This window comes from Rhodamnia argentea, chromosome 5 (assembly GCF_020921035.1).
Source record: "Rhodamnia argentea isolate NSW1041297 chromosome 5, ASM2092103v1, whole genome shotgun sequence".
NCBI classification, from domain to species: Eukaryota; Viridiplantae; Streptophyta; class Magnoliopsida; order Myrtales; family Myrtaceae; genus Rhodamnia; species Rhodamnia argentea.
This window is the reverse complement of record NC_063154.1, coordinates 26,435,103-26,507,191: the sequence shown is the minus strand read 5'-3', so window position 1 is coordinate 26,507,191 and position 72,089 is coordinate 26,435,103. Positions and strand designations below refer to the sequence as shown.

The window sequence follows — 72,089 nt, the reverse complement described above, 5'->3', positions numbered from 1 at the left end:
TTTTTTATTTAGTGAAAATGATAAACATAAATCCTTATGAATCGAATGACCTAGCTATATGTCTAACAATTGCATTATGCAATGCAATATGTTTAGTAACTAAGAATATTAGTATGAGACATATCACACATGATGTTAGACTTATTATGGCTATGTCTAAATGCAATCTTTATGAAACCCTGATGCCAATCTTTATTTGGTTTTTGTTATGCAAGTTATGCATTATCATATATATATATATATATATATATATATATATATATGCATTCTAGATAAACATGCTCTAAATCTATAATTATGAAACTGATAGTATTGTGATATATTGAAACACACATTATACTTAAAATTCATCATTTCATTGATAACATGTTATTTAAAAAAAAAATCAAATCTCACCTTACTCAAATAAATCATAAAAAGTCATGCGGGACATATGAGGCCCAGCCTTAGTGTTTTAAAGGTCTAGAAGCCAATGATGTCTTGGTTAATGCAAAGGAAGTAATCAAATCACGAACAATTTTGGGTTCTATTAACTACAAACATGTAATTAAAATAAACTATAAAAGCAAGTAAACTTTGTCTTATCTAGATATGAAATCCTTACACGAAGGGTGACCGAGATTGTAGGGTCTCCGCTTTGCAAAAAGGGCCAATGGAGGCCCCAACGGACCAGAAGGAGGCCTAAGACGGATGATGGTTGTTTGATCATGTACAGTGACTAAAGGACACCGAATCAAGGTTGTAGATGACTCGATACTGTTGGCGTGGTGAGGACTTCACCGGAAAACCTGCAAAGTGTGATCAAATCACTGGGCCTTCTCAGCAATGCTACGACTAAAGGACATTGGATTGATATTCTATGCACTCAATTGGAGTGAATTAATGTGACTTGGCGTTAAACATGAAGAATCGACAGGATGTCTAAAGGATAATTTTAGCATAAGCTCAACAGTTAATTACTTGTCGGGCCAAGGCAGCAGAGATTCGAACCCTGACGTGAGTTGCGGCCTGAGTTGCAGGAGATCAGCCCAAATAGCAACGTCGGGACGTCGGGCCAAGGCGGACATGTGGGCGAGATGATGATCGCACGAGCAAAAGGAGCAACAATGGCATCCACAGATGACGCCTTCTGACAGGCCTTCTGACTATCTCTCTCTCTCTTGACTGTTTGTTCAGCCTCTCTTTTACGATTTTCTCAGTATCTCCTGCCCTTTTAGAACGCCTCCTTTCGCCCTCTCTTAATCTGTCTAGAGATGGAAGTTGTTATCAGTGAAGATATCCCAAGATAATAGCATATTTTCACTCAACTTACGTTGATCTTCCGAAAAGAGAGGAATCCCTCAATCGCTGCAGAATTTCGAACGGGAATGGCTTCATTTTCAAAGTCAAGCCCTGTTAAATCTCCCTCCTATTGTCATCATCATTATTGTTATTTAGATCAATTTTAAAGCGGATAAGTTTGGTCCTAGATGTTATCGTTACCTAAATGCAATGTTATGAAATGCATTATGCCTATTGTCATTTTGACATTTTTATTTAGAACTCTGGATTGATTGCTAATCTCCATGTGATGAATAATCAAATGAGAAGCCAAAATTTAGGTTTCAACAATGTTAAATGAATGCATGACATATAAAATATAGCGGATATTCAAAAAAAGTATTGGATGTTATGTGGAATTGCTATGTACGGATGGTGGATATATATATTCGCTTCCTATATAGAACATTTGTTTGTTGGGTGTGGAATATTATCTAAATTGGTCCAAGATAAAAGTTAATTAACTTCTTTCTAAAAAGATATTACTTGTTATCATTTGATGTTATTCCTATTGCTAAATTAATATCTCGAGTTTGAACCGTTTACGAAACCCGATCTTATTGAAGGATATAGATCAATTTGTTAGATCGAATCTATTATAAAGAAAATAAATTCTAGATTAACTTTCTTAGTTTGAAGCAAAATTATTTTCTTGATAGTCGGAAATATATCCACGTGAAGGTTTGTTTCTTGGAGATAATATCCAAGATTTCTTATTGCCCACGAAAGAATTCTCTTTTATCCCGTACAGTGAGGTTTCTTCTTTTGCCATGTGATTGGCCGGTCAACATAGAAAGGCCATCTTCGGTGTGAATAAATCAACTGCACCTCAGAAGCCGCCGCACGGAGGTGAAAAAGAGTCCGTGAACTTCGTTCTTAGTTAAAGCGGACGTAGAGCAAACAAGATCAATATCGAATTTTTCCCGGTGAGTTCTTCTAAGGGAATTTTTTGTGAGAGATTATGAGATATTACTTATAGATTTACTTTGAAGGTAATCTATATGTTGGAACCACTCGAGTGCATGAGCGATTGTAACTCTGATTCTCTAATTATAGTGGATTATATTGCTAGCTCTCCTTGTGAACGTAGGTATCGACATTCGGACCAAACCGCTTAAATATCTAGTGTTTTTTTATTGTTTTTTATTTGTTTCTCCGATAATTTCGTATTGACTTACTTGCAAGATCCGTTAGCGTTTCCGCATTATTATCCCAACACATATATCCTAAATTAATCACCAAAGAATAGTCTCAAGAACTTATTTTCATGTCATATTGATGAAACCACTACATGATGAACGATACATGAAAATCACTAGTACTAAACACATGAAGAATGGAGACAACTTGTGAGCCATCCTATCCTGTCGCAATAAAACATTCGGCTAATATCATAGTCATCACTTCATCTACTACATTCATCATAATTAAGTTTCTTCAATTGTCTTAAGTGTTGTTTAGATTATTGTCTCATCTATTCCTTTGATTCAGCTTCTTCGATATTTTTAACCTCCCTATGAAATTGCTGCCAAAAATACATCTCATTTCAAGCCATATTCATTCACACGACCTATCACTTTAATACAATTTATTCAAATCAAAATGCCCGTAATGGCGATCCCTATCATTTTGACCATTTATCCATCTATTCTTGTATCTTTGCAAGACGTACTTCTCGATCCTTCCGTTTATTATCATTTTAGGCAAGGATGAAAATGCAATTTGAGAATGAACATCCAAGAGCAAAGAGACATAACATAGTGACGGAGACAAGAAGAATATAAGAGGGAGGGGGTGAGACTGTTACGCATTACAAATAGAAGTTAAATGTCCAATCCTTTTGTCCCCTCATTGTCTTTAACCATAAATGTTCATTGTCAAAGTGCTTAATTATTCCCCCTAACTAATTAAAAAGGATATATCATACGCCATGGAAAGAAGCAATAATAGATGGAGAGATCGTCAATGGAATAAGGTTGGCGTCATCAAGACTTCAACAGAAATAAACAGGCAAAGGGACATGAGGACTGGAGCGATTTGTGCCTTAAACTCGTCAACCTATCAACGTTTCATCCATCTCATGTGCCATATATCCTGTCATGCAAGCGATGAAGTCCACATTTGGTCGTCACAATGAAAAATATATCTTTTCTGGCAATTCTTGGATAAAGCCTAATAGAAAATTTTCACTAATTCAAGTGCCTAGGGTAAGTATTTCTCCGAGACAAGTTATTGCATTTCCGAAAAATAATTGTAGAACATAATAAAAGACAAAAGAATGAAAATACTCAGTAACGAGAATGAATTATTAGTCAAATATTTGAATGAAAAGTAGAAACATATATGGTAAGCATCATTTTGAACAGCAGTAGCCAATGAATACTTTGAGGAAAGAAAGGACATCATGAATGAGTAACTCGCAGTTGGCATTGTGCACAGCATGTTGGCAAAAATGCACACGTGCTTGAAGGATCAATCAGGTTTAAGCTATACAACGCAGAGGACGAGGAGGAAAGCAGAACAAAGTGATGCTTAGAGTTAAACAGGGTGGAGTTGAGTTTCGCCTTCTGGCTATCGGTGGTCCACTCGGCATTTATTAAAAGCTTTCCTTTATGCCAACCGCCCGCTGCAGACGGGAGCTCGACTTGATATATATCGTGTCACGTTTTTTTTATTCTTTCCATGGTGGATGGTGACGTGCTCGCTCCATCGGCATCGACTGGACCGTCGGAGTCCACATTCGGTACTAGCCAAAGAATTATTAGGGACCATAAGCAAATGTGGTCCATGCCCGTCCTTGAATGATGTTTCACGTTCTTTGTCATCTTTTTTTTTGGCTTGCCATGTTCAACTAATTCAGTGGAGACTTATCCTTCCCTTGTAATGTCATTGAGCCCACAGCTGCCATGGCCTCGTATGCAGAGGGTCCATTCGGCTTTGTTTCCGTTAAAGTTGTGTCTCGAGTTTGAACGGTAGAGATTTTTTCCATATTCATCACTTATATTAGCTACGGAAGAAAATAAAGAATCCTCACTGAGTCTGGTGGTCTCCTGTTTATTATTATTATTATTATTATTATTATTATTATTATTATTATCTTCTTCCATTTCTTTTTTGTGGGTCAAAGACTAGTGTAGATTGAAACGGGGCTTTAAAGATCTAGAGATTTCACTTCAAATTAAATCAGTTTTATTCCAAGAAAACTAAGTTGTACTTATCCGGTGTGTGGGATGGAGGGACCATTGCACCGGATGGAGATTAGTTGGGTGCTCAAAGAGTTGTAGACACTCCATCGATATCAAAGACCCATCTATCTATTAATCTCGTGACAATGCATAGGTTTTGAATTACATATAACTATGACAAAAAAAGGAAAAATGCTTATACAATTGAATTGGAAGAAGTTGAAGGTTCATAGAAGATGCCTTTTTTTTTTCTTTTATAAAATCATTATTTATTTCTCAGAACCTCACTTGAATATTTCTTGGAAAAATTCAATTTCATTGACTGATTACACCTCATTAATGAGATCCGTTAATATAGGTGTATATGTGTGTAAGTATATGTATGGTGACGGGATTACACGTATACTTACATACATATACACTACGGATGCTAGATGGCAGTATGACTTTATATACGAGGATGCTAGTATTATTCAAGTAAAGAATATCTTTTTATTCAAGTTTATGATGCCTAGTAGAATAGGAATTAAAAAGCATCACGACCATACACAATAATATATTTAGTCCCCAGTTTGTGCTGATTGTTTTACGACTATCATCAGCAAATTTTCTTAAAAAAACAACCGTCTTAATTAGATCGATCAGCCCAAGACAAAAATAGTTTTACTCATATTGTAAAATATGCTTACACATCTACGCCAAATTGAAATAGCCTGACATAATCAAATAGTCAGCATACACGTACACAAATCGTAGTGCTGCAATAGAAGCTATTTTTCCGTTGATTACGGATATAGTAAAAAATTTAGATGAAAAGGTGTATCCATGATATAAAAAGTTCTATACTGAAAAAAAAAAATATAGGATAAAAAATTGAAAGATATTGATCAACAAAAAAAATAAAAAATAAAAGAACCATTTGCTCCTGTATAAAACATCTCTATGCGTATCATCTACCGCGTGTCTCTCCTTCTTCATTCTTATTATAGTTTGATGGGCCAGAGCCAAGGACGATGATTTGATAAGTGCAAAAATTTATTTGATACATATATAAATATTTTCTATAAGATATTTTGATAAATAGAGTTTGTAAAATGACGAAGAATACATTGATGACACCATGGAAGAATTCTTCATTGATACTAGAAATCCCAAGAAGGCTTCGTTTGTTTCGCGGAAGATATAATATTTCTGGAAAATATTTTCCACAAAGTTATTTTCCTGAAAAATGACTATATTTTTTTGGTGTTTGGCTGCAACATGAAAATGAATAGGAAAATGTTTTCCATTGTTTGAAGGATATCTTCGAGCCAACTTGAGGGAGAGTGTTGAACTTGAACGGCCAGATTGATTTTTTGTATATGCTAGCTGCCTAATTAGATTGGTTTTCCATATATGCTAGTAGTCTAATTAGCTAGCTGTTAGATTAGCATTAAATGTGTAGATATTAGATTACCCTAATTAGGAGGAATAGTTATATCTTTCCTTATTAGTTGTACATTTCCTTTTCTATTTTTTTGCACACTTCTCCTATAAATAGGACTCCGTAACCTATTAGAATTAAAAGGAAAAATTATGTATTCCCTCATCTATGTCTTCAAAGTCAAATGAAGAACTGAAAAATAAGAGTTTAATACAACTTCCAATAAAATATAGTATTTGAAATTCACTTATACCGTGGAAAGTCAATGTGCAGTAAAATCTCCTGTACACGCAGCGCAGTGCAATTTTCCACAATGCTTCGAGGAGTCAGGTCCCATCCTTAAGGAATCTGATTTTCTTTATTTTCTGAAAATTTTCTTTGTAATTTTTTTTTTCTGTCATTCAACGCAGATTTCTTGTAATTCCAACACAAATTTTCATCCTATATGAATGACTACTATTGAATTTTTTTTAATTGTTTGTGTGGTATGACGCTTGCGCATAAATTTCCGACATTGAATTTGGGCTTGACAAGGTACAATAGGGGATCCACTCCTCAAGTGACCATAGAAGATTGGATAAAAATTGGGTAATAAGTTGTCTGGCTATTGACTTATTATCGTACCTAGAGTCCTCTACAATCACTTCGTCACGAACTGAGAATGTCTTAAAAGTTTAAATGATATTGCGCAAAAACCAGAATAAAGATGTGGAGGGAAGGATTGATGATGCTGAGGGTGTGGAGGATTTACTTTATCTAAAGAGATTTATGATGTGAATGGGGAAAATGACACTTTTGTTGTACTTAAATTTTGACCCGGTTGAAACTTTTGTCAACAAAGTGATCTCTCCGTACATAAATTTTGACACTAAAAAGAGTCCTTTTGCCATTATCAATGACTTTGCCACAACCAAAATTGTCATGAAATGTTCTGTATCTCCTTGTCTTGAGTATACTGTCTTCGCCCACCAGATGGACGCCGAGGAAAATTGGAAGCAGAAGTTGAGACTAAAGAGACCGCCATTTTTGCAAACTAAAATGAAGGCCGACCGGCAATTATCATATATAAATCTTTAACTTCCCTCTCACATTTGAGAAAATCCCAATACTTGTTACTGAAGATTGGAGCACGACTTCATACCCGTGCTCTCAGGCACTTCGGTGTCGGTCGGTGGTGAGGCGAACGGATATTTCAGCAAAGCTGACACTTGACTTGTGATTTGTAATGTCCGAATTTGTTGCACTTAAAACACTTGACTTTTGATTTGTCACGTGTTTTAAATTTTTCAGTGAAATTTGAATTTCCACTTCTACCTCGGGCTCCTCCGCAACGTGGATTGCCTTGATAGCTTTCTTGACTTGATGGAGCGACTTGACTTTGCAATGCTTGCTCGGGAACTGAACCAACAGACTTTTGATTCATTTTTTGCTCATGCAAGTACAATAAACCCATCAACTGCTCCAGCGTCAAGGTTGACACATCTTGCCCTTCCTCGATCGCGGTGATGACGTAGTCAAATCTTTCAGTCAAAGACCTCAAGATTTTTTCTACAACACGTACATCGTGGAGTTCTTCACTATTAACTCCGAATTGGCTAACGATGGCTTGCACACGATCGAAATATACCCATATTGATTTAGAGTCATTCATGAGTAAAGACTCGAAGTCACCTCGAAGTGTTTGTAGCCGTACCTGTAGGACACAATCGTCGCATTTGTAGGATTTTTGTAAAATATCCCACGTTACTTTTGTGGTCTCCGCACTTGATATATTTTCAAATATCGTTTCCTTCATAGCTTGAAAGATTGCATATAATGCTTTCTCATCCTTCTTCCGTGACTCTGCCAAAGATTCTTTCTCCTCCTTTCTTAAAGCCTCGAATGCTTCAGCATCGGCCACTTCGTTGTAGCCATTTTCAACTAGATTCCACGAATCTTGCGATTTAAAAAGAATCTTCATCCGGGCGAACTAGTTACTGAAATTCTTTCCGTTCAACTTTGGAAGTTGCAATTGAACGGAACTAATAGATGATATTTCTAGCTACGATATCAAATGTTGGAATCAAAATAATAATACGACTTTTGGAAATTTAGACCAATGGGACAAAATAAAGATAGGAGGAAATAATTCTTTTTATTGGAATGCAAAATACTTCGCGGTACAACTGAAGCTCATCATTTGTTTCTGTGGCTTATGATGGATACATAAACAATGAATCCCTTCCGAAGACAACATCCAATGAACAAAAAAAAAAAAGGTCAAAAACTAAGTTTAATGCAATCCATGCGTAGCACTAAAGTCCCCAAACGTTGCAACAAATCTGACACAAAGTGAAAAAGGAGCAACTGATGGACGAGGCTTCCTCTTCTTTTTACCATTTATGAATAGTGAAATACTCATGAATAGTTCTGCAGAAATCTTCATCTTCTTTCTCCTTTTCTGGTGCCCACAATGAATCGCGCTCCGCCGATTGGTTTTTATTCTTCTTCTTCAGGGGACCACCCTAAATCAAGGCCATCAACATCCAAATTCAGAAACCATGACAAACGTGCTCAAATTCGAAAATAAATTTTATATTTATCAAACGCTTCATTGTCCTCTATAAATAGCCCAATTAGTTCAACACCATTCTCTATCCCCAAAACAACTACCAGGTGTCTAAGTTCATCCTTGCTACGCTCGTGATCCTATGGCTTCCTTGCAATCCTCTGCGATGGAGTACACCTTGAAGAACGTAGCCAGCGGCACTCCTGGCGGCATCCGTTTCGATAATAACATCGGGTTCCCGTACAGCTTGCAGACCATGATGGAATCCATGGATTTCGTTTGGAGGCTCTTCCGTCAGGAGGCCCATGACGATCGCAAGAGCATCACAAGAGTGAGCCTGATCTTGGAGAACATGAACGACCTGGCTCACACGAGCAACGGCGAGATCTACCTGAGCGCCTCGTACCTCGAGCGCTTCTCAGGGGTCGCGAAGGCAGAGTTCACAGGGCTCCTGTACTACGCGATGGCGTGCGTGTGGCAGTGGGATGGAGCCGGGCAGGCCCCCCGCGGGCTCGTTCAGGGGATCGCGGATTTCGTGAGGCTCCGGTCGGGGTACGTGCCGGCCCACTGGGCGGCGCCAGGCCAGGGCAATAGATGGGACCAGGGTTACGACGTGACGGCACGTTTTCTTGACTACTGCGAGAGCCTCAGGAATGGGTTCGTGGCCGAACTGAACAAGAAGATGAGGACTGGTTATAGCAATGGCTACTTTGTTGAGCTCCTAGGCAAGAGCGTTGACCAGCTCTGGAATGACTACAAGGCTAAGTACGCTACCTAGCTTGAGTCCATACCTGGTCAATGGATGTATGTGCTTAGTAAAAGCCTTGGCTATGGCACAAAATGTATGTGCTTAGTAAAAGCCTTGGTTATGGCATAAATAAAACATACTCAAATCGACTTTGGATTATTTGCGATTTACTCTTAATTTGCGTCTACTCCTTGCCATTCGCGCAAATGTCCGACCGACAAGTTTCTCTGCCCGGGACGATTCAATCCGGTTCGTTTGGGCTTGCTAGATTGTGTGGGCTCCATTTGAGATTCATATGATCCGTTGATCGATATTCATAGTGGTGTTTTTAAAAGTGGACCGATAAAAGAAAAAAAAAAATCAATCTAACTTCCAGTTCTCAAATCAATCGACTCAACCCGTTCAACCACCAACTTGATGATTTGCACAAATTGCAACCCAATCGTCTAACATATCTATACTATTCTTTAAGAGTGCCGAGGCTTCTCTTTTGGTCTGTCGACCTAAATTGACTAAAAATCAAAATTATTGGGAAATCCCGTGACCTTTGTCAAGATTATGTTTATCTTTCATCAAAAGCTTTGAAACTCTGACCTCATCTGTATTTTTTTGCATGGACTCCACGAATTTTGGCTCCATTTCGTACCTTTTTTTGCTGCTGCATGCAAGCTGCCTGTGCTTACATGTCTCCTGAAAGGCCGCATCTGCCGGAAGACGGGCGTGGTCCCTAAAGTTGTCCTAAGTAGGAAATGCTGAGATAATAGAGTCCCACTTTGGTGCAATTATGCTTCGTCCTGTGCTTGTAAAAAAAATAAAATGTGTCCGATATGATTTATTAATGACGGTTTCATAATTATTTCATGTTATAATTAATTGTGTTGGTTATTAAAGGCATAAATGAATAGACACAACTCTTCACATGCTTTGATGGATGTCGTCTGTTTTTTTTTTTTTTGTCAAAGGCGTCTATTGAAGAGGTGCCTATTGATAGCTTTATTTAAATCCGGAACGATTCAATCCGGTTTGTTTGGGCTTGCTAGATTGTGTGGGCTCCATTTGAGATTCATACGATCCGATGATCGATATTCATAGTGGTGTTTTTAAATCTGGACCAGTAAAAAAAAAAAAAACCAACCTAACTACCAGTTCTCGAATCAATCGATTCAACTTGTTCAACCATCGGGTCGATGATTTGCGCAAATTGCAACCGAATCATCTAACATATCTATACTATTCTTTGAGGGTGCTGGGGCTTCTCTTTTGGTCTGTCGACCTAAAAATCGACTAAAAATCGAAATTATAACAATAACTTGAATAATTTAAATGAATCTTATGGGCTTTTGTCATTATTTAGCACTTAAAAGTGAATATCACCATTAACCGCCACTACAACCAAACATAAATTCGCCACCTGCGTTTTTTTTTTTCACGTTATTTGCGAGACTCAATGCTTGTTATTGAGAAATCCCGTGACCTTTGTCAACATTATGTTTATCTTCATCAAAAGCTTCGTAACTTTGACCTTATCCGTAATTTTTTAGCATGGACTCTACGCAAGCTGCCTGCGCTTACATGTCTCATGAAAGGCCGCATCTGCCGGAAGACGGGGCGTGGTCCCTAAAGTTGTCCTAAGTAGGAGATGCTGAGATAATAGAGTCCCACTTTGGTGCAATTATGCTTCGTCCCGTGCCTGTAAAAAAGAAAAAAAATGTGTCCGATATGATTTATTAATGACGGTTTAATAATTATTTCATGTTATAATTAATTGTGTTGGTTATTAAAGGCATAAATGAATAGACACAACTCTTTACATGCTTTGATGGATGGCTTCTGTTGAAGAGGTGCCTATTGATAACTTTATTTAAATTGAATTTGGTCCTCTCTCCAACCCGTTGAAAAACGACGTTTAACAAACAGGCGTTAGTTTGTTTTTATCCTCCATTAGATAGTTAACATAAAGTATAGAGAGTTAAGGGAGAGAAATCAGATTATTCATTATCTTTGTCTTCTATATCAATCGTTCTTGAGGAATCGTTATGGACAAAGGTACGTCTTCATCCTTATTGTGAAAATCATGAAGATCGAAAGATCTATCTATGATTGAATTTTCGCATAAAGTTTATGTTAATCTCTTATAGTTGGTATCAGCTCTTGGATTTGCCCGAGAAATTTCCGCGTGAAGGTTGGGAACAGCATTTTCAAGAGTGGACGACTCTGAAAGTCTTTGAATCTCAAGTTTGGGAGCGGGACGTTGGGGAGACCACCGGACTGAGAAATGTGACTCAAGTTTTGGAGATTATACAAGACCATCCTCCTCAATTTACTGCTCTTCGTAGCCATCTCATCACCTTCGTATATGATCTTGACTGAAGGGCATGATTTCACTTGTAGGATCTCTAGACGGCGCTGCAGTCTCTTCCATATACGTGATGGGGCAACACGTTGGAGATTGTAACAATGCTCCACACGAAGAAATTCCAATTTGCAAAAGGAATCACTGGGAATTTGATTGTTCCATAGCTCTTTGCACTGAGCACCTATAATTTGTAGACTTGCTATATTGGGAAGTTTAACCTGCACAATGATAACGTCAGAGAAGATGATAGTATCAAATTATTACATCGTTTGTTCTAGAACATTATAATGCAAGAATACAGATGACCACAATAAGGGATAAAGTGTTAAATATGTCTCGAGTTTGAATCGTTTATGGATATAGATCGATTTGTTAAAATTGCAAGATTTTGAACGATCAAGATATGCTGCAGTGGACTTCTTGATTTTGGGCAAAGAAGGTCAAATCTTTTCTTGTTTGACCGATTCTTGATATTGCGTACGGGAGGAGAAAATTCTTCTTTGGAAAAGAAGGAGTCACTAAAAGACAAAAGAGAGCGGCTTAAATAAAATATTTTATTATGGGGCCCATGCCGTAAAAGAAAGAAGGGCTTCTTTGCTTTTATCTATCCCTGACACGTGCATAGAGAAGTTGCACATAAGAAGACGTAAAAGGGTGTTATTTCTCTCTGGACAAAAACTGTACATGCATAGAAAGTCCATCAACTAGCTGCTCGAAGAAGAACGTCGCGCATGGAGGACAGTGAACGTACGAGACGTTCCTGAGTTCAGCCGCACAAAGTGCTTCAGACACAGATGAGGATTTTGTGCTTGTGAGTTCTATTATATTCAATTGAATTGTTTATTTGTAAACAGTTAGGGTTTGGATATAATTTAGGTACGAAAAACACGAGCGTATTGAGCGATTGTAACTGCGATTCTTCGATTATAGTGGATTATTTTTGCTGGCTCTCCCCGAGGATGTAGGTACCGATATTCGGACCGAACCACGTAATCTCTGGTGTCTTTTATCGTTTATAGTTATTTCTTTAGACTTTTCTCGTTGACTTATTTGTAAGATCCTAATTAGTTTTCGCACGTATTATATATTATTTTACAACATAGAGTAAACCATCTCACTGAACAACGGTTGTGGCGATTCATAATTTTCTTCGGCCGTCTCACCAAACTTCCTCTCGACACTTGGAGGACTCGGGATGAACGCTCCAAAATCAAGGCACGACACAATAGTTAATGTGTTAAAGGAGTAAAACACACAAAGTCATTAAGAACTAGGGTTTCTGCATGGGTGGTAAAAAGACTATTGGTTGAAACATGTTGTTGTTTCTATCCATGCAAGCGTCGGTTCAAAAGTTTCGCAGATTCATGAGACATGTGCGTGCCAAGGGGATGATAGTAGATGATGATTATGTGATCACAGGATCGGCAAATATCAACCAAAGATCTTTGGATGGCTCAAGAGATACTGAAATCGCAATGGTGGGTTATCATCCGTATCACACTTGGACCAAGAAAAAGAGGCATCCGCGTGGCCATGCGAGTTACATTGGGTTAGCCTCTCATCTACATAGAACATACTAGGCGAACGCCCGAGCGAGTGCAGCGAAATCGATTTGGAAACGTAATCTTGTAAATAAATATGTCAACTTATGCTATGCAGGTTTATGGCTATAGGATGTCGCTTTGGGCGGAGCACTTGGGAGATTTAGAAGACAGCTTTAGGGAACCGCAAAGCACTGAATGTGTGAAGAGGGTGAGCAAAATAGCCAAACGGAATTGGAAAGCTTACGTGGGTGAGGACCAACATAATCCCAAAGAAATGAGAGGGCACCTGATGTTGTATCTGATTCATGTGAGCAGAGACGGTAAAGTCGGTCCTCTGGCCGGTTTTGAAACGTTTCTTGATGAGGGAGGCAAAATCCTCGGATTGCCCACCACTCTTCCTGATGCTCTCACCACATGACAAAATATGTAAATTAGACGCATTCGATTATTAGAGTGTGCAATATGCCAAAATTTTCAAGTGACTTTGTGCTAGATTGCGCCTATTTGAACTACTTGATTGGAGAAATATGAGTGGAATGAGCAAGCATGAGCATGACAAAGCAAGTTATGAGTTAGATAGATACTCTCTACTAATTAAATAAAATTGTGGGCATGACATGCGATGTCATTGTTGTATAAAGTGCTTGGGATGAGTTGATGTTATTGTGTGAATAGTGACATAATTTCTATGGATCATTAAGTTCTTGGTTAAGTGCTTTCCAAACGAGATTTATGGAATAAACTTCTTAATGTCTTAGAGGGAAAAGATTCAACTTTTTCAGACCATATAATCTCTTACTAGCCTGTCGATCATAGGGTCTTTTCAATGAAGTAAGCAACCTGTTTTGGTCGTTTTTGTTAGACAAAAAGTAATTGGGATTATTAGAACTGTGACTTTAGTTAGTAAGCTCGTTCAAACTATTTTCTGAAATCCTTGAAAGAGCCTAAAAATTTAATATATTATGCTCCAATTGATATTCGCATATTAAATGAATTAATGTTTAACAAAATGGTTATTTTCTTTTCCAGATAAAATTTGAAGAGCTTGGTCAAGAGAAAAAGTAAAAGTATAGTAGAAACATCTCTCTTGGTAATATATTATAATAAAAGTGCTTTTTTCTCATTAAGAGTAAGTCAATTTTAATGAGTCTAGAGCATAATTTCTTGATAACAACAAGTACAATTTACTTTACGAATGTGAAAATTTCAGCAGTAACATTCTGAAATATTAGAAAAAAGGAACATCACGTCTAAAGCTATCTGAGCCTAAAGTAACAACTAGCGAAATTAATTTAGAGTAAGAAACAATTTAAGTAAGAATTTTGTAAATTTGACTCTATTATGCACGACACACACCCACACATATACACACACGTTTGTAAATCACAGTCTTAGATAACGATTAGACACTTATAAATTTGGGCACCTTATGGTATCAGAGCCAATGTAAGACTGCCTCTTCTGACGTTTGATGGAGAAATTTAAACTATCCCACCATTTGACTCTGAATTTTCTAACCGGATTTGGAATGTGAGGTCTCTTTGATACCCATGAGACTCTAAAGGTGGCTGGAAAACTTGATTCGTATAAGTTGGAGAGGAATTTGAATTCAAAGAGCCCAAAACTCTTTTTGATTTGTGGACGTAGGATTTTGAGTTTGGGCCAAAATGATCCCACCAATAGTTGAACCGGTTGGGAAGCTGGTCAATTTTTAAAACTGTTTTGAAGTACAAATGCTATGAATGGTGATGGTTGTTATTTTGGAGGTAAAAGGCATTCCACCAGGCTTGTTGATAATCCTTGGGGTAAAGATACGGTTGTCCGGAAGTTAACCTGGCTTGGAATTTTAAGGAGGTAGTGGGTGATGAATTCGAGTTGGTTGGGTGAATGATTTGTGAAATGGTTGCTGTAGAATCTTTATGATAAATCTATCATAAGTTGAAAAGTACTTTTGGCGATAAACTTGGGTTTTGTTTTGGAGGGGTTGCTTGTGGCCTAATAACCACCTCGCTGGAAATCCTTTTGATATTCTCACCTGAAGTGGCAAGTGGTGATGAGTTTAGGCTCACTTCTATTGAATGTGACAAAGCTTCTTGCTTGGGTTTTTGTAGAGTACGGGCGATGATTTTTAGGGTTTCTTCTGGAAGTAATGATGCTAATTGTGACAATATGGGAGAAATGGGGAATGATTCTGCTTTGGTAATAGAAAGTGGTTGTTTTTCTTCGGCTATGTCAGCCCCAGTTTTCGTTTTCTCCGATTGGGTGGAGGATTCAGCAAATGGTTTGGCCTTTATCTTGTTTTGGGCTTTTTTAGTGGCATGATTGAGCTTGTAATTGTATTCCTTAGTAAAAATTCTCATGTGAAGAACCATTCATAAATTCAATGTCAAAATCGATCATAAATAATGTAGCTTGCTATCTAGCAAAAATCTGTTTTGATGCCATACTTAAAACTTCTTCTTGCACCGCTTCTTTTGCTGATTCGCAACGTATACACAAAAGAAATTTTTGGTTTTAACAAATCTCCTTGGAATTTAGAGATCGATAAAACAAATGCTAACATTTCCTTTTTGATTGTGGAGTAATTTTATTGGGTTTGATTCAAATGTATAAATTTGTTCTTTATTATTTTTGACCAGTTTTAGGATTCCTCCATATCCTATTTCTAAAGTATTTGTTTTTAATATTTTGAAAGCAGATGGGTCGGCTAAATGAAGACAAGGTATTTCTCTAATGTGGGTCTTCATTTGTCTAACTAAATCGGTATGGGTTGATGTTTAAGGCGGAGGATTCATTTTCAACCGTTGGTGCAAATGTTTTGCAAAGAATTTTGGTACTTGGGAAAACAATTGAGGATGTAATTAGACTCCCTAAGAATCTTTGTAATTGCGTTATCCTTAATTTCATCATGAAATTTTACTTTTGTTCGGAAAAGTGATATTTTAGTTGGAGAGACTCCTAATCCATTTTTCTTGACCATGTTCATGAAAACAGAAATATGTTTAAAATGTTGATCAATATTTAAGGAGAATATTAGAACATTCTTCCAAGTCAATTAAACGTTTTAGGACACCAAGCTCAATATGAAGCCAGTAAAATTTGATTAGAGTCAACGATCTCGGGTTCGTCGGGTCCCCGATTTCTTTAGGTAGCCAATAAATTGCAGACCTTCCGAAGCTGAGAATTTGCAATGCTTTGGGGTTGCCAAGAATTGCTGCCATATCCACCATAGAATGACAATAATTTAAGTATAAAGACCAGAGGTTCCCAAGGATTTTGATCGACGGAGGTAAACTAGGGAGATTGATGGACTGAAGTTACAAGGCTTGGAGCTCTTTCATGTATGTGAAATCTAGTCTATTGGTGCAATCTCCCATACCATGTTCTTCCGATAGCACGAGTATCTTCGAGTTGGGTAGCTGACACGTCATTATTAGTTCACTATCACTGCCAAAATGAACGTCGCATATTGCCCAACATTTCTCAAGCTTTTCCTTTGGCCATGAACCATAATTGCTGTTCATCATTAAGGAATTGTGACCTCCCTCTAAGGATCATATATGGTCACATTGTCCTTGTCATCACCACCATCCAACAACAAACATACGGAATGGAGGCTAATCGAACATAGTATTTAATCTATTCCTTGAATCAAATATGGTGTTGTTGAATCTCCCATGCCTAGTACTAGCATAAGCTCGACTTGAATGTTCTAGCCGGCAAGGCCTCGGAGCAAGAATAAGGACTTGGCATCCTTAAACTCCAAATGGTCATAACTTAACTTCACTATGGTTTGCATTTTTAACACGTCTATTTTAATCCAAGCATTGCTTCCGGCAGCGTAGTTTGTGCATGTCCATGACAACATACAACAAGCACGTAAACAACCATGTCAACGTCGCTCGGTTCTCTCTTTAGAACACCGAAACACTATGGCAATTTGCTCATGCATTTTTTGGGATATTTTCTTCAAACTCTAGTTGACTTCATCTAAATCATATTGACTTTGAAGAGATGTTTAGAGAAAATTATGCTATTTCTTTTGATTATGCATTTCTCTCTTCGTTGTACATATTCCTAATTGATTATAATTGATTATAATTGATATCATGAAAATCTTATTACCTTAGATATTAATTTAACGAAACCTATATCAAGCTCATGTATTCTCTATAATGGTATAGTGAAATATACATAATTATTCAATTCTCTCTTTTGCATTATCTCCTATCAAAGTGCATTAAATTTTAATGAGTTTGGGGCAAAATATTTAATAACAACAAGTACAATTTACTTGTGAATGAGAAAATTTTAACAGTAACTTTTTAAAATACTAGTATAGTTATAAACATCACGTTTGATAATATCCAATATCTACATAAATAAATAGTTAAATTAATGCTACAAGAGTGAGAAGATATTGAAGTTTATGAATTTGAATGAAATTAACTATATTTATGTATGACAAGTGAAGTGCCTCGAACTTCGATTAGAAAATATTACTTCGTACGGCGACGAATGGATCCGAATTTGGCTTCAATCATGTTCGAAAAAAGATACGGATGTTGGTACATATAACATATGTCACCAGGCAAGGAAAGATTGAAAATATTAATATCCGCTTTACCACTGAAATTGTTGGCTCATATGGCAATTGTGGAGTCACTTGCTGTTTTTAAGAAGTGACAAACCCCCAAATAGGAAATGGAAAGGCAAAAAATATTGAGAAAATTTCAAATAAGGAGTGCGATTGTCTTCTCAACAAAGCGCTCAAAATGGACTCTAGTTTGAATAAGATCCCGACATGGCTAATTTAGTCTTAATTAAGGCCCCGAGTTCACTTGCCAACCAAATCTTCATCGGCTGACGAGCAAATGAGATGCACGAAAGTGGCACACGCATCTCTTGTGCTACTAACATGCCACTTTCTTGCATCTCCTGTGCTCTCTAGATTAATAAGATTTTCGAGCAACAAAGACTACGAAAAATCGTAGAAGCTGTTGGAGGGACTATTGAAATGATTGGGCAATGATTGACGGGCTCTTGTGAACGTCGAGATGTTTCGGTTCGTAAACTCCTCGGATGTACAACTCATGAGTGTTCTTTTTGAACTTTCTTAACCCGTCCAAATGCTAGTATTGAGTCTTCTATAGAGTTTTTTGAACCCATTCTCTTGAAAATACATTATTGGATTCCACCTGGTTCTCAAACCTTTTCCTCACGTCAACATTTCCTATCTTGTCTCCCACTATCATTCCTCTATGGCAGGTTATCATCAACCTTAAAGGGTAGTTGAGGCGAGTCTCTTCTAAGGGGATGCCTGCTGAAAAGTTGAAGGACTTGATGAAAGTACATTTTCCCTACCTCATAGGCCAATGCCTTGGTCTAATATTTCTTGCTTGATCATCACAATGCTTTTGTTTTGGGTCGTAATTATTATCTTATTCTCAAAACACTACAGGAATAACGCACCACCATGTTTCAAGTTTCGTCGTGCAAATTTTCTTTCTTAGCATTTGAATTATAATCTAAGCTAACCCCAAAAGCCAAAAGATAAAAGAAAAGAACATTTAGATTTTTTGAAATAACAAAAGAAGCAAATGAAATTCCCTTAGATGGGCCACAACCAGATACGGTTTCAAAACAAGTCAACCGACATTCATATTATTTTGGCCAAGGTGTGTAAAAATGTTAGAGGTAGAGTTTGACTTTGCCAAAAAAATCAAATCTTCCCGGACAAATGTAGTATTGGCTACTATGTAGAGACTTTCTACCTCTATCTTTTTGAATTATTAGCTCTATTTGTGATGTCAAGAGATGCCCCTAAGCTGCTATATTATATTTGCTCTGCAATGCTTACATCTTCAACCAAAAAAATTAAAAAAGAGAGAACAAATGATATTCCACGAGTCAAATGCTTAGTGCGAACCTTTCCAATCATAGATATGGAGACAAACTTGTCGATTGTTATTATTATTGAATTTTTTTTTAAGTTATGCAACCTTTGACTTGTAAATCAAATCTTGAACCACTCGACCAACCACTTGGTTTACATTGGATGCTATAGTTTAGAAACCCCAAGCGAGGCCGTAGCCTAAGGCATCGTGCCTGCCTTGTGTTTTACTTGCACTTGTGTTATTTTTATTTCAGTCTTCTGCATGCGCATTTATATTATGTAATATAATATTAAACTAGAATGTAATTAGTAAGGGGTTAAGGATGGCCCTTGAAAAGTTGGTATCGGAGTAGGAGGATCAAAAGCCGATTTTTACAGCTTATGTGGTTCATGTTGTCAATCGCTTTGTTGCTGCATCTCGGTCTACCCATTATGATGTTGTTCCGTGGATTTTGCACTACCTTCGAGGTACTTTGACGCTGTCTTTGTTTTTACCATCCTCTTCTCATCTCAAGTTGTGTGCTTATTCCTATGGTAACTAGGCTTCTAATGTAATCGATCGTTGGTCCGTCATGGGATTCCGCATTTTCGTTGGTGACTCTCTCATTTATTGGCACGCCAAGAAATAGCAGATTGCCTTGCGATCTTCTACTTAGTCCGAGCATCATGCTATGGCTGACACTATTGTTGAGATTGTTTGGCTTCGCCATTTGCTTGTTGACATGCGCATTTCGCTCCAGGATCCCACTCCTTTGTATTATGACAACAAGAGTGCAATCAATATTGGGGCGAATCCTGTTTTTAACGAGCACACCAAGCATATTGAGATCGATTGCCATCTTACTCATCATCAGCTGTAGAATTGAACCATCTCTCTTCCTTTTATTGGGACTACGGACCGCTTAGCTGATTGTTTTACGAAGGCTCTTAAAGCGCCGCGTTTTCAGTATCTAATTTCCAAACTCTCACTATTTAAACTACCTTGAGTTTGAGGGCGAGTGTTCGAATATTTTATTGATTATGTATATATTCTAGAATATTTTATTGATTCTGTATATATTCTAGAATTATTATTGTTTATTCCGTAGGATTGTTTCCTCAGAGAATAAGCTTCATTGTACTTATTTATTATTCGTTTGTGCTCAATACAATATATAGCTCAATTTTCCAAACCTTTCTTCTCTATCAAATGAAGGCTTGTCGTTTACCGGTCAACAAATAAGATGGGAATTACTTGTCATTTTAGAAAGTGCACGGCAAAGCGAGATGATAGGTGATTATCATTTAATGGAACTCATTCTTCATATTCATACTTTATGATGAACGAGGTGGCACCTCGGTCGGCTTTGTTACATAAAGTTCATGTGTCCATTTAGTTAAATGGATTGCGGGGAAGTGTTTAGAATGGACCCACTTGGTAGAGAAATCCCGAAGATTGTGCTCTACCGCTATCATGGTTTTGCTGCCTACTCCCATCACTTCCATTATTCATACGGATGTCATTTGTTCTTTAGGTATAAGGATCGAATCTACCAAAGCCGACTGAGGTGCCACCTCTTTTATCGAAAAGTATGAATATGAAGAATGAATCCCATTAAATGATAATCACTTATAATTCCCTCTTATTTGTTGACTTGTAAAGGACAAGCCCCAAAAGAAATGAACCAAGCACCCTTGACATCGACATGTTGGCCAGCAGTTGAGCATATCTCCAGCTTTATTGTGTTACAATAATAGAATAAAAATCTTGGTTTTCCATCTCATCCATGTTTTAGAATTTGCAAAGGTACTTCTATATGTGAAAGTGTTTCCTCCAATTGGTAAATGTCAAGATACACCTCAAAATCCCTACTTATTTAGTATGAATGTTTGAGACAAGTAAAAGTTATCAATTCAGTTTTAGTTTAGTTACTGGTCCGGTTTAAATTATGTCCGGGTTGACATGGAGTTCAAATTGAACCAAATTGAAGCACAACACCCCTAAAGAATCTCCTAGCAACTCAAATAGACATAACATGGAGGTCCTATCGAAGAGTACCTTCGAAATGACCGGCAATGAGATGATGCTATTCCGGGGCTTGTACCGAGGTTCACTTTGATGTTTCTAATAACTTTCCCATATTCAACTTCCTAATATGTGGACTCACTAATTTCAATTGAAATTGGGAATCTATTGAATACTCTTCATGAACTGCGCTTATTGATGGTGAGGTTCCCGTACATCGTGAGAAATGGTGTATTTACGTTAGCGCAAAATCCAAGTTCCAAAGAAATAAAGGCAAGAGAAATCAAATGTAACTGAATTCAGGATTCAAGTGTCGATATAAGTGGATTCTGCCCGTGATAATAGGATCTATTGGGAAAGAGATGATGATATTGTTAAGATTTCCTTGAGGGTGCTTCTGAGACTCAAGTTCACAACAACGATGATGGCGAAGATAAAAACCACCGGGTCATGATGCAGGAGATAAATACGAATAGCAATCGACAATTCGATTGCCTTAATTCCAACGAAACCGAGGACATTGGTGAACCAATCACAAGCTGGTCACAAACGATTGAACGCCATTATTTAACCTAAAATTAACGCCCATTCGATACCTTTTCTCCTTTATTTCGAAAATGATTTGCGTGCAATATTTACTGATTTTAATCTTATGCCACTAACATGTGAAGAGTAATCGTATAGTACGAAAATATTATTCAACACTCACTGATCAAAGCAATAAATAAATTGTTTAAAACAATAGGAAAGTGGAGCACATATGCAAACAATAATGAATCTCTACTCATCCAATAAGTTTCTCTGCAATCTGAACTTGGGGAACAATGATATGAACCGTGCATGCATTTTGTTTCATGAATGAGAATGTAATGTAATGAGTTTTTGTTTTTAGAGTTTTTCTTTGCTTATGAAAATGATTCAATTAAAATGCTATGGATATATGCACCTAATCTAATACTAGGGTTCTAATGACGTGTATGCTATGCTATATGAACTAACCTAAATGCAATGGCATGGAATAGGATCATTAGTTTGATCCATGTGACGTGATTATTCAGTATAAACTCTAAGGTATGAGACTCACTAAATGACATGCAATCTGCGATATGCATAATGAGTTCTAAATGATATACTATGGAATTAATTCTAAATGTTATCTAGGTGAGGTTTCAATTAAAATTAACTCTAAATGTCATGGACCTACTAAGTAACAAGTGATATTCAATTTATTAATATTTCTGACTAATGCGATGTACATGAAACTCCCAAGTATATTTTTTTTGTTCTTTTTCTTTATTAATTAATAAAAATCAAATGACCTTAAAATCTGTGAATTAAATGAGCATGCATATTCTTCTGTATGTAGGACGAGACATTTTTAAAATGTCCTAGATTAATTAGCACAAATAAAACTAACAACGAATTAGTCCTCTGCTACAACCATAATAAATGCTATATTTTATTTTTTTTATTTTGTGAAAATGATAAACATAAATCCTTATGAATCGAATGACCTAGCTATATGTCTAACAATTGCATTATGCAATGCAATATGATTAGTAACTAAGAATATTAGTATGAGACATATCACACATGATGTTAGACTAATTATGGCTATGTCTAAATGCAATCTTTATGGAACCCTAATGCCAATCTTTATTTGGTTTTTGTTATGAAAGTTATGCATTATCATATATATATATATATGCATTCTAGATAAACATGCTCTAAATCTATAATTATGAAACTGATAGTATTGTGATATATCGAAACACACATTATACTTACAATTCATCATTTCATTGATAAAATGTTATTTAAAAATAAATTGAACCTCAACTTACTCAAATAAATCATAAAAAGTCATGCGAGACATATGAGGCCGAGCCCTAGTGTTTTCAAGGTCTAGAAGCCAATGATGCCTTGGTTGATGCAAAGGAAGTAATCAAATCACGAACAATTTTAGGTTCTATTAACTACAAACATGTAATTAAAATAAACTATAAAAGCAAGTGAACTTTGTCTTATCTAGATATGAAATCCTTACATGAAGGGTGACCGAGATTGTAGCGTCTCCGCTTTGCAAAGAGGGCCAATGGAGGCCCCGACGGACCAGAAGGAGGCCGACGATGGATGATGGTTGTCTGATCAAGTACAGTGACTAAAGGACAACGAATCAAGGCTATAGATGACTTGATACTGTTGGCGTGGTGAGGACTTCACCGGAAAACCTGCAAAGCGCATTCAAATCACTGGGCCTCGTCAGCAATGCTATGACTAAAGGACATTGGATTGATGTTCTATTCACTCAATTGGAGTGAATTAATGTGACTTGGGGTTAAACATGAAGAATCGGCAGGATGTCTAAAGGGTGGTCTTAGCATAAGCTCAACAGTTAATTACTTGTCGGGCCAAGGCAGCAGAGATTCGAACGCTGATGTGAGTTGTGGCCTGAGTTGCAGGAGATCAGCCCGAACAGCAACGTCGGGGCGTCGGGCCAAGGTGGACATGTGGGCGAGATGATGATCGCACGAGCCAAAGGAGCAACAATGGCGTCGATAGATGAGGCCTTCTGACCATCTCTCTCTCTCTCTCTGACTGTTTGTTTAGCCTCTCTTTTACGATTTTCTCAGTATCTCCTGCCCTTTTAGAACGCCTCCTTTTGCCCTCTCTTAATCTGTCTAGAGATGGAAGTTGTTATCAGTGAAGATATCCCAAGATAATAGCATATTTTCACTCAACTTACGTTGATCTTCCGAAAATAGAGGAATCCCTCAATCGCTGCAGAATTTCGAACGGGAATGGCTTCATTTTCAAAGTCAAGCCCTGTTAAATCTCCCTCCTATTGTCATCATCATTATTGTTATTTAGATCAATTTTAAAGCGGATAAGTTTGGTCCTAGATGTTATCGTTACCTAAATGCAATGTTATGAAATGCATTATGCCTAATGTCATTTTGACATTTTTATTTAGGACTCTGGATTGATTGCTAATCTCCATGTGATGAATAATCAAATGAGAAGCCAAAATTTAGGTTTCAACAATGTTAAATGAATGCATGACATATAAAATATAGCGGATATTCAAAAAAAGTATTGGATGTTATGTGGAATTGCTATGTACGGATGGTGGATATATATATTCGCTTCCTATATAGAACATTTGTTTGTTGGGTGTGGAATATTATCTAAATTGGTCCAAGATAAAAGTTAATTAACTTCTTTCTAAAAAGATATTACTTGTTATCATTTGATGTTATTCCTATTGCTAAATTAATATCTCGAGTTTGAACCGTTTACGAAACCCGATCTTATTGAAGGATATAGATCAATTTGTTAGATCGAATCTATTATAAAGAAAATAAATTCTAGATTAACTTTCTTAGTTTGAAGCAAAATTATTTTCTTGATAGTCGGAAATATATCCACGTGAAGGTTTGTTTCTTGGAGATAATATCCAAGATTTCTTATTGCCCACGAAAGAATTCTCTTTTATCCCGTACAGTGAGGTTTCTTCTTTTGCCATGTGATTGGCCGGTCAACATAGAAATGACATCTTCAGTGTGAAAAAGTCAAATGCACCGCAGAAGCCGCCGCACGGAGGTGAAAAAGGGTCCGTGAACTTCGTTCTTAGTTAAAGCTTACGTACAGCAAACAAGATCAATATCGAATTTTTTCCAGTGAGTTCTTCCGAGTGAATTTTTCATGAAAGATTATGAGATATTAGTTGTGAATTTACTTTGAGTGTAATCTATGTGCTGGAAATACTCGAGTGCATGAATGATTATAACTCTGATTCTCCAATTATAGTGGATTATATTGCTAGCTCTTCCTGTGAATGTAGGTATCGATATTCGGACCAAACTACGTAAATATCTAGTGTCTTTTATTGTTCTTCATTTGTTTCTCTGATAATTTCGTATTGACTTACTTGCAAGATCCGTTAGCGTTTCTGCATTATTATCCCAACACCTATATCCTAAATTAATCACCAAATAATAGTCTCGAGAACTTATTTTCATGTCATATTGATGAAACCACTACTTGATGAACGATACATGAAAATCACTAGTACTAAACACATGAAGAATGGAGACAACTTGTGATCCATCCTATCCTGTTGCAATAAAACATTCGGCTAATATCATAATCATCACTTCATCTACTACATTCATTATAATTAAGTTTCTTCAATTGTCTTAAGTGTTGTTTAGATTATTATCTCATCTATTCCTTTGATTGAACTTCTTCGATATTTTTAACCTCCCTATGAAATTGCTGCCAAAAATACATCTCATTTCAAGCCATATTCATTCGCACGACATATCACTTTAATACAATTTATTCAAATCAAAATGCCCGTAATGGCGATCCCCATCATTTTGACCATTTATCCACCTATTCTTGTATCTTTGCAAGACGTAATTCTCGATCCTTCCGTGTATTATCATTTTAGGCAAGGATGAAAATGCAATTTGAGAATGAACATCCACGAGCAAAGAGACATAACATAGTGATGGAGACAAGAAGAATATAAGAGGGAGGGGGTGAGACCGTAACGCATTACAAATAGAAGTTAAATGTCCAATCCTTTTGTCCTCTCATTGTCTTTAACCATAAATGTTCATTATCAAACTGCTTAATTATTCCCCCTAACTAATTATAAAGGATATCTCATACGCCTTGGAAAGAAGCAATAATAAATGGAGAGATCGTCAATGGAATGAGGTTGGCGTCATCAAGACTTCAACAGAAATAAACAGGCAAAGAGACATGAGGACTGGAACGATTTGTGCCTTAAACTCGTCGATCTATCAACGTTTCATCCATCTCATGCGCCATATATCCTGTCATGCCAGCGATGAAGTCCACATTAGGTCGTCACAATGAAATATATAACTTTTCTGGCAATTCTTGGATAAAGTCTAATAGAAAATTTTCACTAATTCAAGTGCCTGGGGTAAGTATTTCTCTGAGACAAGTTATTGCATTTCCGAAAAATAATTGTAGAACATAATAAAGGACAAAAGAATGAAATACTCGGTAACGAGAATGAATTATTAGTCAAATATTTAAATGAAAAGTAGAAACATATATGTTAAGGATCATTTTGAACAGCAGTAGCCAGTGAACACTCCGAGGAAAGAAATGACATCATGAATGAATAGCTCATAATTGGTATTGTTCACAGCATGTTGGCAAAAATGCACACGTGCTTGAAGGATCAATTAGGTTTAAGCTATACAGCGCAGAGGACGAGGAGGAAGGCAGAACAAAGTGATGTTCAGAGTTAAACAGGGTGGAGTTGAGTTTCGCCTTCTGGCTTTCGGTGGTCCACTCGGCAATTATTAAAAGCTGTCCTTTATGCCAACCTCACGCTGCAGACGGGGAGTTCGACTTTATATATCGCGAGTCACGTTTTTTTTATTCTTTCCATGGTGGATGGCGACGTGCTCGCGCCATCGGCATCGACTGTACCGTGGGAGTCCACCTTCGGTACTAGCCAAAGAATTATTAGGGACCGTAAGCAAATGTGGTCCATGCCCGTCCTTGAATGATGTTTCGCGTTCTTTATCCTCTTTTTTTTTTGGCCTACCACGTTCAGCTAATTCAGTGGGGACTTGTCCTTCCCTTGTAATGTCATTGAGCCCACAGCTGCCAGATGGCCTCGTACGCAGAGGGTTCATTCCGGCTTTGTTCTCGTTAAAATTGTGTCTCGAGTTTGAACGAAAGAGATTTTTTCCGTATTCCTCATTTATATTGGCTAAGGAAGAAAAATAAAGAATCCCCACTGAGTCTGGTGGTCCCCTGTTTATTATTATCTTCTTCCATTTCTTTTTTGTGGGTCAAAGACTTGTGTAGATTGAAACGTGGCTTTAAAGATCCAGAGATTTCACTTCAAATTAGATCAGTTTTATTCCAAGAAAACTAAGTTGTAATTATCCGGTGTGTGGGATGGAGGGACCATTGCACCGGATGGAGATTAGTTGGGTGCTCAAAGAGTTGTAGACACTCCATTGATATCAAAGACGCATCTATCTATTAATCTTGTGACAATGCATAGGTTTTGAATTACATATAACTATGACAAAAAAAGGAAAAATGCTTATACAATTGAATTGGAAGAAGTTGAAGGTTCATAGAAGATGCCTTTTTTTTTTCCTTTATAAAATCATTATTTATTTCTCAGAACCTCACTTGAATATTTCTTGGAAAAATTCAATTTCATTGACTGATTACACCTCATTAATGAGATCAGTTAATATAGGTGTATATGTATGTAAGTATATGTATGGTGACGGGATTACACATATACTTACATACATATATACACTACGGATGCTAGATGGCATTACGACTTTATATACGAGAACGCTAGTATTATTCAAGTAAAGAATATCTTTTTATTCAAGTTTATGATGCCTAGTAAAATAGAAATTAAAGAGGAACTGCTGAAAAAACCTAAAAAGCATCACGACCATACCCAATAATATATTTAGTCCCGAGTTTGTGCTGATTGTTCTACGACTATCATCAGCAAATTTTCTTAAAAAAGCAACCGTCTTAATTAGGTCGATCACACCAAGGCAAAAATAGTTTTACTCATATTGTAAAATATGCTTACACATCTACGCCAAATTGAAGTAGCTTGACATAATCGAATAGTCAGCATACACGTATACAAATCGTAGTGCTGCAATAGAAGCTATTTTTCCGTTGATTACGGATATAGTAAAAAATTTAGATGAAAAGGTGTATCCATGATATAAAAAGTTCTACACTGAAAAAAATAATAATAATATAGGATAAAAAGTTGAAAGATATTGATCAACAAAAAAAAAAAAAAAATTTAAAAGAACCATTTGCTCCTGTATAAAACATCTCTATGCATATCATCTGCCGCCCGTCTCTCCTTCTTCATTCTTATTATAGTTTGATGGGCCAGAGCGAAGGACGATGATTTGATGAGTGCCAAAAAATTATTTGATATATATATATATATATATATATATATTTCTATAAGATATTTTGATAAATAGAGTTTGTAAAATGACGAAGATGACATTGATGACACCATGGAAGAATTCTTCATTGATACTAGAAATCCCAGTAAGGCTTCGTTTGTTTTGCGGAAGACATAATATTTTTGGAAAATATTTTCCACAAAATAATTTTCCTAAAAAATGACTATATTTTTTTGGTGTTTGGCTGGAACATGAAAATGAATAGAAAAATGTTTTCCGTTGTTTGGAGGATATCTTCGAGCCAACTTGAAAGTTTATGATGCCTAGTAAAATAGGAATTAAAAAGGAACCGCTGAAAAAATTTTCATTGTAATTTTTTTTTTCTGTCATTGAACGCAGATTTCTTGTAATTCCAACACAAATTTTCATCTTATATGAATGACTACTATTGAATTTTTTTTAAATTGTTTGTGTGGTATGACACTTGTGCATAAATTTCCGACATTGAATTTGGGCTCGACAAGGTACAATAGGGGATCCACTCCTCAAGTGACCATAGAAGGTTGGATAAAAATTGGGTAATAAGTTGTTTGGCTATTGACTTATTATCGTACCTAGAGTTCTCTACAATCACTTCGTCACGAACTGAAAATGTCTTAAAAGTTTAAATGATATTGCGCAAAAACCAGAATTAAGATGTGGAGGGAAGGATTGATGATGCTGAAGGTGTGGAGGATTTACTTTATCTAAAGAGATTTATGATGTGAATGGGGAAAATGACACTTTTGTTGCTACAAGTTGTGTACGGAGATCATTTTGACTCCAAAAGTTTCATTCGGATCAATTAAGTACCAATCTTTTGAAAAAAGGGTTGTTTTACTGTCAAGTCCAATTTGGTTCATCGGAATTCTGACGTGGCATTATTTTTATTAATAAGTGAAGTCGATGTGGCTTTGGCAAGGTCGAGTCAGCAATAAAAAAGGTAAAAATTGAAAAAATATCAATAATAAAAATTAAAAATAATAAATACAAAAGAAAAAAATGGAAATATTTATTCAAAATAAATTGAAAAATTAACTTAAAATTACAAAAAAAAGCTAGAAAAGGAAATTTACCCGTAGAACCAGGCCGTGAGGGGTGTGCAAGCCCTAGCCACCTAGTAAAATAGATTTTTTTTTTTAATTTTAAGTTTTTTTGTTAAATTTGAAGCTTATTTTTAATTTTATTTTAAATAGAAGTTTTATTTTAAAATAATTTATTTTTACCTAATTTTTAAATTTGAATTTGAATTTGAATTTATTTTAAAGTGTAGAAGTCCATGTGGCAGTCCATGTGGACTTTTTATTATTTTTAAATGTCATCTTTCATTAAAAAAAATAATTATTAATGACACGTGGCAATTTTGATCGGAAATTCTCATCGGAGGCATCAAAGTGATCATTTTGTCTCCGACTTGACAATAAAGTGATTCGGTTGAAAATTTTGTCGACAAAGTGATCTCTTCGTACATAAATTTTGACACTAAAAAAAAGTCCTTTTGCCATTATCAATGTCACAACCAAAATTGTCATGAAATGTTCTGTATCTCCTTGTCTTGAGTATACTATCCTCGCCCACCAGATGGACGCCGAGGAAAATCGGAAACAGAAGTTGGAGACTAAAGAGACCGCCATTTTTGCAAACTAAAATGAAGGCGGACCGGCAATCATCATATATAGATCTTCAACTTCCCTCTCACATTTGAGAAAATCCCAATACTTGTTACTGAAGATTGGAGCACGACTTCATACCCGTGCTCTCGGGCACTTCGGTGTCGGTCGGTGGTGAGGCGAACGGATATTTCAGCAAAGATGACACTTGACTTGTGATTTGTAATGTCCGAATTTGTTGCACTTAAAACACTTGACTTTTGATTTGTCACGTGTTTTAAATTTTTCAGTGAAATTTGAATTTCCACTTCTACCTCGGGCTCCTCCGCAACGTCGACCGCCTTGATAGCTTTCTTGACTTGATGGAGCGACTTGACTTTGCAATGCTTGCTCAGGAACTGAACCAACAGACTTTTGATTCATTTTTTGCTCATGCAAATACAATAAACCCATCAACTGCTCCAGCGTCAAGGTTGATACATCTTGCCCTTCCTCGATCGCGGCGACGACCTAGTCAAATCTTTTAGTCAAAGACCTCAAGATTTTTTCTACAACACGTACATTGTGGAGTTCTTCACTATTAACTCTCAATTGGCTAACGATGGTTTGCACACGATCGAAATATACCCATATTGATTCAGAGTCATTCATGAGTAAAGAGTCGAAATCACCTCGAAGCGTTTGTAGCCATACCTGCATGACACAATCGTCGCCTTTGTAGGATTTTTGTAAAATATCCCACGTTACTTTTACGGTCTCCGCACTTGATATTTTTTCAAATATCGTTTCCTTCATAGCTTGAAAGATTGCATATAATGCTTTCTCATCCTTCTTCCGTGACTCCGCTAAAGATTCTTTCTCCTTCTTTCTTAAAGCCTCGAATGCTTCAGCATCGACCACTTCGTTGTAGCCATTTTCAACTAGATTCCACAAATCTTGCGATTTAAAAAGAATCTTCATCCGGACGAACCGATTCTTGAAATTCTTTCCCTTCAACTTTGGAAGTTGCAATTGAACAGAACTAGTAGATGATATTTCTAGCTTTCATATCAAATGTTGGAACCAAAATAATAATGTGACTTTTGGAAATTTAGACCAATGGGACAAAATAAAGATAGGAGGAAATAGTTCTTTTTATTGGAATGCAAAATACTTCGCGGTACAACCGAAGCTCATCATTTGTTTCTGTGGCTTCTGATGGATACATAAACAATGAATCCCTTCCGAAGACAACATCCAATGAACAAGAAAAAAAAAGGTCAAAAACTAAGTTTAATGCAATCCATGCGTAGCACTAAAGTCCCCAAACGTTGCAACAAATCTGACACAAAGTGAAAAAGGAGCAACTGATGGAGGTGGCTTCTTCTTCTTTTTACCATTTATGAATAGTTCTGCAGAAATCTTCATCTTCTTTCTCCTTTTCTGGTGCCCACAATGAATCGCGCTCAGCCGATTGGTTTTTATTCTTCTATTTCAGGGGGACCACCCTAAATCAAGGCCATCATCATCCAAATTCAGAAACCGTGACAAACGTGCTCAAATTCGAAAATAAATTTTATATTTATCAAACACTTCATTGTCCTCTATAAATAGCCCAATTAGTTCAACACCATTCTCCATCCCCAAAACAACTACCAGGTGTCTAAGTTCATCCTTGCTACGCTCGTGATCCTATGGCTTCCTTGCAATCCTCTGCGATGGAGTACACCTTGAAGAACGTAGCCAGCGGCACTCCCGGCGGCATCCATTTCGATAATCACATCGGGTTCCCGTACAGCTTGCAGACCATGATGGAATCCATGGATTTCGTTTGGAGGCTCTTCCGTCAGGAGGCCCACGACGATCGCAAGAGCATCACAAGAGTGAGCCTGTTCGTGGAGAACATGAACGCCGTAGCCCACATCAGCAACGGCGATATCCACATAAGCGCCACGCACCTCAGGGACTTCTCGGGGGTCGCCAAGGCACGGTTCACAGGGATCATGTACTACGCGATGGGGTGTGTGTGGCAGTGGGATGGGGCCGGGCAGGCCCCCAGCGGGCTCGTTCAGGGGATCGCGGATTTCGTGAGGCTCCGGTCGGGGTACGTGCCGTCCCACTGGGCGGCGCCAGGCCAGGGCAATAGGTGGGACCAGGGTTACGACGTCACGGCGCGTTTTCTTGACTACTGCGAGAGCCTCAGGAACGGGTTCGTCGCCGAACTGAACAAGAAGATGAGGACTGGTTATAGCAATGCCTACTTTGTTGAGCTCCTAGGCAAGAGCGTTGACCAGCTCTGGAACGACTACAAGGCTAAGTACGCTACCTAGCTTGAGTCCATGCCTGGTCGATGGATGTATGTGCTTAGTAAAAGCCTTGGCTATGGCACAAAATGTATGTGCTTAGTAAAAGCCTTGGTTATGGCATAAATAAAACATGCTCAAATCGACTTTGGATTATTTGCGATTCACTCTAATTTGCGTCTACTCCTTGCCATTCGCGCAAATGTCTGACCAACAAGTTTCTCTGCCCGGGACGATTCGAACCGGTTCGTTTGGGCTTGCTAGATTGTGTGGGCTCCATTTGAGATTCATATGATCCGATGATCGATATTCATAGTGGTGTTTTTAAATGTGGACCAGTAAAAAAAAAAAAAATCAATCTAACTTCCGGTTCTCAAATCAATCGATTCAACCCGTTCAACCACCGGGTCGATGATTTGCGCAAATTGCAACCGAATCATCTAACATATCTATACTATTCTTTAAGAGTGCCGAGGCTTCTCTTTTGGTCTGTCAACCTAAAATTGACTAAAAATCAAAATTATTGAGAAATCCCGTGACCGTTGTCAACATTATGCTTATCTTTCATCAAAAGCTTCATAACTCTGACCTCATCTGTATTTTTTAGCATGGACTCCACGAATTTTGGCTCCATTTCGTACCTTTTTTTGCCCTTGCATGCAAGCTGCTTGCGCTTACTGTCTTGTAAAAGGCCGCATCTGCCAGAAGATGGGTGTGGTCCCTAAAGTTGTCCTAAGTAGGAGATGCTGAGATAATAGAGTCCCACTTTGGTGCAATTATGCTTCGTACTGTGCCTGTAAAAAAAAAATGTGTCCGATATGATTTATTAATGATGGTTTAATAATTATTTCATATTATAATTAATTGTGTTGGTTATTAAAGGCATAAATGAATAGACACAACTCTTCACATGCTTTGATGGATGGTGTCTGTTGAAGGGGTGTTTATTGATAGCTTTATTTAAATTGAATCTGGTCCTCTCTCCAACCCATCGAAAAACGACGTTTGACAAACAGACGTTAATTTGTGTTACTATCCTCCACCGGATAGTTAACGTAAAGCATAGAGAGTTAAGGGAGAGAAATCGGGTTATTCATCGTCTTTGTTTTCTGCATCAATCATTCTTGAGGAATCATTAAGGACAAAGGTACGTCTTCATCCTTATTGTGAAAATCATGAAGATCGAAAGATCCGTCTATGAATGAATTTCCACATAAAGTTTACGTTAATCGCTTACGGTTGGTATGAGAGCTTTGTTTACGATCTCATGATTTTTCGATAATATGCCTATATGAAGTTTCTGTACTTATGGATCAAGGCTTGATGAATTTTTGTGGCTTTGACAAAATTGTGGGGCATGATGAATTCACGTTAATGTTTTTTTTTTTTTAACTTATGGATGAATTTTTGGAGTTTTTGAACGTTTTGCAATATCGGGCAATTTCGGGTCATGAAAAGAAAAATGTCGATTCCAGCCGTATTCCGGCTACCCGCCATCCAAAATTCGTCCAATAGAGTCGCATCACAATGGGCAACAAAAGCCCTAAGTTTGTTCGGTATTATGGTGATTGCCGAACGCGAATTAAGTTGAAGAAATTTTCAGTGGTTAGGGTTTTTACGTCCAAAGGTTTTTGCTTAATTCTAGTCAATTTCTTGGTTGTTTTCGCCGATTCAAGGACTTGTGTGGTCACGTCGACGAGATTTTCGAAACTCATATTTTAATTTGGTATAAAGTGGATTTTCAGAGGAGATACGGACGACGGACACCGTGGCGTAGCTCTGCGAAGGGGCGAACAGGGGCGAGAAGAAGGCGCGCGGAAGCAGATGAATTGCAGGCGTGATTTTGACACTAATTTGCCGTTTTCTTTTGCCTTGTTTTGTCTTTTTCCTTATTTTGTCCTTTTCTGAAAATTACAGTTTTGCCACTGTTTTATCCTCTTATGAGAATTACAGTTTCGCCCATGTTTTGTCTTTTGCGCAAAATTACAGTTTTGTCCATATTTTGTCCTTTTGCGATGAAAATCACTATATTGCCCTTGACACGTAAGTTTACTATTTTTGCCTTAAATGCTGAATTTACAATTTTGCCCTTGGGCGTGTGAATTTAATAAAACTGAGAATTAAGTGATTTGTTAGTTACTAAAGTGGCCGACCCTTAAGTTTTTTGAGTTTTTTTTTTTTAAATTCATATTATTTTATTCAATTATTCATGATTATTTGATGCTATGATTGAAATTGATATATTAAAATATATTTATTGGTATAGTGGATTTATTGAAGTGCATTTATTATAACAATTTAGGGATTAACCCAAAGGTTAATTAATTTCGTACAATTCATGAATGTAATAGTTGGTGATTCAAATGTCTTATTAGATTTATTTGTATATCCAAAGATAGCAAATAAATTTTAATGAGATATATTCGTAATTGCTAAATAAAAATTATTAGCATCATTATGGTTAGTATGTTGACGTATCATAGGATCTCTCAAAGGAGAACTATGATATACATGTAATGTTTAATTTGAATCTGATTGTGATATTCTCAAAGCGTTAATGTATGAGTATTTTCTTGTATACTTGCAGTATTTGTACCTGTTTCTCTTGATTCGTACGATTTGTTTGTTCCATTATTTAATGAAATAAATTTCTCCGATTGAAGTGAACAAGTCCAATTTCACTTAGGTGTCATAGATCTTGATTTAGCACTTCAAGTTGAGAAATTGGCTGCTATTACTGATGAGAGTAGCGATGATGAGAAGTCTTTTCATCAAATTTGGGAAAGATCGAACGGATTAAGCCTGAGGTTCATGCGAATGACAACAACAGACAACTTAAAGACTTCTCTTCCCAAAACTAACAATGCTAAGTAATTATGAAATTTGTGGAAGGACATTCTCAAACTGCTGACAAGTCACTTGCTGGTACAATGATGAACACTTTGACAACCTTGAAATATGATGGTTCACGTACCATGCATGAGCATGTACTTGAGATGACGAACTTAACAGTAAAGTTAAGGACTTTGGGCATAAATGTGGATGAGTACTTTTTAGTGCAACTCATTCTTAATTCCTTGCCTCATGAGCAATATGGGCTATTTTAGATGAATTATAACACTATAAAAGATAAGTGGAATGTAAATGAATTGGCCAGTATGCATGTTCAAGAGGAAATACGGATAAAGAATCAAAAGGCTCATTCAGTTCATCTCTTAAGTCATCAAGAGCCCGAAAAGAATTCCAAGTGGAAAGGTACGAAAGGTATAAAAAGCAAGAATAAAGGATTATACATCCCGAATGATTCTTCTAAGGCTTCTCAAATCCACAAGAAAGAACACAATCTTATTAAGTGTCACTTTTGTAATAAAATTGGACACTTGAAGAAAGATTGTCCGAATCGTAAAGCTTGGTTCGAAAAGAAAGGTAAGCCTTGTACTTTAGTATGTTTTGAATCAAACTTTACCGAAGTTCCTCATAATACTTGGTGAATTGATTTGGGTGCTACCACTCATGTTTCCAATATGATGTAGGGATTCCTTACGGTCCAAGCCCTAAAGCCAAATGAAAACTATGTGTACACATGAAATAGAAAAAAAGCTTTAGTTGAAGGCATTGGCATTTTTTGTTTAGAATTAGATATTGGGCACTATTTGGATTTGTTTCGAACCCTTTATGTACATACATTCTCCCGTAATTTAGTTTCTTTGCCAAAATTTGATGCAGCGATTTTTTTCTTTTAAGTTTGATTCTGGATCTTTCAATTTGTTTAAGAATAAGAATCTTATTGGAATTGGGACCTTATATGATGGTCTCTACAAGTTTAAACTTGATAATGCGTTTGTTGATATCAAAATGACCTTGTATCGTATTGTTGGCACTAAATGCAGTTTAGTTGATGAGAATTCTGCTTACTTGTGGCATGAACGTTTGGGTCACATATCCAAATAAAGGATGTAAAGATTTGTGAAGAATGAAATTCTTCCAAATTTGGATTTTATTGACTTTGGAGTGTATATTGATTGTATTAAAGGTAAACAAACAAAACACACTAAGAAAGACATCACAAGAAGCACAAAGCTTCTTGGAATTATACACACCGATATATGTGGTCCTTTTGATATTCCATCTTTTGGTGGAGAAAGTTATTTTATTATTTTATTGATGATTTTTCACGTTATAGTTATGTTTATCTATTGTATGATAAATCACAATCCGTGAATGTACTTGACGTGTATATTAAAGAAGTTGAAAGAAAATTAGATAAAAATGTGAAAATAGTAAGGTCGGATAGAGGTGGTGAATATTATGAAAAGTATAATGAATCGGGACAATGTCCAGGTCCATTTACTAAATTCCTCGAAAGGCATGGTATTTGTGCTCAATATACAATGCCAGGTACACCACAACAAATTGGTCTAGCAGAAAGGCATAATCGTGCTTTAATGAAAATGGTTAGGAGTACGATGAGTTATTCATCTTTACCCTTATCTATGTGGATGAATGCATTAAAGACTTTTATGTACTTATTAAACAGGGTTCCTAATAAGGTAGTTCCAAAGACTCCTTTTGAACTATGTACGGGTAGGAAACCTAGTTTATAACACCTACATGTTTGGGGGTGTCTAGCAGAAGCACGTATTTACAATCCACATGAAAAGAAATTGGATTTTAGAACGACCAGTGGTTATTTCATTAGTTATGCAGAAAAATCCAAGGGGTATAGATTTTACTGTCCTAATCATAGTAAAGAATTGTTGAATATGGAAACGCTAGGTTTATTGAAAATGAAGACATAGTGGGAGTGAAAGAATGCGTGATGCTTGCATTCAATAAGTTAGGTTGGAGGTTCTTTTACCTAAAACTTCTCAAATTGTTATTCATGATATTATTGTTCAACCAAACAATAATCAAGAACAATAAATAAATAATCAAACACTCCATAAAGAACATGTCAATAATGAGCTCACTGTAGTTGAACCACCATAAATAGCATTAAGAAGATCTCAAAAAAATAAAAAGTTAGCTATTTTTGATGACTATATGGTTTATCTATAAGAGTCAGAAATTGACTTAGGAATTGGTAATGATTCGGGTCATTTTCACAGGTCATGGAATGTAGTGATTCTACAAAGTGGTTTGATGCTATGAAAGAAGAGTTAAAATCTATAAATCAGAATCAAGTTTGGGATATTGTTGAATTGCCTAAAGTATGTGAAAAGGTCGGGTGTAAATGGGTCTTTAAGACCAAGCATGACTAAAAGTGATATTGAACGGTAGAAGGCCAGACTTGTTGTTAAAGGTTTTACTCAGAAAGAAGGCATTGATTATAAGGAGACTTTTTCACCAGTCTCTAAGAAAGAATCACTTAGAACCATTTTGGCTTTGGTGACTTATTATGATTTAGAGTTACACTAAATGGATGTGAAATCTGCCTTTCTTAGTGGAAATCTAGAGGAAGAAGTTTATATGGACTAACCACTTGAAGGCTTTTCAATTAAAGAAAAAGAACACATGGTATGTAAATTAAAGAAGTCAATATATTGACTTAAACAAGCTTCCCGACAATGGTATTTTAAGTTCAATGATACTATAACTTCTTTTGGGTTTAAGGAAAACACCGTTGATCGGTGTATATATATGAATGTTAGTGGGAGCAAGTTTATCTTTCTAGTTCTATAAGTTGATGACATTTTGCTTGCTGCTAATGATCTTGATTTATTATATGAAACCAAGAAATTGTTCTCTAAGAATTTTTAAATGAAAGATATGGGTGAGGCAACGTATGTGATAGGAATAAAAATATTCCGTGATAGATCACAAGAATTGTTAGGATAGTCTCAAAAAGCCTATATTAATAAAATTCTAGAAAGATTCAATATGAATATATGTTCAGTAGGAATAGTTCCAATTCAGAAATGGGACAAATTTAGCCTTATGCAATGTCCGAAAAGTGAATTGGAATGAAAGCAAATAAAAAGTATTCCTTATGTATCTGTTGTTGGGAGTTTAATATATGCTCATTTTTGCACCAGACCGGACATCAGCTTTGCCGTCAGAATGCTGGGCAGGTATCAAAGTAATCCATGATTGGATTATTGAAAAGTTGTAAAGAAAATTCTCAGATACTTGCAAGGAACGAAGGATTATATGCTCACTTACAAAAGATCCTATCATCTTGTAGTGATTGGATATTTAGATTTAGATTTAGATTTAGCCGGATGTGCTGATACAAGAAAATCAACGATTGATTATTTGTTCATTTTGGTTGGAGGTGCAATTTCATGGAAAAGTGCAAATCGGTCGATTATTGCTGCATCCACTATGAGGCTGAGTTCATGGCATGCTTTGAGGCCACTATTCATGGATTATGGCTACGAAACTTTATTTTAGAGCTTGTGATTGTCGCTAATATTGACAAGTCGTTGAAAATTTACTATGATAATTCTGCAGCAGTTTTTTTCTTTAAGAATGACAAGTATTCTAAGGGTGCTAAGTATATGGAAATCAAATATTTGTCCATCAAAGAAGAAGTTCAGAAACAAATAGTGTCAATTGAGAATATTAGCACCAATATTATTATTGCGGATCCATTAACAAAAGGATTGCCGCCCAAATTATTTAATGAACATGTTGAAAGGATGAGCATTATTGGACGTCACTAGTGATATTGTATTATGACTTTATTTATTTTATGTATTTGACGCTCCGAGCTCATTTATGTGTGTTTTGATTTATCCTGTTTTCTACTTAGTATACATGATGGAAGTAAATGAATGTTTGATAGGATAGTTTCTAACAAATATATTATAATTGGACCATTGACATATTTTTTATTTATGAATCATGATAAGTGGAGAGCTATAGTTGTAGTACATAGAAGGGACTGTGTCGATTAATGATACACAACCACTATGACTCGCATTAGTCTTTTTTTACTTTATTGTGGTTATTATGCGATAGCCAATTAAAGAAATTTTATAACATGATCTTATTATGCACTTTACGATATTATTAAATCATGAAAGGAAATTCATATTGGCCAAGTGGGAGAATGTAAAAAAAAAAAATGTGGCTGATATGATTTATTAATGACGGTTTAATAATTATTTCATGTTATAATTAATTGTGTTGGTTATTAAAGGCATAAATGAACAGACAGAACTCTTCACATGCTTTGATGGATGGTGTTTGTTGAAGATGTGCCTATTGATAGCTTTATTTAAATTGAATTTGGTCTTCTCTCCAACCTATCGAAAATTGACGTTTAACAAACAGACGTTAGTTTGTGTTTTCTATACTCCATCAGATAGTTAATGTAAAGTACAGAGGGTTAAGGGAGAGAAATTGTATTATTCATCATTTTCGTCTTCCGTATCAATCGTTCTTGAGGAATCGTTATGGACAAAGGTACGTCTTCATCCTTATTGTGAAAATCACGAATATCGAAAAATCCGTCTATGATCGAATTTCCGCATAAAGTTTGCGTTAATCGCTTACAATGCCCACCACCAGTTTTGGCTGAATTGCTTTTCTCATCAAAAGTTTGTATTATTCTCCTTGTAAAAGCATCTCGCAAAGCAATAAGTCTGCAATGGGCCTAGCTACATAAGGCTAACTTTGAAACAACGTCATCACGAGTTCCTTTCTTAAATTTTTAATCTAACTCAACTAATGTTTTGGTTAAAAAAATTATGATTTATCCAAAACAACGCCTTTTAATCTTGTACTTCATATTAGATAATGCCACGTAAGAGAAAGAAAATTTTGGAAACCAAAACTTTGTTAGTCTAATGAGATGGAGTTAATGGAATGACTCAAGTGTACATATTTGAAAAGTTTTAGGATTTGATTGCATTTTTTTATGAGTTATAGGACTCAATTGCACTTTCTTTCCTTTTTAACAAGTTTTAGGACTTATAATGCACTTATCATAGATTTTAAGTAATCTCACATCATCATTTGAATATAAAAGTTAATAGAGCTAATTTTTCAGCCTCATAATCTAGCATGAATTACATCTAAATTCTGTTTTCACAAGGAAAAAAAAATGATATAACACTAAGGTTAAAATTTAGATAAGTAATAGTTTCCAATATAAATAAAATTACTCACCAAACCTTCCCAAGAGTTAAAAAAAAGAGGAAAAGGAAAAGAAGGGGGGCTCAGCTCCCAAGTGTTATGTGTAGGTAATAGAACGATAGGGTGTGTATAGCAATACTTCTACTCTAGAAATCAACTTGTAGTCAAATCTGATTTGGCCTTTAAGGGTTAGCGGTCAAGTTGTGTTGGGTCGGGTCGGGTCGGGTCGGGTTGGGTTTAGAAAAATCCATTTTAAGGTGAAATGGGGCGTGCCATCTGCTCCCTCCCTCTCCATTTATCAATCTACCCCCACCATTCTCCTCTTCCTACCTACATGCCTCCCTCATCCTTCTCCTTCTTCTTCTCATGGTCAAATCTGCAACGTTTGACTTGCAATCAAGTCTTGAATCATTGGACCAATCATCTAGTTGATCTTTCAGGTGCAACTTTATAAGGATTGGCTTTTATTTGAACCTATGTAATTATCAATATGCCTCACATTATTGCCTTTTTTTTTATGATGATGAACACAAAAATAATGAGTACACTTCGAACAATGAATATGTAGAATGTCACATACCATAGTGTTAGGTGAGTAGAAATTATGAGTGAATTGGTAAAATACAATGTCATTGATAATACCACTATCAATTGCTTGAAAACTTGAGCTAATAAACGAAGACGTAATTTAATCCAACTTTGCTCCTCAGCCCCTAGGTTGAGTGGCTAGTGGCACTTATTGTCCCTGCCTTAGTTGAAGCTATTGCAACTCACATTTTGAGTGACGTAAATACAAGGTAAATAATAGACCATCATTTTCAGGGAAAAGACCTCTGCCTTTTTTTTTTTTGGTGATACAAAGATTGCTTCTATTCCCGAAATTAAAGGTTCATACATCAAGGCCCAAGAAGGGGTGTCAGTGCAAAGAAGGTCCCAACGGAGTTGGGGCAGGAAGAAAGCCAAAAAATCGGAGCCCTAATGGAGCGGCGCAATTTCGCAAGCCAATCTGTTACCTGATTTGCACTTCTTAAGCAATGGGTCATCGGGATATTATGATGATGGGCCAAGATATGTTTGGTGCGTTTCTTTTGTTCCCAAGGCCCAATTTTCATTGTTCCTTTAAGGCATCCGTTTAGACTAAATATGACTTTTCATAGAATGTCCGTTTGCCGAAGTAAGGTATAACTCAAAATCTTCACTATCAATAATCGCAATACTACTACATAAAAGAATGTCTCCCTCGGCAATTGTGATTGAGTAGGGTCGAAGAATTGAGAATCTATCCCGAACTCCACTCGCTTTGCTTTTTACATAATTAAGAAACTCAATTGGAGATTTTTACTATTGGAATCATGTGGAAAAGAGTGAGCACACACGCATTTTCTATAATTGTAAATTTTTACGGGACTTTCAATTGAAAATTGTCATACGTCACCATTTAACCAGTTAACCAGTTAACTCCAGAAGCTTCTATCTTCTCCCCAGTGAGCATCATGATATAAGGAGAATATCAGTGCATCTTCTCTTAAAGCACAAAAGGAATTTTCTGGGACTCTTAGATGACGAGTTCTTCCGTTACTGCAAGAAGAGAACCAAAGCTTGACCTGACCAGCTTTAACACAAAGATGGATCAAACTTTGGTTACTGCTGAGTTTTCACAAGTGGGTAAGTCAATTTGGAGGATGGAGCAACAACACATAAAGTTTGAACGAAGAACGGATTACATTTTAGTTCTTTCTTTCTCATGGCAAAACCAATATATAATCTGAGATTAATGTTAAAATTTTGATAAGAAATAATTTCTAGCGTAGAAAAAAAGTATTGTCCAACCCTTCCTGGAGTCTATAAAGAAGAAGAAGAAGGGCTCGGCTCACACGTTTGAGACATTAAGCTGCCAAAATATAATAGATGATAGCAGTAGAGAAAGCTATGCATCGATTGAACTATCCATGTTGATTACTCTAGAGAAGAGAATAGTAGAAAAAAGTTTTCCTGTGGGCGCACGAAATACATCCTTTTAGACGTGCGAGGAAACATAGAGATATAAGAGGCAGTTGGATCAGCTTTACATTAATGCGACCTATATTCTTCCTAAGCACTGATTTGAAAATGTCATTTTCTTCCTAATATCATATATTTTGTACTTCTGAATTTCATGTATCATACATCACTTGTTAACGTTTGGTTTCATCTATATCACTAATATGAAAATAAGACTTGAGACTATTATTGGGTGATTAAATCAGGAAGGAGGAACGATATGAAATAATACTGAGTAATTTTATTAAAAATATTTCATTAAAGTTTTGTCTTTAATCAAATAGTAGTAATTTAGATAACATTCCAAACCTTAATCCGTCGACATCCAACAAACAAATGTTCTATATAAAAAGTGAATATGTACCCATCATCCATACATTTCAATTCCATATAACACCCAATCCATATTTTAAATGCCTCCTACATTTTATATATGCCATGCATTCATTTAATGTAAAATAGAACTAGGAAAAAAATCATGGATAAAAAATAATGTGCCATCATGCCCAGAAAAAGTTCAAGGCGGGATCATTAACCCTAATTTCAATAGCATCTCACAAGTGTGGATTCGTGAATGTTGGTCAAGTCGGTTATAGGAGACGGACAGTCAATAACGCTAAAGGAGCACGACGGAAGATTATCAGAAGGAATATTGTCCCTAGTAACTAAATTATCGCTAGTAACTAAGCTTCCCTCCCCCAAAAGAATACGCAAAAACAACCCTCAAGTTGTCATAGTATGCTTCGAGGGGGCCGTAGGCCCTCTGAGACCATGACACAAGCAAGTACATGCCCTGCATTCTCAAGCCCAACACTATGGATGCAGGGCACCTCCGGGCTTGGGTTGTGGTGGAAGAGGTTGCACAGCCGCCTTGACCTACTGCGTCAATTGGAGGTGCCAAGCTGCCGCCTTCGGCGGGCCTCTTCCATGAAGTCCTTTCTCGAGAATAGGAAGGCGGCTAAGTACTTGCTCTTGTTTGTAATTATGTTGGGCACCGCCATGGTCATTGGAGACGGGATCCTCACACCATGCATATCCGGCAATAATTTCTGCATCAAGAACGTTAGTTTCCTTGGTTGAATATCAATAGATGGTTCTGATGGTTCGGATTCTTTTCTTCTTTTTCTGGGAGCAGTATTGTTGGCTGTTGGGGGCATAAGAGAAGCCGCACGTTCACTTGGAGATGATCAAATCATGTGGATCTCTGTGGTGATCTTGATCCTTCTACTTCAAGTGCAAAGGTTCGGGACTTACAAGGTTGGATACAGCTTCGCCTCGATTCTCTCTGTATGGTTCCTCAGTATCGGACTGATCGGCATCTACAATTTCGCGAGACATGACTTGGGAGTGATCAGAGCCCTCAATCCACTCTACATCGTCCAGTTCTTCATGAAGAACAAAAAGGAAGCATGGAGTTCTTTTGGAGGGGTGATTCGACGCATAACTGGTAGTCCAAACATCTAGTCCTTTCATTGATTAAGTGTAGATGACTGATAACATATAGTCCACTCTTTTGACAGTAAGGTCACTTGAATTGTAGTTTGGTAGATAGAGATAAGGCGCGATAGAATTTTTTGTGCAAGTGGACTTTGGCTGCGCGAGTTTTTTGCGTTAGTGGTTATTCATCATGATTGGCCATTCTAGAGGTATTTTGTGTAACAAACATTTTGGCTCCGAAATATGGCCGCCTGGTCAAGTCTTAGTTAATGTGGTTATTCACTTGAGTTTTGATATCCCTTCTCTTTTAATTGATAAGATTTCGAATTTGTCAGCTGGAGGTGACTTTCATGGTTTAATTTAGACTTTCTCAAATGAGTGGTGCTTATGTAGTTTTTAAATTTGTAAACTCATATGTTAAAGTTGATAAGAATTAAAGAGCATACTCGTTGTATAAAAATTGGATCCGGCGTTAGCAACCTTCTATGGTATTTCAAATACTTCTTGGGTAGTTGTTTGCCTATTGGTGGTGGGTGTTCAATTCAGTCTGTGTAATTAAGGTGCGTTGCTCCTCTTTGGAGTGATGCACACACGCACATCCGTGTGATTAATTTTATAATTCAAAATATTCAAAGCTCTAAGCTTGATTGATCATTGCAAATGTATGAAGAACCGAGTCGTCCAAATCTTTTTATTTTAATTTTCTTTAATAAGATGATATTTTATTTATCAAACTGACAATGGCTATCTTTACTTTTATGTAAATGACTTTCCCAAAAAATTGTACTTCACATGAGAAGTGCGCATTTATCTTCATTTGCATGTAATTCAATAACATTTAGGGAAGGTCAGATGAAAAATTCTCCTCAAAGTCCATATTTTGTGCCTGTAAATAAACTTGCTAATAGATATAGAACAACATTGAGGGAGGTAGTGATGCGGATGTCATTAGTAATATGTTTCTGGATCGATTGGATCAACACAAATCTAATCGGAAGGCGAAACGGTGCTGCGGCTAGAACCAGCGGATCAAGTCGACGACGTCGGATTGGGCTCAAATTCGGTAGGCTGAAGCGAAACGGCGTCCTGATCAATACTCACGGCCTTTGGCCGTGACTAACGATGGATTTTGGCCGTTCGAGAATGTCTAGATGGGTTTTCCTATTTTTTTTAGTATTTTTCGGGCTTATTTTTATTTCAGTGGCACTTTTGTAATTTTCCGTTTTTTGATATTTTGATTCCTAATTAGACTAGGGTTAGGATAACACCCTATAAAAGGTGTTTATCACGTTTTTTGAAGGATCATCATCAATAATATTCACATAATTTTCGAGATTTCTCTCTTTTAGCAAGGGTTTTCTTGCGTTATTCGCCGAACGCTGCGTTAGGTGGTATCAGAGCCTATGGCGGCCGGCGGTGGTCTTCGTGACGATGTTCGGGAGACTGGAGCCCCAATCCTTGGGGACGACGCGCTGCAACGTTTGGAGCAGCGTTTAATGGAACGCATAGATCGGCGATTTGATCAAGGCCTTCGTCGTTTCGAAGAGCGATTTGATGAGATAGCAGATCGATTCGAGGGTCTCGGCGTTGATGTGAATCGGAATCGGCGACAAGGCAGAAGGCCGGGTGCAGATTTTGCTCGCGGTGACCCCGTCGATAGGCCTGTTCCTGTTCGTAGGCATGATAATCCTCTTTATTCAGAGAGTTCGGAAGAAGAGGAGACCGAAGTTTCGGATGAAGAACGTGATGATTATGCAAACCGGAACAATTATGGAGGAAATCGAAGGGGACGTTACAACGATCGTGGAAGAAGAGACGGCAGGCGACGCTATGACGATCGTGAAGGTAACGACTTTAAACTAAAAGTCGATATCCCTTTTTTTAATGGAGGTCTGGGAATAGAGGAATTTCTGGATTGGGTTGTTGATATAGATAAATTCTTCGATTATATGGAAACCCCTAGTGAGAAAAAGGTGCGATTAGTAGCCTGTAGATTGAAGGGGGGTGCGTCTACATGGTGGGAGAGATTGCAGCATAGGAGAGAGAGAGAAGGAAAAGAGCGAGTTCGAACTTGGCAGAGGATGAGAAGGTTCTTGAAGCGGGAGTTCCTTCCTCCCGATTATGAGCGGATCATGTTTCAGCAATATCAACGTTGCCGGCAAGGTAATCGGTGCATACATGAGTACACGGCAGAATTTATGAGGTTGGCGGAGCGGAATAACTGTCGGAGACGGAGGGGCAACAGGTGGCCGAGATATCTCGATGGGTTGAAGCCCTTCATCCGAGATAAGATTGGAGTACGATTTTGCGGAATGCATGCAAGCGAAGAACATGGCGATGAAGGCGGAGATGATGCAGCAAGAACGGGGTAAGAGGGGCTACGAGAACTATAGAGGTAGCGGTTCGAATAGTTACGTAGAGAAGAGCGGCTTCAACAATCGCTATAACGCAGAGCGGAGTCGAGATGATAAGGCGGTGGAGAAGCGCCCTATGAATGAGACGAGAGATAAGGGAACGCAAGCGCAGAAATCTGCGAACCCAAATCCTTACGCTAAACCAGCGGGGATAAAGTGCTACAGGTGTAATCAACCTGGGCACAAATCTAATGAATGCCCTCGAGAAAGACAAGTTAATGTGGCAACGAGGGAAGAGGAGGAAGATGAATATTGTTGTGAACCGGATGGCGACGAGGATGATTTTGAAGAAGAGGAAGAGGAGGTGAATTGTGTTGTACGCAGGATGATGTTAGCCCCAAAATAGGAGGATGATTCGCGGCGACATCGGTTATTCCGAACCGGATGTACCATTTTGGGAAAAATCTTCACTGTGGTCATTGACGGTGGGAGCATGGAGAACATTATCGGGAAAGAGGCGGTGAAGAAGCTAGGCATACCCGTGGAGAAGCATCCTAACCCATACACGTTAGGATGGATTAAATCTGGAGCGGACAACATTCGGGTGAGCGAGCGATGTAAAATTCCATTCTCCATTGGTAAATATCATGATGAATTGTATTGTGATGTGGTAGACATGGATGTATGTCACGTGTTATTTGGGAGGCCGTGGCAATTTGATGTAGATGCTCAACATTCAAGGAGGAGTAATCAGTATAATCTCGTGAAGGATGGTGTGAAGTATACATTGCTGCCCTTGAAGAACAAAAGCAAACAAGGTTGCCGGAAGTAATTTCCTTACCCTTACAAGGAAATTTGACTACGAAATTAAGGAGACCAGGGGAAATTCATGTTTTGATAGTAAAGCAGGCAATTGAGGCAGAGGCTGAACAACAAGTAGAGGAGCAACTTGAATCGGTTAGACCTTTATTGAAGGAATTTAGCGAGTTGATGCCCGAAGAGATTCCGGACGGGTTGCCTCCTATGCGCGATATTCAGCACCATATAGACTTAATTCCTGGTGCTAGTCTGCCTAATCTACCGCACTACAGGATGAGTCCAAAGGAGAGCGAGATTCTAAAGGAGAAGGTGAAGGAGTTGCTTGCGAAAGGGGCATATTCAGAATAGTATGAGCCCATGTCTTTGTTCACCTGCCCGTTAACTCCTAAGAAAGATGGGAGTTGGAGGATGTGTGTAGATAGCAGAGCCATCAACAAGATAACTGTGGGCTACAAGTTTCCTATTCCAAGATTGGATGACATGCTGGATAGGTTACATGGCGCTAAGTGGTTCTCGAAGCTGGATTTGAAGAACGACTATCATCGATTTCGTATTCGGCCCGGCGATGAGTGGAAGACAGCTTTCAAGACAAAAGAGGGGCTTTGCGAGTGGTTGGTGATGCCGTTCGGGCTTTCTAATGCTCCAAGCACTTTCATGAGGCTTATGAATCAAGTTTTGAAATCTTTTATTGGCAAATTTGTCGTAGTTTATTTTGATGATATCCCGATTTATAGTAGAACCGAGGAGGAGCATTTGATGCATTTGAGGGAGGTGTTGACAGCTTTGCAGATCAATAAGCTGTATGTAAATCTTAAGAAGTGCAGTTTTCTGACTAATAAGTTGTTATTCTTGGGATTTATTATCACCGCTGAGGGAATAGAGGTGGATGAGGCGAAAGTTAGAGCAATAAGAGAGTGGCCAGCTCCTAAAACCGTTTCTGAAGTTAGGAGTTTCCATGGGTTGGCTACCTTTTATAGGCATTTTATTAAAAATTTCAGTACTATTGCGGCCCCAATTACAGAGTGTATGAAGAAAGGTAAATTTGTATGGGGGAGGAAGCCGAGAGTAGTTTCTTATTGCTCAAGGAAAAGTTATGTACCGCGCCTGTCCTGGCTTTACACGATTTTGATAAACCTGTTTGAAGTGGACTGATGCTAGTGGAGTGGGCATAGGAGCTGTTTTATCTCAAGAGCGCAAACTAGTTTGCTATTTCGGTGAGAAGCTTAGCGACGAGACGAAGTGGAGTACTTATGACAAAGAATTTTATTACGTCGTAAGGGCTTTGAAGACACAGGGAGCATTATCCGATTGGAAAAGAATTCGTGCTTTATTCTGATCATGAAGCTTTGAAGTATCTGAATAGTCAGAAGAGAATTAGCAAAGACATGCACGCGCGTTGGTGTCAATTCTTGCAAAAATTTCCTTTCAGATTACAACACAAGTCGGGTGTGCGAATGTAGTAGGCGATGCGTTGAGCGTGAAGGGCTGGCTTGCGATTACGTTAAGCCAAGACATTCCGGGATTCGAGCAACTGAAAGACGCTGTATGCGGCGATGATGACTTTGGACAGATTTGGGGGTCATGTGCTCTTTGGGCAACTTTGTGCAAGAATTTTATGCCATGGATGGTTATCTGATGCGAGGTAATCAGCTTTGCCTTCCTCGGACCTCATTACGAGAGAAGGTAATTCGTGATTTACATGAAGGAGGTTTAGCTGCACATCCGGGACGTGACAAAACTATTGCTGCCGTTAGGGAGCGATTTTACCGGCCCCGATTGCGTGGAGACGTCAACAGTACGTGCAAAAAATGTTATGTTTGTCAAATCGCTAAGGGGCAATCTAAGAATACAGGTCTATACATGCCTTTACATGTCCCGACAATATATGGGAAGATCTGTCTATGGATTTTGTGTTTGGTTTGCCACGAACCCAAAGAGGCGTAGATTCTGTTTTTGTTGTGATAGACAGATTTTCCAAGATGGCACACTTCATTCCTTGTAGGAAAACGTCTGATGCGATAAGTGTGGCCAGATTATTTTTCAAAGAAGTGGTTCGCTTGCATGGAGTGCCTAAATCTATTACTTCTGATAGAGACAGTAAGTTTACGGGGCACTTTTGAAGGACTTTGTGGAAGCTCTTTGACGCTTCTTTGAATTTTAGTAGCACAAGACACCCGCAGACCGATGGTCAGACAGAGGTGGTCAATAGAACTCCGGGCAATTTGATTCGAAGCATCTGTGGAGACAAGCCGAAACAGTGGGATATTGCTTTATCTCGAGCAGAGTTTGCTTATAATAATGCAGTCCATAGTTCTATTGGCAGATCGCCTTTTTCTGTTGTTTATACAAAGGCGCCTCAGCATACTCTAGATTTGATACAGTTGCCTAAGCAAATAGACAAGAGTGTTGCAGCGGATCATATGGCTAAATAGATTGTAGAGGTGCATCAAGAAGTCGGACAGAAGATGGCGGAAGCTAATAAGAAATATAAGGCAGCCGCAGATAAGCACAGGCGAAAGCAAGTGTTTGAGGTAGGTGATCGGGTCATGGTGTTTCTTCGTAAGGAGCGGTTACTAGCTGGATCTTACAGCAAATTGCAGCAGAAGAAGTACGGGCCTTTTACTGTCGATAGAAGAATCAATGATAATGCTTATGTTATAGACCTTCCACATAGCATGGGCATATCCAACACTTTTAATGTTCTTGATTTGTCGCCATTCCATGAGTCAACCGAGCCGATGTATCCGGATTCTGATTCTAACTCGAGGGCGAGTTTTTCTTAAGTAGAGGAGAATGATGCGGATGTCATTAGTAATACGTTTCTGGATCGATTGGATCAACACAAATCTAATCGGAAGGCGAAACGGTGCTGCAACTAGAACCAGCGGATCAGGTCGATGACATCGGATTGAGCTCAAATTCGGTAGGCTGAAGCGAAACGGCGTCCTGATCAATACTCACGGCCTTTGGCCGTGACTAACGATGGATTTTGGCCGTTCGAGAATGTCTAGATGGGTTTTCCTATTTTTTTTAGTATTTTTCGGGCTAATTTTTATTTCAGTGGCACTTTTGTAATTTTCCGTTTTTTGATATTTTGATTCCTAATTAGACTAGGGTTAGGATAACACCCTATAAAAGGTGTTTATCACGTTTTTTGAAGGATCATCATCAATAATATTCACATAATTTTCGAGATTTCTCTCTTTTAGCAAGGGTTTTCTTGCGTTATTCGCTGAACGCTGCGTCGGGTAGGGACGAGGATGAGCATAGTCCTTTCGAAGCAACCGGAAATGGTCGCAAGGAGTTTTTGGTTGGAGGAGGTTATGTCGAAATTTTCGACAATACGAGAGTTGTAAAAGATGACAATATTGATGTCAGAGGCTTGTTAGACGAAGTAGATTCTGATGATGTAGATGAGGATGTGGCGGATGTGAAGGATGAAATCCCGCCACATGCTGACCCCGATGCTTCGCTCGGTGACATTAACAAGTCAAACAACAACTCTATCAAGGTCACTAAGCAGGGAACTGAGAAGGGTGTACGGCGGGATCTCCTCCGCCACCCGACCTCATTCGTGTGCCACATGTTGATTTGCATCATTGGGACCCACTTATACTAAAAAGCCTCTAGCATCGACGTCATCTCTTCTATCGCCCTCGCAGTTTCAAGAAGGTCTACATCACCTCCTTCGAGAAGAACCTCCTCTGGACTATTGTTGTCGTAGTCTTCCTCCTTGACCAAGTTGGGAGGTAGTTGTTGCTACAAGAATTAGTGCCGGCGAGTCGATCTTCTCACTTGCCTCTCTCGAAATGTGTCTCGCCATCATTGGCCACCATAGACACATGAAGCTCATGTGAGCAGTGGCCATGTGCATGGCCTCAAAGTTGTCCTACGTGGCCGTCTTTCATTGAGATGGGACTAATCATGTGGGTGTATAGATCAGAGATCCTCCTGTTGAAGCTCATGCGTAGGGGTAATCAACTGGGGTCCCCTTGGACTGGGTGATCAGTGGAGTCTCATCAATGATGCTTTTATTCTCGATAAGGTTTTCTTCAACATGACAATGCCAAAAACACGGGGGCGGACGCCGGGCGAGATGTGTCAATTTTTTTTGGTAAATGCGTCGTCAAGTGTAGGTTTGCTAAGGGAGATGGAGATGCAAAGGAACAATTGGGATCGATAGTGACGCAATGGAGGCCGCGTCGAGGGCAAACTAGGGAAATAATTACAAGGTGGTGTTTGGTAGAAATGGATGCCATTATTAGGGCATTTGGAGTGATTAAACACGAATCAACTGAGTGATTTGCTAATGTGAATAGGGACAAAAAAAGATTTACTATGATGAATTTTCAAAGGAAAAAAGTAAAAAAAAAAAAAAATCTGCTTTAGAAATCAACTTCTAGAAAAAAATTAAATTTTTTATTTCTACTTCTGAGAAGGGTTGATTTTTTTATTCCTGCTTTAGAAATCAACTTTCAGAGTGTAGTAAATGTTTTTTACTTCCTCAAGTTATTCTAAAATTATTTCTGGAGAAAAAAAATATTTGAGAAGCAAAAAATAAAGTTGGGTAATCGGATAGATTTCTTCTCCAGGACATTGCGTTACCAAACAAATTTTCTCTCCAAAAACACTTCCGAAGAAAAAATTTCACTCCAGAAATGTTTCACACATGCCCAAGTTGCCAAAATTAACTTCGATAGAAATTGAGATGAAAAGATATACCAAGCGCGGTAATTAACGGACTTTTAAAAGAATGTAATATAAAATTATGTGTTTTCGATAATGGTCTCATGGGTATGGAATGGATGGATGGCGATATAGCTTCGTCGGATGCTCAAAGAGGCCTAGATACTCCATCAATATCTGAGAGACTCCTATCCATTAATCTTGTGAATATGTAAGGGTTTTGAGTTACATACACAATTCCATTGTGAGAAACTAAAGGTTCATGGAACGTGCCCTTTTTATTTATTTATTTTTATAGAAATTACAAATTATAGTTATCATTTATTCCTCAAAACCTCACTTGAATTGTTCTAAAACAACCCAATTTCAGTGACTATGAAGTGTATTTGTATGTAGTTCTCCAAAATAACGCAACAAAATACTCTGCAAACTCCCAAATCCTTACGTGTCTCACCCTCCCAAGCACGTCTACCATCGGTGCTCTGATGCTGCTGCTGCTCTCTCTCTCTCTCTATACAACGCAGAGGACAAGGAGGAAGGCAGAACAAAGTGATGTTAAGGGTTAAACAGGGTGGAGTTAAGTTTCGCCTTCTGGCTATCGGTGGTCCACTCGGCAATTATTAAAAGCTTTCCTTTTTGTCAGCCTCGTGCTGCAGATGGGAGGCTTGGGAGCTCGACTTGAGCCGTGCATGAAATCCGAGCGAAATTGGAGGATGTAGAGCGGTCCCAGATACATGAACAATTTTAGTAGTAGTGTGGCATTTATTAGAAGAATTAGTCCAAGTTGATCATAATTTCTTTTTGACCTAACTCCTAGAAGAAGAAGAAGAAAAGAAGAAAATTCCAAGGCCACATGTGATCCATGCCCGTCCTTGAATGATGTTTCACGTTCTTTGTCCTCTTTGTTTTTTTTTTTTTTTGGCCTGCCGTGTTCAGCTAATTCAGTAGAGACTTTTCCTTCCTTTGTCAAGTTATTGAGCCCTTTTGGATCGAGAATAGCAGCTGCCAGATGGCCTCGGACGCAGAGGGTCCATTTCGGCTTTGTTTCCATTAAAATTGTGTGTCGAGTTTGAACGGTAGAGATTTTTTCCGTACTCCTCATTTATATTAGCTGCGGAAGAGAGATCTCCTACGAGTCGGGCTAGAAATTTATTCACGCATCTGGCTGCAAATGGAGAACTTCACAAGCTTGTCTTCTTTCGTCGAATTCTCTTCACCAACTTCGCGGGGCTCTTCGGAATATCTTATCAGCACAAGAGGCAAATCCGGAAGAAAACAAAGAGTCATCACTGAGTCTGGTGGTCTTCTGTATTATTATTATTATTATTATTATTATTATCTTCCATTTTGTCTGAGCGGAAGGGACACTCTTTCTTTGGTTTTATGGTGAGATTTGTACCACGTGGAATGTGTGACCGGGAGAAATAACATAACAATTCTCAACAAAATCACAAATCCTTACGTATCTCACCCTCCCAAGCATGTCCACTATTTCAGCAAAGATGTCACTTGACTTTTGATTTGTAATGTACGAACTTATTGCACTTAAAACACTTGACTTTTGATTTATCACGTGTTTTAAAATTTCTAGTGAAATTTGAATTTCCACTTCTACCTCAAGCTCCTCCACGACATCGACCGCCTTGATAGCCTTCTCGACTTGATGGAGCGACCCGACTTTGTAGTGCGTGCTCGAGAACCGAACCAACAGACTTTTGATTCATTCTTTGCTCATGCGAGTACAATGAACCCATCAACTGCTCCACCGTCAAGGTTAACACATCTTGCCCTTCCTCGATCATGGCGACGATGTAGTCAAATCTTCCATTCAAAGACCTCAAGATTTTTTCTACAACACGTACATCGTGGAGTTCTTCACTATTAACCCTCAATTCGCTAACGATAGTTTGCACATGATCAAAATATACCGAGATTGATTTAGAGTCATTCATGCGTAAAGACTCGAAATCAGCTCGAAGCGTTTGTAGCCGCACCCGCGGTTCTCGATCGTCGCCTTTGTACGATTTTTGTAAAATATTCTACACTACTTTTGCAGTCTTCGCACATGATAATTTTTCATATATCGTTTCCTCTACAGCTTAAAAGATTGCATATAATGCTTTCTGATCCTTTTTCCGTGACTCCACCAAAGATTCTTTCTCTTCCTTTCTTAAAGCCTTGAATGCTTCGGCATCGGTCACTTCGTTGTAGCCATTTTCAATTAGATTTCACAAATCTTGTGATTTGAAAAGAACTTTCATCTGGACGGATCGGTTGTTGAAATTCTTTCCGTTCAACTTTAGAAGCTGTAATTGAACAAAATTAGTAGATGACATTTCTAGCTATGATACCAAATGTTGGAACTAAAACAATAATATGACTTTTGGAAATTTAGACCAATGGGACAAAATAAAGATAGGATGAAATAGTTCTTTTATTGGAATGCAAAATATTTCGCGGTACAAGTGAAGCTCGTTATTTGTTTCCGTGGCTTCTGATGGATACATAAACCACCCCCACGTACTTATAGCAGAACACGTGCACAATGAACCCCTTCTGAAGACAACATCCAATGGAGCAAAACAAAAAAGAAAAACGTGAAAAACTACATTTAATGCAATCCATGCGTAGCACTAAAAGTCCACAAACGTTGCAACAAATGTGACACAAAGTGAAAAAGGAGCAACTGATGGAGGTGGCTTCTTCTTCTTTTTACTATTCATGAATAGTTTTGCAGAAATCTTCATCTTCTTTCTCCTTTTTTTATGCCAACCATGAATCGCGCTCAGCCGATTCGTTTTTATTCATCTTTTTCAGGGGGACCACCCTAAATCAAGGCCATCAACATCCAAATTCAGAAACGGTGACAAACGTGCTCAAATTCGAAAATAAATTTTATATTTATCAAACACTTCATTGTCCTCTATAAATAGCCCAATTAGTTCAACACCATTCTCCATCCCCAAAACAACTACCAGGTGTCTAAGTTCATCCTTGCTACGCTCGTGATCCTATGGCTTCCTTGCAATCCTCTGCGATGGAGTACACCTTGAAGAACGTAGCCAGCGGCACTCCTGGCGGCATCCATTTCGATAATCACATCGGGTTCCCGTACAGCTTGCAGACCATGATGGAATCCATGGATTTCGTTTGGAGGCTCTTCCGTCAGGAGGCCCACGACGATCGCAAGAGCATCACAAGAGTGAGCCTGTTCGTGGAGAACATGAACGCCGTAGCCCACATCAGCAACGGCGATATCCACATAAGCGCCACGCACCTCGGGGACTTCTCGGGGGTCGCCAAGGCACGGTTCACAGGGATCATGTACTACGCGATGGGGTGCGTGTGGCAGTGGGACGGGACCGGGCAGGCCCCCCGCGGGCTCGTTCAGGGGATCGCGGATTTCGTGAGGCTCCGGTCAGGGTACGTGCCGTCCCACTGGGCGGCGCCAGGCCAGGGCAATAGGTGGGACCAGGGTTACGACGTCACGGCGCGTTTTCTTGACTACTGCGAGAGCCTTAGGAGCGGGTTCGTGGCCGAACTGAACAAGAAGATGAGGACTGGTTATAGCAATGACTACTTTGTCGACCTGCTGGGCAAGAGCGTTGACCAGCTCTGGAACGACTACAAGGCTAAGTACGCTAACTAGCTTGAGTCCATACCTGGTCGATGGATGTATGTGCTTAGTAAAAGCCTTGGCTATGGCACAAAATGTATGTGCTTAGTAAAAGCCTTGGTTATGGCATAAATAAAACATGCTCAAATTGACTTTGGATTATTTACGATTTACTCTAATTTGCGTCTACTCCTTGCCATTCGCGCAAATGTCCGACCGACAAGTTTCTTTGCCGGGGACGATTCAATCCGGTTCGCTTGGGCTTGCTAGATTGTGTGGGATCCATTTGAGATTCATATGATCCAATGATCGATATTCATAGTGATGTTTTTAAATGTGGACCAGTAAAAAAAAAAAAAAACGAATATGACTTCCGGTTCTCGAATCAATCGATTCAACCCATTCAACCAGCAGGTTGATGATTTGAGCAAATTGCAACCGAATTGTCTAACATATCTATACTATTCTTTAAGAGTGCCGAGGCTTCTCTTTTGGTCTGTCCACCTAAAATTGACTAAAAATCAAAATTATTGAGAAATCCCGTGACCTTTGTCAACATTATGTTTATCTTTCATCAAAGCTTCGTAACTCTGACCTCATATGTTATTTTTAGCATGGACTCCACGAATTTTGGCTCCATTTCGTACCTTTTTTTGCCGCTGCATGCAAGCTACCTGCGCTTACATGTCTCGTGAAAGGCCGCATCTGCCGGAAGACGGTCGTGGTCCCTAAAGTTGTCCTAAGTAGGAGATGCTGAGATAATAGAGTCCCACTTTGGTGCAATTATGCTTCGTCCCGTGCCTGTAAAAAAAAAAATGTGTCCGATATGATTTATTAATGACGGTTTAATGATTATTTCATGTTATAATTAATTGTGTTGGTTATTAAAGGCATAAATGAATAGACACAACTCTTTACATGTTTTGATAGATGACGTCTGTTGAAGAGATAGCTTTATTTAAATTGAATCTAGTCCTCTCTCCAACCCATCGAAAAACTACGTTTAACAAACATATGTTAGTTTGTGTTTTATATCTTCCATCAGATAGTTAACGTAAAGTATAGATGGTTAAGGGTGATAAATCGAGTTATTCATCGTTTTTGTCTTTTGCATCAATCGTTCTTGAGGAATCGTTATGGACAAAGGTACGTCTTCATCCTTATTGTGAAAATCATGAGGATCAAAAGGTCCGTCTATGATTGAATTTCCGCATAAAGTTTACGTTAATCGCTTCGAGTTGGTATGAGAGCTTTGTTTACGATCTCATGATTTTTTGATAATATGCCTATATGAAGTTTCTATACTTATGGATCAAGGCTCGATGAATTTTTGTGGCTTTGACAAAATTGTGGGGCATGATGAATTCAAGTTAATGTTTTTTTTTTTTTTTAAACTTATGGATGAATTTTTGGAGTTTTTGAACGTTTTGAAATATCGGGCAATTTCGGGTCATGAAAAGAAAAATGTTGATTCCAACCGTATTCCGGCTACCCGCCATCCAAAATTCGTCCAATAGAGTCGCATCACAATGGGCAACAAAAGCCCTAAGTTTGTTCGGTATTATGGTGATTGCCAAACGCGAATTAAGTTGAAAAAATTTTCGGTGGTTAGGGTTTTTACATCCAAAGGTTTTTGCTTAATTCTAGTCAATTTCTTGGTCGTTTTCGCCGATTCAAGGACTTGTGTGGTCACGTCGACGACATTTTCGAAACTCAAATTTTAATTTGGTCTAAAGTGGATTTTCGGAGGAGATACGGACAACGGACACCATGGCGTAGCTCTGCGAAAGGGCGAACAGGGGCGAGAAGAAGGCGCGCGGAAGCAGATGAATTGCAGGGGTGATTTAGGCACTAATTTGCCGTTTTCTTTTGCCCTGTTTTGTCTTTTTCCTCATTTTGTCCTTTTCTGAAAATTACAGTTTTGCCACTGTTTTGTCCTCTTATGAGAATTACAGTTTCGCCCATGTTGTCTTTTGCGCAAAATTACAGTTTTGTCCATATTTTGTCCTTTTGCGACGAAAATCACTATATTGCCCTTGACATGTAAGTATACTATTTTTCCCTTAAATGCTGAATTTACGATTTTGCCCTTGGGCGTGTGAATTTAATAAAACTGAGAATTAAGTGATTTGTTAGTCACTAAAGTGGCCGAACCTTAAGCTTTTTGATTTTTTTTAAATTCATATTATTTTATTCAATTATTCATTGATTATTTGATGCTATGATTGAAATTGATATATTAAAATATCTTTATTGGTAACGCGGATATATTGAAGTGCATTTATTATAACAATTTAGGGATTAACCCAAAGGTTAATTAATTTCGTATAATTCATGAATGTAATAGTCGGTGATTCAAATGTCTTATTAGATTTATTTGTATATCCAAAGATAGCAAATAAATTTTAATGAGTTATATTCGTAATTGCCAAATAAAAGTTATTAGCATCATTATGGTTAGTATGTTGGCGTATGATAGGATCTCTCAAATGAGAACTATGATATACATGTAATGTTTAATTTGAATCTGATTGTGATATTCTCAAAGCGTTAATGTATGAGTATTTTCTTGTATACTTGCAGTATTTGTACCTATTTCTCTTCATTCATACGGTTCGCCTGTTCCATTATTTGATGGAATGAATTTCTTTGATTGGAGTGAACAAGTCTAATTTTACTTAGGTGTCCTGGATCTTAATTTAGCACTTCAAGTTGAGAAATCGGCTGCTATTATTGATGAGAGTAGCGGTGATGAAAAGTCTTGCCATAAAATTTGGGAAGAATCAAACAGACTAAGCTTGATGTTCGTGCGAATGACAGTAGCAAACAACTTAAAAACATCTCTTCCCAAAACTGACAATGTTAAGGAATTTACAACATTTGTGGAAGAGCGTTCTCAAACTGGCGACAAGTCACTTATTGGTACAATGATGAACACTTTGACCACCATGAAATTTGATGGTTCACGTACCATGTATGAGCATGTACATGTACTTGAGATGACGAATTTAACAGCAAAGTTAAGGATTTTGGGAATGAACATGGATGAGTATTTTTAGTGTAGTTCATTCTTAATTCCTTGTCTCATGAGCAATATGGGGCATTTCGGATGAATTACAATTGTGACATTACGTATTCCGACTCACTTTTGAAGCTTTGGATGAATGAAATGTATCATTGATGTATTTCGATCGAATTTCACTCGGAATTGATCCCTTTTGAGCAGACTAACCAAATGGGAATGACTGCCTAGGAAAATCAAGTATGTGGACCTAAGAATTTGATCCTAGTCCGACTCTTTGGCTATGAAAATTGTCGAGGGAATTTTTTGAACTAATATAGGCCGATCTTAGAATGATTAAGGAATGATTTGAATAATACCCTACGTTCGGATCACGGATGATTCCGTTTGACCTCGTATGGGTTCCAAACGTCCCTAAATTATTTTCTAACGATTGTGTCTTTCGGGATTAGTGATTGACCCTCGCATTTGAATGACAACCAAAGTCGCCATGGCTCAAGAAATTCTTAAACGTGATATAAATCACGAGTCTATACGCGTAACTCCTAAAAGCCGCCCGTTAGTTTGAGATACGCTGAAATTCAATTGATTGAGATTGATCGCGAATCGAGTTTCGGAATTTGACGTCGGACTTTCGGGGATTTCAATAATTAAATTTTGGACGTTTCTTTATCCAGTGTATAATTTCTTCGCGGTTTGCCACAAGGGGTTTAGGAAAAATAAAATTTGGACTAGAAATGGGAAAAGACCCATTTACCCTTGGAGAATACCCAATTTTTCACTTGGACCGAAGGGCATTTCGGTCAAAACCCCCTCTTGGCTGAAAATATTGACTAGTCTTGGTGAGGAAATTCCATTTTTGCCCTTTTTGACTTTGAAAACCCAAAATATCTCTCCCAAAAATTATCCAACCTTTATTAATTAATTTCTTGATCTTCTTCTCCATAAATTCAAGACCACTTTCTCTCTCTAGCTCACACTCCCTCACTTGGCTGAACTCCCCCTTGCTCTCTCTCTCTCACCGAAAATTTTCCAAGCCGCCGCCGGTGTCGCTTTGAACCGCCGGAGCTTAATTCTCCACCGTGAGTCACCTTGAATCGTCGGAGTAGCTTGGGTTGAAGCCGATCAAGGGGAGTCGCCGGAGCCGCCGGTTGGAATCAAAATTTCTCTCGACTTTTCCGCCGGAAAATTTGTTAGATTTGTGGTAAGATGGTTCTTAACCTTAGATTAGGTATCTAGGTTGCTAATAGACTTTGGATTGAGTAGATTGGATGAAAAATTGGTTAGATTTGCCCAAGAATTTGCTTTGGCCAAATTGATGAAGGGAGGAGAGAGAGAAGAAAAAAAGAAGATGTTCTTGCATGAATAGTGGAAATGCATGATTGCTAATGTACGGCTAGGATTTAATCTAGCTTTTCTTGCTTTAATATGACGGTTTATATTGAATCTTGATTAGGAAGATTTATCCGATGGCCGGGATTAATTCCTGCTTAGTGGAGATCGATCGGGTGGTGGAGATTAATTGCACGTGAAGATATTTTAATTGTACGGCCTAGATTAATTGCCATGTTGCTATAGTTTATTTTTATGGTACATATTAAATGTACATTAGTAGAATTTCGATCGGACGGAAATTATTAATTGCTATGTTAGCATTGTTAAGATCGTGTGGCGTAGATTAATTTTTGTGATGACAAAAAATTAATCGTGTGACCCAATTGGCCGATGGCTTGAGTATGATCTAATCGGGTGGACCCAATTTATTATTTATTCAACGTGAGTGAATCACGTGATCCCGATCGAGTATTTATACAATACAATTTAAATCGAGTGGTCTCGATTGGACAGTTGAGGAGAATTAGAAAGATCGTGTGGTCCCGATCTTTTATTGGAGAAGAATTAGAAAGGTCGTGTGGTCCCGATCTTTTATCAGAGAAAATTGGTGAGATCGTGTGGTCTCGATCTGCTAATCGGGAAGTTTAGCAAGATCACATGGTGAAGATGAATCGATCGGAAGGATTTAAATGATTGTGCGATATCGGAAGAGCGATTGAGAAATTGTTGTTCATATATGGTCTTTATGAGGATTATTTGAGAGGATTGGTGGAATTTTTAGCTTGAGGCGTTATGACACGAGCTCTGTTGTTATATTACCTTGAGGCGTTAAAAGCGGGATTGTACTTATTATTTTATCTTGAGGCATTAAACGCGAGATATTAACCTAAGGCGTTATTACGCGGGTTATAGTGACTTGACACATTATCACGCGGGTCCGGACTATATAATGGCCTGAGGCGTTATTACGTGGGTCTGTCCAATTATATGTTAGCCTGATGCGTTAAATGCGGGTATTTGAGTAACGTAGAATATTTATATTATAGCCTGATGCGTTAAACGCGGGCTTTGGATCCACATGGAATTTTATATGTTAGCTTGAGGCGTTAAACGCGGGCTCCGGAGTAACGTGGAATATTTTATTGACGGTTTGAGGCATGGAACGCCGATATGGGAGTAACGTGGAATATTTGTAAAGGTGTGACAATTTTTGGGGAAAGAATGAAATATTCGGGGATTTATTTGTGGAGTTTTTTATTGAAGGAAGAATTGTTGGAAATTGCTCACCTATGACGCGTCCGGAGGCATTAGCGCCCTAACCTAGGATTAGGAGCTTTCTTGCTGAGATTTATTCTCACCCCGTCATGGGCTCTCTTTTTCAGACCCTCCGTCTCGATCATGAACGATCCGCCCCGGTGATTCGGAATTCCTCGAGATATGGAGACAGTGGTGACAGAACATCCAGTAGGGGTCGATAAGGTTTATTATCGGTATACTGCAACTATATGGGTGGACATCGGAGAGAATTTTTGGAAACCACATACATATCCGGCTTGGACTTATAGGCATGGGGACATGTTAGTAGAACCGCTAAGGGCTTCGATATCCCCTATTACGGAGTTGGGGAATGGGACCTCACTCAGGCTGCACCTCCCGACGATGTAGTGACGAGCCCGGACACCGGCCCCGAGGATTCGAAGTTCGACCCGGAGGACCCGGTGCCAGAAGAGGATGTGAAGATCATAGAGCCATCGGATGTGGAGCTGCCACCCGAGATAGATGAGGAGATGGAGGAAGCCTTGGGGTCCGAGACCGATAATAGTGAGGACGAGGCCTAGGGTAGTTGGCCTCTTGACTTTTGTTGAGTGAGAACTTTTGAAGTATAGTTAGGCTTCAACCACTAAATCTTTTGTTACATGTGATCGTAGGCTTGGATAGTGGCCTTTGAAGCATTAGGTTTGACTTTTGTAAAGGATATGTGGATATGTATATAATTTTTTTTTTTACCGTCTCAAGTCATCGTATTGCTGTTTGTTTCTGTATGGGAATGATTTATGCTTATGTATAAGTTTGTTGGCCTTTTGGATCCTGGAGAACTGTACATAAGCATGGTTAGGTGGGATGTCGACGATCTTGCAAGGTTCGGGTCATGACAATAACACTACAAAAGATAAGTGGAATGTAAATGAATTGGCCAGTATGCTTGTTCAAGAGGAAACAAGGATAAAGAATCAAAAGATTCATTCAATTCTTCTCTTAAGTCATCAAGAACCCGAAAAGAATTCCAAGTAGAAAGGTAGGAAAGGTAGATAAAGCAAAAAGAAATGATTACATATCCTGAATGACTCTTCTAAGACTTCTCAAATTCACAAGAAAGAACACAATCCTATTAAGTGTTACTTTTGTAGTAAAATTGGATATTTGAAGAAAGATTGTACATTAGAAAAAATCACTAACCAAATCAAGAAAACAAACCCAACAAACGTTTGCAAACAAAACCAAAGTGCATGCAATAGCAGCACTCAAGAGGTTCTGAAGCGACCTCATCTTGAGGGAGAAGGTGGAGGGTATGGGGACAACATCGGGGAAAATGTCATTCAAATGGGGTAGATGGAATAGGCTCTCAAAGTCCCCCCGGAACTTGGGCTTCCAATCGGGGTCTTTGAAGTCAAATCGCTTGGTTTTGTTGTCTCTGTTTCTTGATCTCATCCATGGCGACTATAGGAGCAAAAACCTCGCATCCAATCCAGTGATAGCCTAGAAAAGCCCTGCCGTGTCTCTTGCTCTTGGTATGGTGATACGAGAGGCCATGGCGATGGCGGTGGTAGGGATGAGGGACAACAAGTTTCACTTAGCATGGCAAGAGGGCGTCCATCAGTCCCACCCGAAGCGGAGATTCCTACGACGAGACGATGGACCGAGTCGTTTGCCGAGTTTAATGCAACCGAGTTTAAGGAACGGTGCTTAGTCTCCATTTTTTTCCCCAAATTGAAAAATCTACTATTCTCTTCTGTCTCTCTTTGTCTATCCCTATTTAATCAAGCAACCTCGAGAAAAGTAAAATTTAGTGTCCAACCCTAGTCTTCACGGCCATCTACAAATCAGCATTTGTCTTTGCCTTCAGGTGAGTTTCATTAAACAAACCTAAATTGGGGTTATCCGCTAAGACCTAACATTGCTTTCTAAGAGGAGTGTGTCTACCGATTTCACCATAGCAGCATACTTAATAATAATATATATTATTATTTCATTTTAATCGTCGAGATTGAAGGAGTCCATTCAATACTTTTTTTTCATTTCAATTCAAAGTGATGAGGCAATTAATTTCTGCCTCACATTGTGTTTAATCCATTGATATGCCCCTCATAGGGTTTCATTAGTTTGGCAGCATGTCTGTGCCTTAATCACCTTACCAAAGTCCAACCCGGAGTCTACTAGGTGAGATTCAATAGTTTACTGCATTAATAATTTGGATTGTTTGTTTATCATTATCACCTGACAAAAGTCCAACCCTATCGAATCTCGCCTAGTAAACCCTTGGTTGGACTTTGGTTAGGAGATAATAATAAAAAGACAATCAAGATTACTAATGCAATAACCCGTTGAATCTCGCCTAGTAAACCCCTAGTTGGACTTTGGTCGGGTGATTGAAGCACAGACATACGATCAAACAAATGAAACCTATGAGGGACATATCAATGGATTAAACACACTGTGAGGTAGAAATTAATAGCCTTGTCACTTTGAATGAAAATGAAAAAAAAATAATTAAATTGACTTCCTCAATCTCAATGATTAAAATGAAATAATAATAATATGTTATTATTTCGAGTATGCCACTATGGATAGATCAGTAGACACGCTCCTCTTAGGAAGCAGTTCTAGTTCTTAACTGATAACCCTAATGTAAATTTGTTTAATGGAACTTACCTGAAGACAAAGACAAATGCTAATTCGTAGATGGCTGTGAAGACTAGGGCTTGCTATTGAATTTTACTTTTCTCGAGGCTACTTGATTAAATAGAGACAGATAGAGAGATAGAGGAGAAAAGGAGATTTTTCAATTTGGGAAAACAATGGAGACTGAGCATTGTTCAAATCAAATGACCTTAAAATCTATGAATTAAAGGAGCACGCATATTCTAATCTATCTATAAGATGAGACATTTTCAAAATGTGCTATATCAACTAGCATAAATAAAACTAACAATGAACTAGTCCTGTGCTACGAACCATAACAAATGCTTATTTATTTATTTATTTTTTGTGAAAATGATAAACATAAATTCTTGTGAATCGAATGACTAATTATATGTCTATCTAATGTTAGATTAATTTTCGGTATGTGTAAATGCAATCTTTATGGAACCCTAATGCCAATCTTTATTTGGTTTTTGTTATGAAAGTTATGCATCATCCTATAATATGCGGTCTAGATAAATATGCTCTAAATCTATATGCATTGTGAGACTAATAACATTGAGATGCATTGAAACACATATTATACTTAAAATTCTTCATTTTATTGATAACATGTCATTTCGAAACAATCGAATCTCAACTCACTCAAATAAATTATAAAAAGTCATGTGAGACATATGAGGTCCGGCCTTAGTGTTTTAAAAATCCAAAAACCAATAATGCCTTGGGTAATGGAAGGAAGTAATCAAATCACGAATAATCTTCGGTTCTATTAACTATTAACATGTAATTAAAATAAACAATATGTTGAAACTGAGCTATAAAAGCAGTAAACTTTGACTTACCTGGATATGAAATCCTTACGCAAAGGATGACCAAGGCGGCAGAGAGATTCTAACGTTGCTGTGACTTGCGGCCAAAGTTGCAGATCAGCCTGTACAACAATGTTGCCGCGTCGGGCCAAGGCGGCAGGGACTCGGCTGGACATGTGGACGAGATGATGAGCGCGTGAGCAACAGGAGCAACAATGGCGTTGAAAGATGAGGCCTTCTAAAAAACTGTAGTCTCTCTCTACTGTTTGCTCATCCTCTCTTTTAGGATTTTCTCAGTATCTACCGCCCTCTTTAGAATGCCTCCTTTCGCTCTGTATTTATAGAGATGGAGGTTGTTGTGAGTGAAGATATCCCAAGATAATAGCATATTTTCGCTCAACTTACGTTGATCTTCCGAAAAGAGGGGAACCGCACAATTTTGAACGGAAATGGCTACATTATCAAAGTCAAACCTTTTAAATCTCTCTCCGCGACCAGGTTATTTATTAATAACTAATTGCTGATGATCTTTTTTCTTTCTGTTTATTATTATAGTTGTTGTAACTATTAATGTTGTTATTATTACTATTTAGAACAATTTTGAAGCGGATAAGTTTGGTCCTAAATGTTATTGTTACCTAAATACAATGTTATGAAATGCGTAACGCCTAATGCTATTTTGACATTTTTATTTAGAACTCTAGGTCAATTGATAATAGTCATGAGATGAATAATTCAATGGGAAAGTCAAAATTTAGGTTTCAGCAATGTTAAATGAATGCATGGCATATATAAAATGTAGTGCATAGTCACAAAAAAAAGTATTGGATGTTATATGGAATTGCTATGTCTAGATGGTGGGTACTGAGTTTATATGTTCGCTTCTTATATAGAACAATTGTTTGTTGGGTGTGGAACATTATCAGATCTGCTTCGAGATAAAATTTAATTAACTTCTTTAAAAAAAAAATTTACTCGTTATCATATAACATCATTCCTACATCCTAAATTAATCACCCAATAATAGTCTCAAGAATTTATTTTCATATTAGTCATATGGATGAAACCAGAGGTTAATAAATTATGAACAATACATGAAAAACGCTAGTACTAAACATATGGAGAATGGGGGCACAATTATGACTTGTGGGCCATCCTATCCCATTAGAATAAAGCATTCCTAATATCATTGTTGTTTAATCATCCATTCATCTATTACATTGATTATAATTAAGTTTCTTCAATGTTCTTAAGTGTTGTCTCATCTATTCCTTTGATTCCCAATACCTAGTTACGAGAATGAACAATCAGTCTACCACGAAGATTCAAATGAAAGAAGAAATGTATATGTTAAACATTATTTTGAACAGCAGTAGCCAGTGAATAATCTAAAGAAAGAAAGGACATCATGAATGAGTAGCTTGCAGTTGATATTGTGCATAGCATGTTGGCATAAATGCAAACGTGCTTGAAGGATCAATTAGGTTTAAGCTATACCTATTATAAATAAGTCTTGAATGGCGAGCATCGAAGGAGAGGGAGAGAATATTCGTATTTTGTTGGCACGTCTAGCCCTCGCAATATTTTGAGGGGCCTCGTTGAACAGTTTTGTTGAGAGATTTCCTCGGCTCTAACTAGTCTACCATATCACATTTAGATGAAGTCAGTATTCTTAAAAAAATTTAACATTACAAAAAAAAAAAAAAGATTTTCTCGGAACTGGCTAGTCGACCGGATCACCTTTGAACGAAGAATGATTAGCTATAGCAATTGACTTCGGATATGAGAAAGGAGGCAACAGGAGCAACCTCAAGAAATGGTCGTTGAAGAAGGCAGTCATGACTGAAGTTCGAGTACTTTGGCATTACAATTTTCTTCACGGCGGCGGGACTGTTGGCAATCGGGAAGCCATGACAGCCAGCAACGACATGAGAGGAAAGGATTCAGAGGGAAATAGCCAAGAGAGTGGCTTATGGATGCTCAGAGATCACCCGAGTTACTTGGTCAATGCTCTCTGTTCTTGCCCCTTCTCAGCGTGCAATGTCCTGTGGTGGCCAGCGACGGAGGTTGGGCTGTGGCTGTTGGTGGAAGGAGGGCGACAGAGACGGCAACGAAGAGGGAATGAAGATCAAAGGAATCGACCAGAGCTAGAGAGAATTTGCCGAACTCCTTTTTGCGTGTGAAGGTGCTCTGCTTCTGTTCTGCCCCACTCTGCAGAGCAAATGAAATTTGAAGGGTCAAATGCTCAGTACGAAGGATTCCACCTTTCTCGTTGAACATGATTTTAATAAATTATGACTTTGTGCGTGAAGGAAAGTCTTTCGAACTCATCGTGAAAGTGGAAACTCGTCAAAGTAGAGTCACAGCCCGTCATCCAGGGGCATCAACAGTGACCCAAATGTTTTTGCTGCACGATTTTATCTGGAGTTCCGCCAAAGACAAGATTCTCGTCCCCGGTTAGCTCTCATTCTATGGTCTTTCTTCTTCAAATTCCATCCCATAGCTTCGAATTTTTGAGTTCACAGTTCGAGATGTCGGTCTCAAGTGAACTTTGCTTGTGTTGAATGATTCAGTCGAGGTCTGCCTAAAACCCTCGAGCACGGCTCGCGCAGATGATGTCAGATCTGCTGTCGAGAGGTAACTCCGAGAATCTCTCCCGACAAATATGATTTTAGTGGATGAAATGTTGTCCACGCCACGCATTCAATGGGCGAACATGGTGCGTACTGCGTTTGATCTTTAGCTAGTTAAAGGAGGAAGCATGAGATACTCTGCTGAAAAAAAAAGAAAAAGAATTTGTACAGCTTAAGTGGTTATGAAGCATCTGTTCTGTTAAAAGGTTAGACTGATTAACGAGGAAGCTGTTGAATTATTTTCTTCCCTTGTTGGACTAGAATAACCGCTTTATCAAGAGAGAGTAAAAGTATAGAAGCAAAACCACTTGGTAATATTTCATAATAAAAGTGCTTTCTTCTTACTAAATTCATTCACTATCAATGAGTTTAGAGCAAAATTTCTTGTCGATAACAAGTAAACTTGACTTCATGGATGAGAAAATTTCAAAAGTAACTTTCTAAAATACTAACCGTAAACTTCACATCCAAAGAAATCTAACTCTTAAGTTATAAATAGTTAACGCGAATGAGAAAATACTAATGTTTATAAATTGGAATGAAGAAAGGATTATTTTGTCCATGATAGTCATTTTCGATGACAAATCATTCGAATATTTCATTTTAAAATGTGAAAATCTCTCTGCACGTCTTGTGATGTCATATAGATACACATACAATGTTTAGCGAGAAAATTGATTTAACTGCTTGGTAATGTTATTTTGGTTCCATCAAATAAAACATGTAGTAAGATACAAAACTAAATTAGAGTTAATGCTGCTTGAAGAATAATGATTTCTCAAAAGAAATGACCAATTGAGTGGAACTGAAAAAAAAAAAAATTAGTTCATAAAATTTTTAACTTTCGTACCTTAAGAATTATAAGATATTTGATAAGTACAAAATGATTTGACGCACATTGCAAATAAACACACTTGTTGAATTGCAGAAAAGTTGGGAATTCACTAATTTGTTTTGGACGTTGATGATGGTAGCTTGCTAAAGGGTGACCCGACGGGCAAGTTGACGGAAATGGTCACTATATGCACTCGTTAATGTCTCGATGGAATGTCATTTACTAGAATTGTGCATTGAAAGCAACTCTACATTCTGCAATCAGAATGAACAAGGGACAGGAGACAAACCAGAGCAATGAATATTTATGGATATAGTCACATGCGTACCGAAAGAGGAAGCGGATCCTTCGGAAGCCTAAATTGAACCTCATATTTCCCCGTCTCTTTGTGGATTTCAGATTCTCTGTGTCGTTGGTAGCTTCCCCAGTCACCAAGGTCTTGGTCCGGCTCTGTTCCACAGCTTTCTCTTCTCAAGACTTGCAGGGATGGGAATTCAACATATTATTTCTCAAGTAAGAAGCTCTTGAATTTAGGCAACTCAAAAAGTCTAAGATCAATCAACTTGGTTGATGCGGAATGTATTAGTAGTGCGTTTCTGGATCGATTGGACAGACAGAAATCCAATTAAAAAGCGAAACGGTGATGTGCCAAGAACCGGTGGATCGGGTTGACGATATTGGATCGAGCTCAAATTCGGTTGGCTGAAGCGAAACAGCGTCTTGATCAATATTTACAGCCTTTGGCTATAACTAATGCTGGATTTTGGCGATTTAGGATTGTCTAGATGGATTTTCCTATTTTTTTTTAGTATTTTCGGGATTTATTTTACTAGTAATGGCAATATTGTAATTTTGGATTTTGATGTTTGGAATCCTATTAGGGCTAGGTTTAGGGTTCACACCCTAAAAAAGGTGTATTATAACATTTTTTTTATAGAATAATTAATGATTATTGATTTCTGAGATTTCCCTCTTAGCAAGATTTGCTAGAATTTACGCGCTAAGTGCTGCGTCACCGGTGAAGCTGATTGCCGTACTGGTCACTTCTTCACATTCTTCATGGGTAGCAACTAGTTCCATATCTTCACATGACTCCACCACCAGCTCTTGGATTTGCTCGAGAAATTTCCGCATGAAGGTTGGGAACAACATTTTCAAGTGTGGGCAACTCTGAACCTCCATGAATCTCAAGTTTGGGAGCGGGACGTTGGGGAGACCATCGGACTGACAAATGTGACTCAAGTTTTGGAGATCCCGCAAAACCAGCCTCCTTAATTTACCTCTCTTTGTAGCCATCTCATCACCTTCGTATATGATCTTGACCGAAGGGCATGATTTCACTTGTAGGATCTCTAGACGGCGCTGCAGTCTCTTCCATATATGGGATGGGGCAACACGTTGGAGATTGTAACAGTGCTCCGCACAAAGAAATTCCAATTTGCAAAAGGAATCATTGGGAATTTGATCGTTCCATGGCTCTTTGCATTGAGCACCTATAATTTGTAGACTTGCTATATTGGGAAATTTAACCTGCACAAGGATAATGTCAGAGAAGAGGATAGTAGCAAATTATTACATCGTTTGTTCTAGAACATTATAATGCAAGAATATAGATGACCACAATAAGTGATAGAGTGTTAGATATATCTCGAGTTTGAATCGTTTACGGATATAGATCGGTTTGTTAAAATTGCAAGATTTTGACTGATCAAGATATGCTGCAGTGGACTTCTTGATTTTGGGCAAAAAAGGTCAAATCTTTTCTTGTGTGACCGATTCTTGATATTGCGTACAGGAGGAGAAAATTCTTCTTAGGCAAAGAAGAGAGTCACTAAAAAACAAAAGAGAGGGGCTTAAATAAAATATTTTATTGTGGAGCCCATAGCGTAAAAGAAAGAAGGGCTTCTTTGCTTTTATTTATCCCTGACATGTGCATAGAGAAGTTGCACATAAGAAGACATAAAAGGTAGTTATTTCTCTCTATATGAAAACTGTATGTGCATAGAAAGTCCATCAACGAGCCGCTCGAAGAAGAACGTTGCGCATGGAGGATAGTGAACGTATGAGACGTTCTTGAGTTCAGCCATACGAAGTGCTTCAGATACAGATGAGGATTTTCTGCTTGTGAGTTATATTATATTCAATTGAATTGTTTATTTGTAAACAACTAGGGCTTGGGTATAATTTAAATGCGGAAAAGACGAGCGTCTTGAACGATTATAACTGCGATTCTCCGATTATAGTGGATTGTTCTTGCTGGCTCTCCCCGTGGATGTAAGTACCGATATTCGGACCGAACTACGTAATCTCTAGTGTCCTTTATCGTTCATCGTTATTTCTCTGGATTTTTCACATTGACTTATTTACAAGATCCTGGTTAGTTTCCGCATGTATTATATTTTATTACAAAATAGAGCAAACCATCTCATTGAACAACGGCTGTAGCGATTCATAATTTTCTTCGGCCGTCTCGCCAAACTTCCTCTCGACACTTGTAGGACTTGGGATGAACGCTCCAAAATCAAGGCACGACACGATAGTTATGTGTTAAAGGAGTAAAACACCCAAAGTCATTAAGAACTAGGGTTTCTGCATGAGTGGTAAAAAAATGTTGGTTGAAACATGTTGTTGTTTCTATCCATGCAAGCGTCGGTTCAAAAGTTTCGCAGATTCATGATATATGTGCGTGCCAAGGGGATGATAGCAGATTATGATTATGTGATCGTAGGATCGGCAAATATCAACCAAAGATCTTTGGATGGCTCAAGAGACACCGAAATCACAATGGGGGGTTATCAGCCGCATCACACTTGGACCAGGAAAAAGAGGCATCCGCGTGGCCAGGTTAGTTACATTGGGTTAGCCTCTCATCTACATAGAACATACTAGGCAAACGCCCGAGCGAGTGCAGCAGAATCGATTTAGAAACGTAATCTTGTAAATAAATATGTCAACTTACGCTATGCAAGTTTACGGCTATAGGATGTCGCTTTGGGCGGAGCACTTGGGAGATTTAGAAGACAGCTTTAGGGAACCGTAAAGCACTGAATGTGTGAAGAGGGTGAGCAAAATAGCCAAACGGAATTAGAAAGCTTACGTGGGTGACGACCAACATAATCCCAAAGAAATGAGAGGGCACCTGATGTAGTATCTGATTCATGTGAGCAGAGACGGTAAAGTGGGTCCTCTGGCCAGTTTTGAAACGTTTCTTGATGAGGGAGGCCAAATCCTCGGATCGCCCACCACTCTTCCTGATGCTCTCACCACATGACAAAATATGTAAATTAGTCGCATTCGATTATTAGGTGTGCAATATGCCAAAATTTTCAAGTGACTTTGTGTTAGATTGCGCCTATTTGAACTCCTCGACTGGAGAAATATGAGTGGAATGAGCAAGCATGAGCATGACAAAGCAAGTTATGAGTTAGATAGATACTCTCTACTAATTAAATAAAATTGTGGGCATGACATGCGATGTCATTGTTGTATAAAGTGCTTGCGATGAGTTGATGTTATTGTGTGAATAGTGACATATAATTTCTATGGATCATTAAGTTCTTGGCTAAGTGCTTTCCAAATGAGATTTATAGAATAAACTTCTTATTGTCTTAGAGGGAAAAGATTCGACTTTTTCAGACCATATAATCTCTTACTAGCCTGTCGATCATAGGGTCTTTTCAATGAAGTAAGCAACCTGTTTTGGTCGTTTTTATTAGACAAAAAGTGATTGGGATTATTAGAACTGTGACTTTAGTTAGTAAGCTCGTTCAAACTATTTTCTGAAATTCTTGAAAGAGCCTAAAAATTTAATATATTATTTTCCAATTGATATTCGCATATTAAATGCATTAATGTTTAACAAAATGGTTTTTTTCTTTTCCAGAAAAAATTTGAAGAGCTTGGTCAAGAGAAAAAGTAAAAGTATAGTAGAAATATCTCTCTTGGTAATATATTATAATAAAAGTGCTTTTTTCTCATTAAGAGTAAGTCAATTTTCATGAGTCTAGTCCATAATTTCTTGATAACAACAAGTACAATTTACTTTATGATTGCGAAAATTTCAGGAGTAACATTCTGAAAAATTAGAATAATATAAACATCACATCCAAAGCTATCCGAGCCTAAAGTAACAACTAGTGAAAAATTATTTAGAGTAAGGAACTATTTAAGTAAGAATTTTGTAAAATTGACTCTATGATGCACGACACACACCCACACATATAGAACACATACGTTTGTAAATCACAGTCTTAGATAACAATTAGACACTTATAAATCTGGGCACCTTATGGTATTAGAGCCACTACCTCTTCTGACGTTTGATGGAGAAAATTAAAACTGTCCCACCATTTGACATTGAATTTTCTAACCAGATTTGGCATGTATCTATTTGATACCCATGAGACTCTAAAGTTGATGAAGAAATGGGCTAGGGTTGGGAAACGTGATTCGTATAAGTTGGAGAGGATTTTGAGTTCAAAGAGTCTAAAACTCTTTTTGATTTGTGGAGGCATGATTTCAAGGTTGGGCCAAAATGATCCCACCACCCGTTGAACCAGTTGGAAAGCTGGTCAAT

General features: G+C 38.0%; 5 protein-coding genes across 5 annotated transcripts; 4 read left to right on the top strand and 1 right to left on the bottom strand.

Moving 5' to 3' along the window:
• The first annotated feature begins 8,573 nt into the window (after positions 1-8,573).
• LOC115731386 lies at positions 8,574-9,298 on the top strand. Its single transcript, XM_030662048.2, has one exon. It carries the CDS (start codon positions 8,619-8,621, stop codon positions 9,252-9,254), a length of 636 nt encoding a protein of 211 aa, XP_030517908.2. The 5' UTR covers positions 8,574-8,618; the 3' UTR covers positions 9,255-9,298.
• A 22,023-nt stretch (positions 9,299-31,321) lies between these two features.
• LOC125315160 lies at positions 31,322-31,992 on the top strand. Its single transcript, XM_048279364.1, has one exon. It carries the CDS (start codon positions 31,337-31,339, stop codon positions 31,946-31,948), a length of 612 nt encoding a protein of 203 aa, XP_048135321.1. The 5' UTR covers positions 31,322-31,336; the 3' UTR covers positions 31,949-31,992.
• A 10,822-nt stretch (positions 31,993-42,814) lies between these two features.
• LOC115756928 (potassium transporter 20-like) lies at positions 42,815-43,507 on the top strand. Its single transcript, XM_030696909.1, has 2 exons — positions 42,815-43,082; positions 43,179-43,507. Exons 1-2 carry the CDS (start codon positions 42,815-42,817, stop codon positions 43,505-43,507), a joined length of 597 nt encoding a protein of 198 aa, XP_030552769.1.
• Positions 43,508-54,325: 10,818 nt separating this feature from the next.
• Positions 54,326-55,032, top strand: LOC115756924. Its single transcript, XM_048279365.1, has one exon. The coding sequence runs from the start codon at positions 54,353-54,355 to the stop codon at positions 54,986-54,988; it is 636 nt and encodes a 211-aa protein (XP_048135322.1). The 5' UTR covers positions 54,326-54,352; the 3' UTR covers positions 54,989-55,032.
• A 13,474-nt stretch (positions 55,033-68,506) lies between these two features.
• Positions 68,507-70,058, bottom strand: LOC115729675. Its single transcript, XM_030660296.2, has 2 exons — positions 69,935-70,058; positions 68,507-69,043 (listed from the first exon to the last, which is right to left on the bottom strand). The coding sequence occupies exons 1-2, from the start codon at positions 69,935-69,937 to the stop codon at positions 68,507-68,509; spliced, it is 540 nt and encodes a 179-aa protein (XP_030516156.1). The 5' UTR covers positions 69,938-70,058.
• Positions 70,059-72,089: the final 2,031 nt, after the last annotated feature.

Bases quoted from the DNA above. Each gene is read 5' to 3' on its own strand.
- LOC115731386 (XM_030662048.2), top strand. From the start codon at position 8,619: ATGGCTTCCTTGCAATCCTCTGCGATGGAGTACACCTTGAAGAACGTA.
- LOC125315160 (XM_048279364.1), top strand. From the start codon at position 31,337: ATGGAGTACACCTTGAAGAACGTAGCCAGCGGCACTCCCGGCGGCATC.
- LOC115756928 (XM_030696909.1), top strand. From the start codon at position 42,815: ATGACACAAGCAAGTACATGCCCTGCATTCTCAAGCCCAACACTATGG. The intron at 43,083-43,178 runs GCAATAATTTCT...TTCTGGGAGCAG, and splicing joins CCTCACACCATGCATATCCG to TATTGTTGGCTGTTGGGGGC.
- LOC115756924 (XM_048279365.1), top strand. From the start codon at position 54,353: ATGGCTTCCTTGCAATCCTCTGCGATGGAGTACACCTTGAAGAACGTA.